At 39.1% G+C, this 60948-nt stretch overlaps 3 protein-coding genes across 4 annotated transcripts; all 3 read left to right on the forward strand.

Moving 5' to 3' along the window:
- Positions 1-59: 59 nt before the first annotated feature.
- Positions 60-467, forward strand: LOC105100468 (small ribosomal subunit protein eS17-like). The gene has a single exon (XM_064489970.1). The coding sequence runs from the start codon at positions 60-62 to the stop codon at positions 465-467; it is 408 nt and encodes a 135-aa protein (XP_064346040.1).
- Positions 468-7333: 6866 nt separating this feature from the next.
- On the forward strand, positions 7334-8278 carry LOC105100469 (olfactory receptor 11A1). Its single transcript, XM_010993480.3, has one exon. It carries the CDS (start codon positions 7334-7336, stop codon positions 8276-8278), a length of 945 nt encoding a protein of 314 aa, XP_010991782.3.
- An 8333-nt stretch (positions 8279-16611) lies between these two features.
- CD53 (CD53 molecule) lies at positions 16612-57491 on the forward strand. 2 transcript variants are annotated; one of them, XM_064488807.1, is made up of 9 exons: positions 16665-16768; positions 33201-33307; positions 34377-34456; positions 35355-35543; positions 36979-37053; positions 37617-37712; positions 54523-54603; positions 55696-55779; positions 56638-57491. In XM_064488807.1, exons 3-9 carry the CDS (start codon positions 34394-34396, stop codon positions 56707-56709), a joined length of 660 nt encoding a protein of 219 aa, XP_064344877.1. In that variant the 5' UTR covers positions 16665-16768; positions 33201-33307; positions 34377-34393; the 3' UTR covers positions 56710-57491. The 2 variants fall into 2 exon arrangements, with proteins under 2 accessions (XP_010991768.1, XP_064344877.1); XM_010993466.3 differs by lacking the exon at positions 33201-33307 and having other exon boundaries at positions 16612-16768.
- Positions 57492-60948: the final 3457 nt, after the last annotated feature.

The following is a 60948-nucleotide window of genomic DNA, read 5'->3' on the forward strand; positions in this document are numbered from 1 at the left end:
TTGCTATTCACATGTCTATTTTAGTGTAAGGCCTCCTCTTTTACCAAGGACCTGCCAACATGGGCCACATCCCCACCAAAACTGTGAAGAAGGCAGCCTGCGTCATCACTGAGAAGTACCACACACGCCTGGGTAATGACTTTCCCACCAACAAGCACGTGTGTGAGGTGATCGCCACTATTCCCAGCAAGAAGCTCCACAACAAGATAGCAGACTGTGTCACACACCCAAGGAAGCGGATTCAGAGAGGCCCAGTGAGGGGCATCTCCATCCAGCTGCAGGGGCAGGAGAGGGAGAGGAGAGATAATTACGTTCCTGAGGTCTCAGCCCTGAATCAGGAGATGAGTGAAGTAGATCCTGACACTAGGGACATGCTGAAGCTCTTAGACTTGGGCAGTCTGTCTAACCTGCAGGTCACTCAGCCTGCAGCTGGGATGAATTTCAAAACACCACCCAGAGCCATTTGAATCTTTCTGTGGTGCTGTAATATTTTCAATAAACCTCAGGCAACAATAACAACAAAAAGAGTAAGGCTGAGGAATGGGGTTGTCTGGTCCACACTTCCTCTCTCTATAGTCTGCATGTGAGGACAGCGTGGCTACTTGCCACTGCTGAGAATTTAGCTAAGCTACTCCCTAATATTGCTGCCCTGGCATCCTTTTTATGTGGCCAGCCAGCCTGCAGGGGCCTTGAACTGACTCTAGCCCATCCCGTAAGTGCATGTCCTAGATAATAACAGCTTTTAGAGTCACAAGTAAATGTAAGATCCTGGTATGACTTTCCCAGCCACTCATGGTAAGCACTCTCCCCTGCTCTCCTCTGCTTCCTAAGGCCTTCGCTTTGTGCATCCCCTAGATAAGACCTCCAACCCCCCCACCCCCCCATGAAGACCACACACCATCCCGCTCTTTTTCTTTTGAATTGACCAATCTAGACTTAGGCAGGGAATACCAAAGCACTTCATCTGTAGACCCTAATCAAGACATGTGCCCCAGGTCCTGCCGTGTTTTTTGCCAGCACCCCACCTTGACCTCCTTGCATGGCCCCTTAAGGCATGCAGTGTATCTCCTCTAAGATCTGTGAGCAATAAACTTCTCTATTTCAATTCCCTTGTGGTCTTTCTTGAACTGTGGCTCAACAGCCAGATACCCAGGGCTATGCTTAACAGATGTTCATTTAACAAAGTCACAATAGTCACACAAGTACCATTCCCCTCCTGAGGGCAAAGTCCCTAAAGAAAATAACCAGCCTCTAAAGGGTGGGCCTTGGGAATCCGGTCACTAAGAATAAGTGCAAACTTTGTAGTAATACTATAGATTTTTGTCTCATTATTTCTTGCAAATAGTTATTATCTACTATGTGTAGATACACATAGTATCTGCCCTGGGACACAGTAGCAAAAACAACAGAAGAGTTTCCAGCTCCTGTAGGATTATAGTCTTATGAGGGAGACGGTCAATAAGCCAATAAACCAGTAAATGAATTGAAATAATGATACCTGACACAAAGAAATAAAAACAGGGCATAATCTAAACAGAGTCAACAATTACAAAGTCTCTGAGATAAGAGGGAGCTTGGGGTTCTTAAGGGATGGGGACAAGGAGTAAAAAAGAAAAATAGGCAGCCAAACATACAGTTAACTTTCCATTATATCCACAAAGTCACATTCCTAATCATATTGAATAACTGAAGTTAACAGATAATGCTCAAAAATCCGGTTTATTTTAACCCTTTAAATATTCTTTTTAGAATTTTTCACCTTTTTCAGACTTTAAGTATATAGACTTTATAATTTAAATTCTTCCTGGAGTCAAAGAATCAGAACTGTAATTGCTTCTTGCACTGTGCTGTATGAGTTGAGAGTCCGAAGTGTTCAGCTGAATCTGTACCCACTACAGAACATATCTGAAGCTTGTATTCTTGCAAAAGTTTTATCAGTGGCTTAGCTTCCAAAAAATAAATATCTGTCCTTTTTAAGAATAGAAAATGGTTTCACAACCTCTTAGAAATTGAGAAGTAGCCTTTCTGCAAAATAACTAATTGGCTTAAATATTGAACAGGTTTCTCTATTGACATTTTTAGATATAATTTGCCTTTAAAATTTTTGTTTAGCATCAGTAACTGCCTCCATTACCTAATTAACCTCAGTTCAAGTGCTGGAGCCCTTCTTTAACTTAATAGGGTAACTACCATTTTGTGAAGATGTGGAGGAAGGAGCTTGCTAAAACAGAAAGAACACTTGATTTGAAGTCAGACATTTGCTCACACATTTATGCATTCATCTATTTATAACTATGTGTAAACAAATAATATAAAAATATAATAGTTTATAACTATTTATTAAAAATCTTACTATAACTATTTATTCAAAAAAAACTTAACATAGGCTCTGAGGTAGATACAGTAGTGACTAAACGAGACATGCTCTATCTTCATGGAGCTTTCAGTCCAGCCTCAGTTCCCTCACATTCTTCTACCTGGGTAATTTTGAACAAGGCATTTCATCTCTGAAAGCCTGGATTTCCACATGTGTAAAACAGGCAATTTGCAGAGGGGCTATAAGGATTACAGATGACAGTACAGGCTTAGCCCAATGCCTGGCATCCATTGGTCACTTAGTAGATTTCAATAAAGACATTCTACCCAAAGACCTCATGTATTCAGATACCTGTCACTTGTGAGTTAAAACAGTGGCACATACCAAGGCTTCTGGAAACCTGGGTACTAGTTCATAGAAAAAATACTTCATTCTAAAGAACAAATGAGATTGTTTCAGTTCATTGATTATTTTATTACTGTTTCATTTGTTACACTTGTTGGATAGCTATATTAATTTGTTAGCTTGAGCAAATATTTCTCCAGTTTGTTAATGCCTATCAGAAAATGATAACTCAAATTCTACAAGGTTGCCAGTCACAGACTTTCATTTCCTAGAACAAGACTAGCCTCAGTTACTATTTTTAATCCATAACAAGATTCCAGGAGGACACAAGTTCTTTAGAATCCTAATCAACAGCTTTGACAATAAATGTTTGCTATCATGGACATTTGTTTCAGTTTTCTACCAAATCTACATAGTAAGGATATGCACACTAATTTTTCTTCCTGAGGATAGAAAAAATTGAATATTTCCTTCAATATATTATTTTAATTTATTCCCCCAAAGTATAACATAATCATGCATTTTCAATTATTAAATTAGAGCTCTTTATAAAGGTAATATATAAATGCATATATATATATATATACACACACACACACACAGAGAATCATTATTAAAGTAGAAGCCTAAGACAAAGCAAGGAAAAAAAGAGATTTCCTCTAATTTTCAAAATAACAATTCCCCACAAATGTCATTTGGGAAATGCCCATGAGCACCAATATCAGGGGAGATTACGGCTTTGCCCACAGAGGGACTCAAGTTTACACAGAGGAGGGAGGTTAAGAGAGGGGCCAAAACTCTACCAGCCTCCTAAAGGTCATACAGAAAGACAGATCAGGCCTCACTTATGTCAAGTGCATAGGGAGATGTATTTTTGTATAAAAGAAGGATTCCAGATGTCTATCCCAGTTCTGTGAATCAAGGGAGATGGACATGCATTGTCTCTGTGGCCTGGCTCCCCAAAGTTGGTATGGACCCCTCTGAGGCACTGACAGGTAATGTTTACCTATTCTGCTTGTGTGCACGTTAGTTTTTACTGTTTTAATCTGTGTTTTGCTAGATAAGGACAGGGTACAACTACCTAGCAGACTAAATCAATTAGCAGTTTAGTGACAAAATCAGAATATTTGCCTGTCTGGTTTTCCAGCTGTTCACCTGAATTAACCATCAGCTGGCAAGAATCAACAACTCTCATCAATAAGTCAAATGTTGGCTGAATTGATTGGTTAATTAATTGATCACTGAATTCAGCTAAGAGAATGGCTCCCTTTCAGATAACACCTAAATCACTTCATGTCTTCCCTTGCTTTTTTGTTACTGGAGGCTACAAAACCTGTGATTATTCACTGAGTATTTGTATTTTCACCTTGCTTTGTGATAACCCTCTTCTCTTTCCCACAAGCTTGCTTCGTGTGTGTGTGTGTGTGTGTGTGTGTGTGTGTGTGTGTGTGTGTGGTGTGATGTGTGTGTGTGTGTCCTGGGGGAATGGAATGCTTTCCAATTAGGAAAAAAATCAAGTACAGAAGGAATGTTAAAAATCATCAAATCCAAATAATTCTCTAGTGCTTTAGTCTCCTTTAATTGTTTTCATAAATTGTTCTTATCGAACATCTTCATTGAAGGAAAGTAGACGCCTTCCTAAAAGAACTTATCTATCTATAGATAGCACTAACTGGGCTGGCATAATTGGGAGGAAGCAGGGAGTGGAAGAGAAAGAGATTAAGAGGAGAGGAGAGGAGGAGGAGAAAGCACTACAATTTACTGAGCACTTACTCTGGCCTCAGCTCTGTGCCATCATGAATTACAGAAATACCATGTGGTTTGGCTTGTAGCTCTAGAGTCAAGCAGCATGCATGAGCAGACTTAATGTAGGAGCACGTTAGCAGCGTCCACATCTCTAAATTTTTCAATAATATTTTTTAATTTAATTTTTTTAATTTCCTCACTTCTGCTAAGGAGAAAGAGGGAGAGATAGTGGCTGCATACTAGGGTCAGAGAAGGGGTAGTTAGTATTACTGTCCTCTCTGCTGCCCTCAAAAGCCTCCTCTGCCCAGACCTGTAGGTAACAGAGTTTCTCTTCCCTTGAAGGTTATAAAATGCCTTTGCTCACATAGCTTCATGATTGAGTAGGATTTGAATCCAGGCCTGTTTAGTTTTAGAGCCTGTGCTCTTAACCAAACTTCACTGTCTTACTATTCAGTCCTCTCATACCCTTCATTGGCTTTCTATTCTCTGTAATGCCTTCCCGCACTGCATCAAGGTACAAGTGCCTGGTAGCAACAATTGCCTTACAATTGCATGGTAGAGAGAAAGTAGTAATTCCATGTGCCCATACCCAGAAAGTGTTAGTTGTTTTTCTGTTTTGTTTTTTGTTTTGTTTTGTTTTTGTTTTTTGAGATAATGGGCTGACCTGATTTTTTTTTTTTAAGATTATAAAGAAAGGACATAAAAGTAGTAGTGTGAAAGCAAGACTAGTAGAAAAGGTTGTCAAAGTTTGTGACCCTTTATGGGATTGTTCCCTCATCAACCAACAAAACAAATCTCACTTGCCCTGAAGTTAAAACTCAGATGAAAGTCTACCTTCTGGAACCATTTCTCTTCCCACATCTGTGAGATAACGCAAACTAGCCTACATACCCAAGCCCCGTGAGAGGCAGTGTTAGTGGTTAGGAGTGAGGGATCCAGAGCAAGTCTGAATCTCCTCTGTGTTACTTTCTAGCTGATGCCCATGGTTAAGTTATTTAGTTTCTCCGTGACTCCATCTGGAAAGTAAGGATAATAAGAATACCCATGACATGGGGTTGTTGTGATGATTAAGTGAGTTATGTATTTTCAGCACTTAGAACAGTGCCTGGGATCAAATACTATCACCATCATTAGCAGCAACAGCGGCAGCAGCCGAGAGTTTGGCTGTACTCTGCCAGAACTGAAGCCCTCTCTCTGAGATCTCAGATTGGTATTTGTGCTTTGCAGGGGATGGAGAGAAGTCCTCTATTTGTGCCTTCCCCCTGTTCCGCTCAATGGTCTCAGTCTGAATCACCAATTGCTGGGCATTCTCTGGGCACCAGGACTGCTGATCAGCACAGATTCTGGATTAGTCTATGGGCCCCTTTGGAAAGCTGGAGCTAGGGCTCCACAGAATGATATCTAGGCAATGGATCAGTTTTAAAATGGGATTAATGTATTGAAGGCTGTATAAGAGATTGCAGGAAGACCTTAACTACTCACACAATTACAGGCACACGCACTACAAGATACAGCAAAAGTCACTGGGGTTTGTTGCCAATGCCCCCTTCAGAGTAAGGCAATTTCTTGGTAAATGTAAGTAATGTTAGCAGCCCTGAATAGCCAGTGATTTCCCAATCTTTGTACGTGTATTCTTTTTGTACATACTAAGCACATGTTAAGTTCTTCTCCCACTCTGTATCCCATTTTACAGATGAGAAACTGTGTCTCAGGGAAGTTAAACAACTTGTCCAAAGTCTGACTCATAGAGCAGAGCCCCAGGCTTTGTTTAGGTCTCCCTGGTCACCTGTAATAACTACTTCATTATTATACTCCCACAGAGTTTTCTATATCTGCACGTGGGTTGAGAATACTAAAATGGTTTCAGCCTAGAACTGTATCTGTGGACGGCAGTGCTTTTTGAGCAAGTTCTCCAACTGTCCTACACTTTGTGGTGAAGAGAATGGTTTGGACTGAGATAGAATTGAGGAAGAAGCATGGGCTTCCTTATCACACTCAAAAGAACCTGCAGCTATCCTATATTCACTTGGTTGGTTGCACAAAGTGCTTTTGCTACCTGGTTCTGAATCTTCTTTTCTCATTTACTGCAGCCCCAGATTTAAAAAATTTTGATGGCTTGGTTTTGATTTTATCTATTTAAAATTTCAAAAGAAAGCATTCTTGCCTTTGAATTACACCAGCATGGGCACTGACCTCAGAATCAAAGACTCTCAAACCTCACAGTCACAACTTTTCTCTTGCTAGCACTATGGAAAACCAAATAGAAATAAGAAACTTACCTTTCAATTCACTAAGAAGATGAAAAGAAAAGAATAGATAATAGATATGATAAGGGCTATCTCCCTAAAGCTAAACAGTGCTTAGGGATGAAAGGGAGGATCCCAGGCATTTGTATCTCTAGGTTCTGTCTGAGAGTTCACAAACCCTCTGGAATGTGCCCACCTTGCTTTTAGATCTTCTTCCTTTCTTTCCATAACTCCCCAGGCTACCATAGCATATTCAAGATGAGCATAGAGCAGGTGATTCACTTTCCTTTCTCCTCCTCCTCCTCCTTCTTCTTCTTCTTTTTCTCCTTCCCTTCCTCCCCCACCTCCTCTTTCTCCTTCTTCATTTTTTTGGGGTCCTTCCTCCCTTTTGTATTTTTCTTCCTGTTTCTCCCATTTCCTGCTTTTCCCAAATCCTGACATTGCTCCTGATAAGAAGGGAGGATTGAAGTGGTCACAAGTTTTTATTGCAAATTCTTTTCTTTCCCATTTCAGGTCTTGAAACAAAAAAGAAGATATTCCTTCATGAAAATTAAAAAAAAACCTTCCAAAAACCTGAGTGGGAATGAAAATCATCCACTGTCAGTCTGTGCTCTATGTGTGAGCTAGAACTTTCTGCCTTTTGTGTGTTCTATCCCTGAGTGCTCAGGGAGGCCAAGCCATGGTGACCTTGCTCTGGAAAAACCAAACAATAGTGGAATTTGTGCTTAGGGGATTCTCTTCCATCCAAGAGGTAAATATTTTCCTCTTTATGATGTTTTTAGTTTTCTACACTTTAATTGTTTCTGGAAACATTCTTATTGTCCTGCTAGTTTTATTCAGCCATCACCTCCACACCCCCATGTACTTCCTGGTGAACTTGTCCTTTCTGGAGATCTGGTATACCTCCAATATTGTCCCCAAGATGTTGCTGATTATACTAGCCAAACAGAAGACTATCTCTGTGGCTGGCTGCCTGGCACAGTTCTACTTCTTCGGATCCCTGGCTGCAACAGAGTGCCTTTTGCTTGCTGTAATGTGCTATGACAGCTACCTGGCCATCTGCCAACCTTTGCACTATCCCATCCTCATGACTGGCCCCTTCTGCATTAGGTTGGCTGCCAGCTCTTGGCTCTGCTGCTTCCTTCTCACAGCAATTACTATGGTCCTACTGTCTAAACTAACCTTCTGTGGACCCAATGAAATTGATCACTTCTTTTGTGACTTCACACCTCTAGTCCATCTCTCCTGCATGGACACCTCACTGACTGAGACCATTGCCTATGCCACCTCTTCTGCAGGGACTCTGATCCCATTTCTCCTCATAACAGCTTCCTATTCCTTCATTCTTGCTGCTATCCTAAGAATTCCTTCTGGCACAGGCCGACGAAAGGCATTCTCCACCTGGTCTTCCCGCCTCACCACGGCTGTAGTATTCTACAGGACACTGATTGCCACATATCTTGTGCCCTCAGCCAACTCTTCCCAACTCTTGCGCAAAGGGTTTTTTCTGCTCTATACCGTCCTGACACCCATGTTCAATCCCATCATCTATAGCCTGAGAAACAGAGACATCCATGAAGCCCTGAAGAAATGCTTGAATAAGAAGCCAAGTTTCCTTAGATAATGCAAAAATGAAAAGAGTTATATTTGTCTGATTATTGATAAACTGGATTAAATAATTTAGATTCTATGTAAAAGGCAACTACCTAAACCAGTAACCACCAAAGATTGATGACCAGATGCCTCTGACTGAGGCTGTGGACACTGCTAAATTCTGACAATGAAGCTGACAGGTGAACTGGTGTCTCAGGTTTGATGTAAATAGGTCAGATTTTTCTCCATTATCTTCAGTAAACCTGGATCCTTGTGTAAAAGCTCACCTACAAAATTAGTTGATAAGGCTGGTCATTCATTCATTTAAATATTCATTGAGAGTCTACTATTTCCAAGGCATTGTTTGACATATAAGTGACAAAATAAACAAAAATAGAGGCAATATATAGGGCAAAGACAAACGTTAATCAAATAACTAATGTAAAACTACATATAAACAAAATAATTATACTTGTGATTCAAAATTAAAAATAATAAGATGGCTACTACATACCTATTAGAATAGCCAAAATCCAGAATACAGAAAACATCAAATGCTGGCGAAGATGTAGAGCAACAGAGACTCTCATTCATTGCTAGTAGGAATGCAAAATGGTACAGATGCTTTGGAAGACAGTTTGGAAGTTTGTCACAAAACTAAACTTGCTCTTACTATCTGATTCAGTGATCACATGCCTTGGTATTTACCCAAATGGCTTGAAAACTTATGTTCACACAAAAAACCTACACATGGATGTTTATAGCAGCTTTATTTATAATTGCTAAAACTTGGAAGCAACCAAGATGTCCTTCAGTGGAAGAATGGAAAAATAAACTGTCATACACAGATAATGGAATATTATTCATCACTGAAAAGAAATGAGCTAACAAGCCATAAAAATACATGGAATAAATTTAAATGCATTATTACTAAGTGAAAGAAGTCAATCTGAAAGGCTACATACTGTTTTATCCCAATTATATGGCATTCTGGAAAAGGTAAAACTTTGAAGACAGTAAAAAGATCAGCAGTTGTCAGAGTTCAGGGTTTGAGGGAGGACTAAATAGGCAGAGCACAGAGGATTTTTAGAACAGTGAAACAATTCTGTACGACATTATAATGGTGGATACATATGTATATATATTTGTCAAAACCAGTAGACTGTACAACACCAAGAGTGAACCCTAATTTAAATTATGGACTTTGGGTGATCATGATGTGTCAATGTAGATTCATTGATTGTAAAAAATGTACCACTCTGATGTGGGATGTTGATAGTGAGGGAGGCTATGCATATGGAGGGGAAGGGGGTATATGAGAAATCTCTGCACTTTCCCCTCAAATTTGTTCAGAACCTAAAACTACTCTAAAAAAATTAAAAATAATAGTAATAATTATTATAAGGTGTTAATTATACATCAAGAATATGGAACTTCATTTCCTTTTTCTGCAGTAGATTTGGCCTAGGCAAAGAATTTTCTTATTCTTTGCACTGAAGAATTGGAAGTGGAAATAAAGATTTGGGGAAATGAGTCTAGGCAAAGGACTCATGACAAATCTGTGATGCTCCATCTGCCCTGCGGCTATGGTTGGTAGGCTCAGTTGGAAGCTAAGGCTTCATACTTGTTGATTTCTACCTCTTCCTGCCAGACACTCTACCAGGCTCTTGCCTTCACTTCCTCCCCTCCCTGCTGGTGCATGTTCTCAGTAGTCAGAACACAGGGCGTGGTGGGCATGTGTTCTTTGCTCTATGCAACTCTAAAGAGCTGAGTTGACTTTATAGTCGAAAAGCTGAGGTCAGCATTGCACACTCAGATGTTGCTTGCCTTATTTTTTGGCTCCTACAAATTATGCTCCCTCAGTGCCAAGGATAAGATGATCTCTTGCCTAAAGTTTCTTTTGAAGTTTCTTCTTTTTTCGAGTTAAGAAAAGAGATTAGGTTCAACACTCATGGGGGTTACTCAAAACTCTGGCTGGGAAAAGCACAAGTGAGATTGTACTGGGTATCTGAAAACATTCTCAGACTTTGCCTTCTGAAGAGAGAATTGTCCTCTTCCTGCTCTTCTTGTAAACAAGGAAAATACTGTGAGATCATCTTAGGGTTCTCCTGGTAAAAGTGAAAGCTGTCAGCTTTCAACGGGCACAGGTGGCTCATCGGCAGCAAGTATTAATGTCAGATTAACTGTGCAGGAAGCTGGATAGGAGAGCAGGCACGTTTTTGATTCTAACTCTTTCACTTTCTAGCAGTGTGCTTTGAGCAAGGTACCTAAACCCACCGAGTTTAGCCTTTCTCATCTGTAAAGAAGGAAATGCCATGCCTATCTCACACTGCCCCTAACTGAGGACATGTACAGTGCTCTGGCCCATAGGAAATGCTCAATAAATGGTATCTCTTATAATGCTTCTTCTAGATTCCACCTTCTGTACCAAATCCTAGCCAAAGCTATTAGCTAGTAGAAATTCATTTTTTGATATTACAAAGTAATAAATATTCAAAATATTTAAGGCCCAGAGAGAGTGTATGGATTACCCAATCTATCTTCTTGCACAGATAAAGAAGTGACCCCTTAGGGGAATAAGTGGACTTTCCCTGGACAACACAGGTAAGAATCCAGCACTTCTGTTTCTGAATCCAGGCCTCTATCCCCTATACCACACCACCTGCCAACTCAGTGGCTTTTCTCCTTGCCCAGGGACACATAAGGAACTCCCCTGTATATGACAAAAATTGCCTGTAGCATCACCTTTTTGTTATAGTTGGCCAGGAGAGAGTGTAATGTATCATAGCACATGCCAGAGCCATTCACCTGCCCCTCCAGCTCCAGGCCCCACATTGCACCTCCCACAGGCTCACAGCTCCAATCTGGAAACAAAGCCTTAGGGTATTTGTGGGCAGCACAACTGCTGTCACCTGGGAGAAATTTCCCAACTATTCCTTCTGCAGGAAGCCACAACTCCCAGCCTTTCGAATGAGGAAGGGGAGATGTTGGGGCTTCCTGGTTCCACTGAGACATGGCAATGAAACACAACGCCTGGTTAGTGAGGGCTGCAGGACTGGAGCAGCCACAGCCCTGGTCCCACAACTAAAAATAAATCCTAACATTGGCAAGGAACCCAGAGGGTCTGAGCTCACCTGGATCACTGGTTTTCTGACTTTGGAGTTGGGCAAAGATGTCTAAGAAGCCTCCAAATGGGAGAGGAGGATGAGCAGTCTCTGAGCCCCACCCTTGTGTTCACTGAGCAGTTCTATTTTTATGTATCTTATTTATTGCTGTTCCAGTTGAAACTTCATTTGAATGAAGACTTCTGCTGCTATGTAGGTGTACAGACACACACACAAACACATATTTTTTTTTCTAGACCTCTCCTTTCATTATAGTTTCCCTTATTTTCCCCACTGGAAAAATATACAAAAACATGAAAGTTATGTTTGGATTAGTCTCATAAGGTCAAGGACAATTGGTGTGCCCTGACTGAAAGGAGAATAAGGAGAAAGTATTGAGACAAGGCTACGGCTTCTAGAATGATGAGCTTCTGCAGATAATTCTGCACGTCACAGTTACTTGCACTGTGCTTTTTAAGCCTCTGAGTCTCTGTAACTGACTTCTACAAGGTTGAGTTGCAAAGCCACACTTGCCAACAACTTTCCCAGGTTTATCAAGGATGCTCGTCCTTGTGAGACACTGGACATATCCAGGTAGCATGGCCAAACCCTGACATATCTGTGCTTTTTGTCTTGGATTTTGTTTTGGATTGACCTGGAAAAGGAGCCTCTTGTGATCCACAGACTTAGAGTCCTTCTGAGGAAAAGTGAAGGGGAGGCTACACAGTGATGTAAGTTTCTGATTCTTGCCCCAGGGCTGTGCAGACCTTTGCTGATAGATGGGAGGGCTGCAGAGGTACAGCCAAGATTAGATGAGGGTCAGGAGAGACGGTCATAGCAACTGTTGCCATCACAGGGAGTAGCTGTATTTGCACAGAGACCTGTCACCCTGTTCTCTCTCAACTCAGGCAAGAGGGCAAGGAAACCCATCTAGTCTGGGTTACAGTGTCGTATGACCTTGGTGGTTTCTCAGTGGTCCACACCTACTTGAGCTCAAAGAAGATGGAACCTTACTAAGAGAGAGTCACAACTTTCAGGTAGAAGTCAAGAATCTTCAGCATAAGGGGTCCATTCCTTTTGCTTCCTCCTGGGGCCTGATCATCCCCCAACCACTGAGGGAGTGGAGGTCATGGTAATCTGCTTAGCTCCTTCCTGGCTGAGAGACCTGGGGAAGGTCTCTTCAGCTCTTTAAGTCTTAGGTTCTGAATCTGAAAAATCTAGAAGATTGCCTAGCTATTTTCTTAGGAGTATACTGCGAATAACAGCTAATGTTCATTTCATATTTGAAACTTTATAAAGCTTTTCCATATAGAAAATAAAGAAATGATCTATAAGAAATGATCCCACAGCACAGAGGAAAAAACTAAGACACAGAGACATTAAATGACTTCCTTAAACTATCTCTGTGAATGCCTTCTGATTTCCAGCCCTCTGTTATTTCCTTTACATCATACTCCTAGCTGTGAGATTCCATAATTCAGTTCTTCTCTTCAAGGTATGTGCTATAAACTGAAACAGTTTCTCAAATTCATATGTTGGACCCTAACCCCCAGTGTGATGGTATTAGTAGGTGAGGACTTTGGGAAATAATTAAGGCATGAGGGGGCACTCATGAATGGGATTAGCACCCTTAAAAGAGACCCCAGAACGCTCTATCACTCTCTCATACCTTTTGAGGACACCACGAGAAAATGATCATCTATCAGCCAGAAAGCAGGCTCTAACCAGATACCAAACCTGCTGGTGCCTTTATCTTGGAATTCCCAGCCTTCAGAACCATGAGGAATTAATTTCTGTTGTTTATAAGCTACCCAATCTATGGTATTTTTGTTATAGCAGCCTGAACAGACTAAGAGAACATTTTTTAAAAATCATTTTTTATTGAGGTAATATTGGTTTATAACATTATATAAGTTTCATGTATACAACATTATATTTCTACTTCTAGAGCCCATATCATTCCTAGGGCCTAAATAAAAGTAGCCATAATATATCACAAACATTGTGTTAAAAGGTGCCAAACTTTCTGGCAAAATGGCATCTGGGACAATGATGCTAGTAAGGGGCAGCTATGGATGCAAGTTTGCTAGTCCCTGCCACATTGGTTTAAACCTCAAAGGCACAGCAGTATCATTGCTGGTTATTGTAGCTGTAATAAAAAACATACTGTCTACCCTCAGCTTGGGGGTTCCATCTGTATTCTTCTCATATTTCAATAGTGCCTATTTTCCAATCATTAAAAACAGACTCACTCATCTGAAAGAAAAAAAAAGTTCTAAATGGGAACCCTATGATTTCTCCATGAGGTTTTGTCCATTCAGGAGGCATTTTGGCAGATACTACTGCATGATAATGAAGCAACAATAATTTGTATTTCTACTCCTTGTCAGGCCAGCTGCAAGTCTCCTAAACTCCCAGGTTCCATTATCATCTCTGATGCTTGATCAATACCATGCGCTGAGAAGACCAAACCATGAGTCTGAGCTTCAGCTAAATTCCTTTTCTTATTTATTTATTTTTTCCCAAAGTTTTGGAGCATTCTTCTGGATTATTCAACAACATGGGCTGCCCTGAAACTGCCTTATTCTTCATTTTTCCCTTGTTCCTCCAAATGGATTGTAAATATCTGATGGTCATAAAGAGCATTAGTTCTCAATGAAATCTTGTAGGTTTGGGTCTAAGTCAATATACAATTCTCTACCATTCCCTGACTCCCAGACCACAGGTGCCACTGGTTGTCAAGCACTTGGATCCCTCTTGCCAGTGGGATGATGGAGAAGAGTAATTAAAGGAAAAGTTCTCTCCATTAAAATGGTCATTCAATTCTGTGAGCACCTCTCATCTTGTGATATTCTCCCTGCTGTTTCTAAAATTCCCTTCTAATAACCACTTCTCTCTCCATAGATGTTCACATTACATATCTCTCTCCTTATCTTACTTTCTCCTCCATCCCTAAATCTCCAGTTCTCCTAATGTTCAGGCCTGACACTACCTGAGGTATTCAGATATTTGTAGGGGCACCCCTTATGTGCCAGACCCAGTTGTTCAACATACACAGAGCAACACAGAACCTACATACAGATCTTTGAGTCTAGAGATTGAGGAAATATTCCAGAGACAGGGAGACAGAGACAGAAAGAGAAAGGAAGGAAGGAAGGAAGGAAGGAAGGAAGGAAGGAAGGAAGGAAGGAAGGAAGGAAGGAAGGAAGGAAGAGAGGAGAGAGAGAGAATCTAGATTGACTTGTTCAAGCAACTCAAAGGAATTTGGTAGGAATTCAGTAACCAGTATGGCAGGACCATGGGGGTGGGGATGGATAAGGAATGGCCAGCTGAGGCTTAGGAGTTAACAGGAACTGTTCAAAACCTATGGGAATCCATTGAAGAGTTTTAAACCGGGGAATGACATAATTAAATTTGCATTTTTAGAATACTCTCCTTCTCAGGACTGCAGGAGAAAACATCGAAGCTGATCGAGAAGGAGGCTGGGGTCCAGTAACTCAGGTGAGAGATAAGGATTAGTGTAATGGTTCTGGAGTGGCAAGAAGTAGCCTGATTTGAGAAATATATAAGCAAAGGTAAAATTTGAAAGACTTTGGTGGTTGACAATGTTGAAATAACTCTTTAGGCCCAGGACGGAGCTGCTCCTGCCCCTTGGATGCCCTGTCAGCAAACTGAAATTTTTACAATTTTCATGTCTCTGTAAATGCTTTGCTTTCATCCATCAGCCAAGTCAACTCTAGGCTCTATATTTATTTCCTTGTTCCTTCTCATCCAAAACAATTTCAACGATGTGGCCTCAGCCAATCAGGTATTTCCTCTTTCTTTTTCTTTATCCTCTATTCTGTAAAAGCTTCCTGCCTTCTGCCCCGCTTTGTAGTTCTCCAGATGGAGACTGTCCACTTCAAGAAGTGTTTAAAAAAAGTTTGTGTCACCTAAATTATCTTCTTTAATCATTATTTTAGCAATAATATGTGGTGATGTGGGAGAGAGAGTAGCTGAAGAGGAAGACTGTTTTCTGACTGGGGCAACTGAGAGGTTAGTCCAGCTTTCCCTGAGATGGTAACGGGGTGGGGCTGGGAAGAGCAGGCCTGAGAGGGAGGATGCCACATTTACTAAGCTGAATTTTGGACACTGTACTGGAGGTGCCTACGTGGAGCTCAAATGAGAGATCAGATTACACATAGAAATGTGAATCTTTGGTACAGAGAGCTAGTAATCAAAGCCATCAAAAGTTCTCCCCTCAATTACTCCACTTTGGAGGACTGTCAGTATGACAGCAGCCCTGACTGAGGGGCAGTGATTTCTCAGAGTGATGCCAGCCGAGGACAGGAGAGTTTATAACAGTATTTCCTAAAGTGTAGTTACACTGAAAAACTGTTCCCTTAGAAATAATACACACACACACACACATATTGTTCTATGGTCAAATAAGTTTGTGAAAATCTACGTATTTGGAGAATATTAATTAAGAGACTATTAATGACTGACATGTTCTACATTAAAGAACTTTTCCACTCAGCTTTCCCCATGAGCCAATCCTGGTCAGAGTTTATTCCAGAATCTTTATGTCTCAGGGTGAAGGAAGATAGCAGGATTATTCTTGGACTGACTATTAATAAACTGAAGCCAAGAGGTTGACATTTTCTCAGTATCTCACAGCTAACAGAAATAAAGCTGGGATGGAAACCCGTATCTTTGGACTCTAAGTCTCGGGCTCCCTCTATTAACCAAGTCATTTACCAGTGACCCTTGGATTGTGCCTTGAAGTTTGTCCCTGACAATCCCCTTACATCAGGACAGTCCAGCTTCTGAGACACAAGATTCTGAAAATGGTGACCCAATCAAACTGGAGACTAGTGGGGAGAAGGTGGAGTTGTTTAAGAGACTTTCCTAAGTCTCAGTCCTAGAAAACTTCTTAAAATATTGATTCTTGGGTTCCCCTCGGGTCTCAGTCTACGTGAATGGGACTGCATAAGCACAGTGGGGCCAGGCACACTTATTCTCATCCACAGGTAATTCTGAGATGCCACCTTCATTGAGAGGCACTGTCATTTCCTAAACAAAAGCAATGCCCAAATCACCCCAGAACCCACTAAAGCTCACAGATCTGTGCCTAAACCAATTTGGCCTTGGAGTTTTTCCCCTGGCTTAGACATTTGGGTGGGTCGTAGGTGTAAGCTTCTAAAAAACCACAAGGGAGGGGTTGCATCTCTGACGCTAAAGAGGGCGGGCCCAGCCTCACTTCCTCCCTTGCCTCTTTTGGGCTTCCTGTCATCACGGTGTCATCACATTTATTCCCTCTTCACTTCTCCTTTTACACAAATAGCCCCGGACATCCTTGTTACCAGCCTTGTCAAGCTACCTCGAGGATAGTCACAAATTCTATCTGAAGGACTGAGGAAAAGTGTCTGCCAAAGGTAAGATTGGTGACATTTTAATCTGGTTTGAGAACAAAGACTTGAACTGTATTATGTGGGCTGGAGTCTCTGTATACCTCTAGTAACTCTAAAATCTTTTGTAACTTCTGTTTCGTAAATATATACTGCAGGAAGTAAAATGATCAGCAAGGCCCTTGTAACTCTCAAAAGGCAATTAGGCCAGAAGGAGTTTCAATTAACTGGGTTCCCGTGATCTGTTTGGCTCAGGGCATTTATGTGCTTAAATTGCTTCAGAACTTAAGTTTCTGTGTGTGGTCATTTCTGATGACCAGAGCCTTCTGTGAGAGATGTAGCTGGGGGAACTTCCTACATGCTGTGGTCTTTAGAAAGTTCATCTTGTGATTTTAAAGTGAGGAGAGGATCAACAGCCAGAGCCATTTAAAAAGGCAGCAGGGAGGTGCAGATCTTCTTCATTTGAGAAATTTCTAGAGTTAGTGACTCGCACTGTGATTCCTCAGAGCCACTAAATAGAAGGCATTACAACTGCTACACCCAGCTCAGAGTCAAGAACACAGGACATGCTCTGTACCTGTATTTCAAAAAGCTAGATGTGTCTAACAGATGCTTAGATTGGTTGTTTTTAAAGGGCAGGAAGAGCATTGTGATCCTCAGGGTTTCCTCAAATAAACTTATCCTTAGTGTTTAAAACATGAATATCAATCAATATATGGCATGCACCAAATCTGCATGACTTACAAAACAAAACTTGATATTCCAAGATTTCTAATTCACGCTCCATAACTAATGATTGAGGTCTTATGGACTCAGAAAGTGATAGCTAGCTGTGATCCTGGCTTTCTGTGACCACTGTTATTGCTGGGGGTCAGTTTACCACTGGGAACTCTAGATCATAGCTTTCTCCTTCCAAGACCTGCAAGAATCTTCCCTGGAATAGCGAGGGAAGTCCCATAGAACCACACCCACCCACCTAACAATGAGGGATGGGAATGGAACCAAGGGCTCTAGATTCCCAAAGCACCTCAGGGGCTATCAAGCCTTGAATTTAAAAACAAAGACCAGACTTTTTAAATGAATTTACTTAATAATCAGATGTTAAGTACTTCCTAGGCCCGGACCCTGTGCTTTGGAAGATATAGGTGGCAAGGAGGAAAGGCAAGTAGAAGGGAAGTATTTGTCCTGCAAACAGTCTTGCCCTTAAGGCACTCCCTTGGGAGATAAGAAATATCAGATATGCATGCAAATGCTTTGGAAGAGAATTGAGCAAAAGCAGAATCTTAGCTGCGGGCTAAACAAAGAAGTTTTGCTTTCTCAATCTCCACCAGAATCTGCAGCATTTTGAAACTGCGGTTGTATTGGAGCAGAGGCTGAGCTGAAACATGATTTCCTGTGATGTTTCCTGTGTGGGCCAGTTAGGAGCATTTAGCCTTTAAATGAAAGCATTGGGCATCTTTAGATCCGCAAAGAATAATTCAAAGCCAATCCCTTCACAGCTACAACTACCTAAATGACCTTGCTTTTGGTAATTGACAAGAGGCACAAACTGGAAATGTTGAACTCTGTTAGTCTTTAGTTTCTTGTGTCCTCAGGTTGACTTCTGATCACCGGAAGTCTTCAGACTCTGACCTGTTCAGTTTCCTCACTCCCACCCTGAAACATACCAGGGACTAGGTGTGTGCTAAGCACTGGAAATACAAGGAGAGCCGATGTGGTTATTGGTTTCAAATCATTTGTAGAGTAGCATGATGGACAGACATAGCAATACACAAGAATGACACCGGGGGATTTTTTCTATAATGGAGCAAGAGTTACACAAAATGTAGGAGGAGTTTAGGAGTGTGCCAAAGATTCCCTGGGAGAGGAGGTGCCCGCTTGTGTTCATTTTCAAAGAAGGATGGGTTTTCTATGGACACTGGGGGTAACGAATGGCCTTCAAGACAGGGCACAGTGTATGCAAACTCAAGGAAATGTGAACACCCAGGCATGCTTGAAATAGGAGTAAGCAAACGAGATCAGAGTATGACAGGCCGTGGTTACAGGACCACAGGAAGTAGAACATTTCTCCTACTTGTTTCTAGAGCCCTAGCATCTGATAGTGGAAGCAAGATCACTAATCAGGCCAGTCCCAGGCCCAGCCCTGGATGGAGCTATGCCTGAAACACCCCATGAGAGAAATGATGGAACGTGGCTTGAAGTGAGGGTGAAGAGGCAGATTTCTTCCTCCTCAACCTAGGTTTTCCCCTAGAATGAAGTGAAGGATGGAGCTTTTTGCAGTTACAACCGTTCTCTTTCTCTCAGCTTCTGTTTCCGGAAACGCTGTGTTGTTTTAGTTACGGTGGTTTGGTTTATGTTCCTGAATTAGTCAGCCCACGGTACTTCTTTTACTGAGTGAGTGTCCAATGTGTATGGTTGACCCTGAGCCTGGAGATGAGACACCTGCCCTCAGGAAGCTCCGGGACCCAGCTGGCACTGCAGGTGCAGAGCACTGAAGCAAAGTAATGCAGAGAAGTTAGACAGCTGTGCAGAGTGGGCCTCCGGGCGGCTGCCGAGGCAGAGGAGGAGAGGATTGCAGCTGGAGGTTGGGTGGCCAGTTTGGGAAGGTTGTCTGGAAGCAGGCTTTGAGAGAAGGGAAGATAATGCATTTCTAAAGCGAGTGGGTGAGCGCTCAGAGAGGAGGCTATCAATCTCTGTGTTGGACTATAGAGGCAAGTCCTCTATTCATTTCGCATGGTGGAGTTTCTACCCAAGCAGTAGCGTCAATCCATCATAGCTGTGGCCAAACCTTGTTGTAAAAGCAAAGATGCCACAAGGAAACATTTCTATAATCATTTAAAATGCAAGCACTATGTTCTAAGTATTAGAATGTTGATATTTAAAGGGAACTTAGAGATTATTCAGGATCAAATATAATGTCCAACTCAGATTGAGAGCCCAGTTTTGCTTTTATAACATTCCAATCTGCTTATTTTTCAGGTCAGGTGACTTGTCCAAAGTCATAAAATTATTTAACTAGTTATTTAGAATGTCTCCGATTCTTTAGGAAATATTCTTTCCTCTGCACTATTCTCCCTTTTCTTATAGACTTATTAAATAGGCATCATTACACTGTGTTATTTGTTCACATGCAGAAATTTCCAGTGCATTTTAACATAAGCAAACATGAAAACACAACTTAATTATAAATCCAAAAGGTCTGAAATCAATATGCTAGCAAATCAGATATTTAATATTTGTTTACTTTTTCAAATTTTGTTTGACATTTTATATTTCAGAAGAACTAGACTGAGGAATAAAGGTGAGAAATGATTTTGATACGTCACGTCTTTCAAAATTTGTTCAAGTAAATTTGAACTCATGGCTTCATATTTACTCTATATCAGGAGCAAATAGAGAATTAGCTCATGGTTTATTCTGCAAAAATAACTATTGTAGAATTTCAGTATTTATACCACAAGGGACTTAAGTTGTAATGATTTCAAGAGCAGAAGACCTCAGATCATTTACTCATGTTCAACTTTTTTTTTCACTTTTTATTTTGACGAAATTCATACTTACAGAAAGTTTACAAAAACAGTACCAAGCATTTCTGATCCCCCTTCACTAGGATTTATCAAATACTAATATTTTACCACATTTTCTTTATCCTTCCCCAGCTTTCTCATTTGACAGGAATTGCTAACTTGGTATCTTTTCCCCTTAAGTGCATTTTCTACAAACAAAAAAAAATTCTTTTACATATCCACTTTACAATGATCAAAATCAGGATTTTAACACTGATGCAATACTATTAAAACTCTATAGATTTTATTCCACCTATTGCCCACTAATATTTTTTATAGCAAAAGGAAATCTTTGATCATACGGTGCTTTTAATTGTGGCGTTTCTTTAGTCACCCTATATTTGGAACAGTTCTGTCTTTCTCTGTGTTTCACGATATTGATATTCTTGAAGAGTATAGGCAAGTTATTTCCTAGAATGTCTCTTTATTTGGATTTGTCTGATGTTTCCTCATTACTAGATTCAGGCTATTCCAAATTTTGATAGGAATACCACAGAAATGGCTTTCATTACCCCACAGAGAGCCTTGCCCACACTGGCCATAGCTTGCCTGTATGCACCGTGCACCACGGACAGGTCTCCAGGAGAGGGACCCTCCACAGCAAAATTCTACATATTTTTCAGCTAAGGAAAGAAACCACTAGTCCATTGACTCTGTAACAGTGGTAACTGTTTTATGTAATTGTTCTGGAGTCAGAAAGTGGCCTTATTATAAAGGTCCCTGTTTCAGCTCAGCTGCTAGGAGTATCAGTGCTTTTTCGTTAAGCAGTATCTTGCTAAGCTCCCAAATGGAGTGAAATGAGCTCCCAAAATCATTTGGATTTGTTTTTCCTCATTTTTTTCTCTTCTCTTTGCTTCTTTCTTCTTTCTCTCTTTTACAAATCACCAATTCTCCCCTGAGAACAGCCTTGAAAGGAAAAAAATTGTCATCAGACCACAATTTCAGGGAAGAATAAGATGACAGACACATTCCTCTGACAAAGTGATGGAGAAACGAGAGGAAACTGATGCATAAAAGTTGATGGTTTGATTTGGTTTTATTTTAGTATCACCCCTCCCCTTATAACTGCTCACTACTCCCTGAAGAGACATACTTGCATAACCTCCATCCTGCCTCAGCTACTGCTCACAGGGGTTTGAACCTAGAAAGATGGAGGGAGTCCTCCTGGACGCTCATCACATTGCAGGGAGGGAGCTGAGTTGGGAAGCAGGAGGTATGAAACCAGAGCCTGAGACAGTGGAAAGGATGGAGGCTTAGGAGGCTGGAAGACCTTGACCTGTGCCCTGGCTTTGCTGACTACTAGCTGGATGATGTTGTGCCAGTTGCATAAGCTGTCTGAGCTTTGGATTTCCTGCTTGCAAAGTGGGACTTTTGACATCTAAGTTGCAGGGTGGATATGAGTATTATAAGTAAAATATATTTATAAAGAGCTTGGCATTTTTCAGGATCCAGTGAACTACATCATTTATCTATATGTATTTTGTCAAGAGAGCCATAATTTGGGGGCCCTCATGAAGAAGATTTTCTTTCTTATTTAGGGAAAAAAAAAACTTTTGTTAATAAAGTCCCGAATTTTCCTCACTGATGAATCAAAGACCTCTACAGTTCTGTGTAGGAAGAAATGGGAAGCCAATAATTTTCTTGCTAAATACCAAGTTTTTCTATGTAAATCAGCAAATAGATTTGTATAGACAGAAATGGCTGGAAAGATGTTCACCAAAAATATTAATGGTGGTTATTTCATGGATGTGAAGTTTCAGAAGATACTAAGTGTTCTTTGTACTTTACAGTTTGACTTTTTCACAAAGGGAACATACAAATCTTTTTAAAAGTTAAAAAACAAAAAATGAAACAAGCAAAGGATTATTAAAGGCCTCCTGGATCCTGATGCATTTTATTCCTGAAAAATCTAGCAGAAATCCCAGAGTCACCCTTATAAATGGACTGTCAGGGAAGCTCTGAACTTGATCTTTTCCTCAGGATTCACTGAACCCCGACAATCTGATACTGAGCTATTCAGGAAATATTTTCTCATTAAACCCTCAGAACAACTTAAGCAAGTTGCCCAGGGCCATGCTTCTGGTATGCAGCCCTACTAGGACTCAAAACTAGACCTGCCGGAGGCCATCACTGGTGTTTGTCAAACTGTGTTCCATGGAACGCTATGTTTTCTGAGCTGCTAACAAGTCATCTGCGATAGAATAGGTTTGTAGTTATATTAGTAGACTTTTAGAGATCCACAATGTACACTAACATATAACAAGTTTCTCAGACGTCATTCATTAAAATCTGTTTATTGCTTTATTTTATTTAATCTCATTTATTTCCAAAATTATTGACTATGGATTCCTATGGTTTTGTTTGTTTATTTTTGTTGGAGGAATACTTTTTAACTTCTCATGCATATAATAGTCTGTGTAACACCGAAACTGTCTTGTTGTAGCTCCAAATCTAAGATCGGATCAGATCAAGAATTGGTAATTTCTTGAAACTTCTATCCCTTATCTAAGAATAGAACAGAATAGAGCCACTTCTAAGCTCTGTTAGATTCAAGACTAGCTTGGATGGCTGCAAGGACGGGTCAAAGGAAAGAGAGAGATTGAATGAGAAGGCCACGAGACAGTTTATCAGCCGGAGCTCTTTGGTTTGCAAAACTAAAGGGCGAGCTTCCTCCCTGGCCTCCACACTGGGCTGTGGGAGGTGGCCGCAATTACTTCGGTTCAGTCATGGAGGCTTCCTGGAAGCTGACGTCAGGGACTTTCTTCACAGGGCGACATGAGTCACAGATTTTGACTGCAGAGGGGCATCAGTTTTTCCAGACAGTGGGATTGAAAGGGGTGAAACTCAGTAACTGGCCAGACACGGTGAAGTAAGGAAAGGGGAAACAGAGTGGCCTTCTCTCTCAGTTTGTGTAAAACCTGGGATCATCACTGCACGTGGTGAGAGTAGTAACAATTTTCACAAAATGGGCAGCTTTTCTCCTTCAGTGAGGTGTGAGAGTAAGTGGAAAATCAGGGAAGGAGAAAGAGGTTCCATTTCCTGCCTGTGAAGGAAAGAATCGGTGGGGATATTCCCAGGTTTGTAGGCACCTCACGAGTTGGCGCTCTGAGGACAACAGATTACGGGGCCCTGAAGCAGCTGTCACAGCCAAGGATATTGGGCCTGTGGTGACTCTAGGTGGCACCTGGCCCAGTCTCCTTTTGTGTCAATTATTTTCCCATGTCCAAAAGATTAGTTTAATGGCACAATAAATCTCAAGCCCAAGGCTCCTCATTCTTCAGTGTCATTTTCTTTCCACTACACCAGATTATGCAGAGTTAACGAGCAAAGTTCCAGTCGTTTATTCACTCAACAGCCGTACTTTTTTAATCGAATCATGTACTGTGTTGGACCTTGAGGATTCAGAGATGAATAAATTAGCTCCTACCCTCAAGGAGCTGACATTCTAGTGAGGGAAGAGATCATTGTAAAACAAAGTGCGGATTGGGTGTGATGAATTAGACACAGTCAGAGAAGTTTTCTTGAAAAAATGACACTTGAGCTGAGTCTCAGGTTGATTAGTAGCTAACCAAATTAAGGGGTCAGAGGGGGAAGAAAGGGGCAAATTCCAGCAAAGAACCACTGAGCAAAGGTAAGGAAGGAAGCATGGAGAACATTTTTCAGTGTTACTTGCTAGATTTTAAAATATAAGACCAGGAATGTTGCTGTGAATTTGGGGAGATGGACAGGAGTAAATCAGGAAGGGCCTTTTGACACATGCACACAAGCATAAAACCATCACTACAGTCAAGACAACATATTCATCACTCACAAAAGATTATTTGTGGCCTTTTGTGATCTATTTCTCCTGCTCTTGCCTACTCCCTCTCTATTTACCTTCACCCCTATGATTCTCTACCCCAGTCCCCAGGCAATCACTGATCTGTCTTCTGTTGCTATAAATTATTTTTTATTTTCTAAAATTTTATGTAACTAATCATACAGGATGTACTCTTCTTTTGTCTAGCTTCTTTCACTCACCTTAATCATTCTGAGATTCATCTCTGCTCTAGTGTGTACCAACGGTTCATTCCTTTTTACTCCTGAGTAGTATACTGTTATATAGTTATACCACCATTTATTTATCCATTCACCTGTTGTTGGAGCTTTAGTTTGTCAATTAGTTTCCTGGACCTAATTCCAACATACGTGTGTGTATGTGTGGAGGCTTCCCCTACACCAACAGGGAATTCTTGTTACAGAGTATCCAAGACTTCAACTCAATTCTGATACTATCTACCCAGAGATAGAATCAGATTCCATAAGGAAAGGACTCAGTCCCACAAGACTGCCTTCCATTTAAGATACCAGCCCCAAGCCCAGGCTGTTATCTGTGCTTCTGATCTACTGGCTATAAACCAGAGGTTCCCAAGACCCCCTCCTTGGGTTCAACTTATTTACTAGAATGGCTCACAGATCTCAGGGAAACCTATTCACTCACAAGATTACTGATTTATTACAAAGGATATGTAATAAAAGTCAAATGAAGAGACACATAGGGTGAAGTCCCTAACAAAGGAGCTTCTGTTCTCGTGAAGCTTGGAGCCTGGCATGATGGCACATGAAAGTGTTCTGGTTCCCCTAGGTGGAAGCTTTCTAAATCCTTCCTTTTTTGGTTTCTATGTAGGCTCCATTTAGGTAGGCATGGTTGACTACCTCATTGGCCATTGGTGATTAATGCAACCAACGGCCCCTCTCTGTTCCCTGAAAATCAGGGAGTTAAGACTGAAAGTTCCAATCCTCTATTCATAGTTGATTCTCCTGACAATAGGCCCCTAGCCTTAGGTTCTTTGTAAAAGCCACCTCCATTAACATAAACCCATTTATGGTAGAAACGGCTTGTTATGAATAACAAGATACCTTTATGGCTCTGAAGCATTTTTAAGAATTCAGGATGAGACCAAATAGTACGTCAAAAAATGTTCCCATTGCTCTTATTACTCAGTAAGTTTCAAGGGTTATGGGAGCTGTGAGCCAGGAACAATGGATTAAGACCAAATATATCTGAGAAATATATTTTAGTCATCTGAATGACCATATATATATATATCACAATATCGCAGTTTGTTTCCAGTTTTTGGCTATCACAAATAAATTTGCTATGAACATTCCTGTACAAGTCTTTGTATATATGTACATATGGGCATGTATTTTCATTTCTCTTGGATAAATACCTTGGAGTGGAATAGCTGGATAATATAAGTGTCTGTTTAACTTTTTTACAAGACGGGAAAACTGTTTTTCAAAGTGAATATAGCATTTTACATTCTACCAACAGTGTGTGAGACTTCCAGTTCCATCACATCTTCATCAACCCTTGGTATAGTCTTTCTAATTTTCTCATTGATTTCTTGTTTGACCTACGGACTATTTAGAATTATGATATTTAGTCTTCAAATATTTGGGGATTTTCTAGAGATATTTCTGTTATAGGTTTCTAAATTCATTTCTCTAAACTTATTGAAAGTTGTTATGGGGCCCAGAATATTCTATCTTGGTAAATGTGTCATGAATGCTTGATATGAATGTGAATTCTGTTGCTGGGTAGGCTGTTCTAATACAATTGATTAGTTCAAGTTCATTGACAATGTTATTTCTACCTTATCTTTACTGATCTTCTGTCTACTGATTCTATAATTACTTCCATCAAGTATTTAATCTTTATTTTTTCCTTTTTTTATATATTTTTTATTGAGTAATAGTTATTTTACAGTGTTGTGTCAAATTCTAGTGTAGAGCACAATTTTTCAGTCATACGTGAACATACATATATTCATTGTCACATTTTTTTTTCACTGTGAGCTACCACAAGATCTTGTATATATTTCCCTGTGCTATATAATATAATCTTGTTTATCTATTCTGCATTTTAAAATCCCAGTCTGTCCCTTCCCACCCCCCGCCACCTTGGCAACCACAAGTTTGTATTCTATGTCTATGAGTCTATTTCTGTTTTGTATTTATGCTTTTTTTTTTTTAGATTCCACATATGAGTGATCTCATATAGTATTTTTCTTTCTCTTTCTGGCTTACTTCACTTAGGATGACATTCTCCAGGAGCATCCATGTTGCGCCAAATGGTGTTATGTTGTCAGTGTTTATGGCTGAATAGTATTCCATTGTATAAATATACCACTTCTTCTTTATCCAGTCATCTGTTGATAGACATTTAGGCTGTTTCCATGTCTTGGCTATTGTAAATAGTGCTTGCATGAACAATGGGTTGCAGGTGTCATTTTGAAGAAGGGTTCTTTCTGGATATATGCCCAGGAGTGGGATTCCTGGGTCATATGGTAACTCTATTCCTAGTCTTTTGAGGAATCTCCATAGTGTTTTCCACAGTAGCTTTCCTTGCTTCCCTCTCCCACTCTTAATGATCAAGATGTCTTCTTTTACAATTTTGTGTTTATTCTATTTGGAATTCATGGCAGTTATCTCCTTTCCAGTTATGAGTTTCTCATCTCTGTAGCATCCTGCTTCTTATCTATTTAGAGTAGACCTGTGAATATTTCTTTTAGCATGGGTTTAGTGTTGCTAAACTCTTTTAGTTTTTGCCTGTCTGTGAAGTTCTTTATCTCTCCTTCTATTCTAAAGGATAGCCTTGCTGGATAGAGTATCCTAGGCTGCATCTTTTTTTCATTCAGGACTTTGAATAGATCTTGCCACTTCCTTCTGGCCTGTAGTGTTTGTGTAGAGAAATCAGCTGAGAGCCTTATGGGGGTTCCTTTGTAACTCACTCTTTGCCTCTTGCTGCCTTTAGGATCATTTCTTTATCCATGACTCTGGCCATCTTGATTATAGTATGTTTTGGTGTGAGTCTATTTGGGTTCTTCCTGTTTGGGACCCTCTGAGCCTCCTGTACTTGGATATCTGATTCCTTTAGGTTTGGGAAGCTTTCAGTCATGATTTCTTCCAATACCTTTTTAATCCCCTTTGTTCTTTCTTCCCCTTCTGGAACCCCTATTATGCATAGATTGGCACACTTTATATTATCCCATAGGTTCCTTGTGTTGTTTTCATTGTTTTTTATTTGTTTTTCTCTCAGTTTCTGATTGGGTGCTTTCTGTTGTCCTGTCTTCTACATCACTTATTTGTTCCTCTGCATTATCTAGTCTGCTTTGTACAGCCTTTAGGTCAGCTCTCATCTCAGCAAATGAGTTTACCAATTCTACTTGGCTCTTCTTTATAGCTTCAATTTCATTTTTGACATATTTTATATCTCTAAGCACTATCTCTTTAAGTTCCTTCAGTACTTTGATCACTCCTTTTTTGAAATCTTGATCTAGTAGGCTATCGATGTCTATTTCATTGATCATTGTTTCAGGGGGTTTCTCTTGTTCTTTTAATTGGGAATGGTTTCTCTGCTTCTTCATCTTGCTCATACGTCTCTGGCACTGTGGTTTATGGAGTGTCAGTTATCTATTGTGGTCCTTAAGGAGTTTATCTATCTATTGCCTATGTAGGAATAAAACTTAGAAAAAAAAAAAAAGAGAGAGAGACAGAATTTTAAAAGAAGGGAGAAAAGAAAGGTTTGAAAACTGTATAATGAATAATAGAAGAGCTAGTTGGAGCAGAGTAGCAAGCGGGTTGAGACGTCCTTCAAAAACTTTTAAAAAAGGAGAAAAGAAGAAAAAATGTATTTGAAACCTGTGTATAATCAATAACAGGACATCAAAACCAAGAGAAATAAAAATCAAATGATGTGGATTTTTAAAAATAATAATAATAAAAATATTTTTTAAAAATTTAAAAGGGATTAAAACTGGGGGTATATATAATTGTTTAAGAAGTAAAAATTAAAAGGGTAATAGAAAATAGAACAGGTAAAAATAGATTTAAAAAAAAGGGAGGGGGTCGGTGTTCTGGAGACTGTGTGCTTTTAATGCAAAGTCTTTCTGTCTTCCTCCTGTTTTGGAAGCTTAGCTTGCTGTTTCCGGAGGCCCTCCGTTGGCACCCTTGTCTGTGCTGCTCCCAGTGCCTGTCGGCAAGCAGATCGTGCCTCCTCCCAACACTGGGTCAGGTGCAGCTCTCCTTTGCTGTGGGCGGGCGGGTCACTGCCCCTCCCGATGCTGAAGTCAGATGTTACAGACTGGCCGGGTAGGAGGGCGGGTCGTGCCCCCTCCCAGCACCGCAATCAGGGCTGCGTTCCTGCCTGAAAGGCGGGTGGCCGCCTGCCCCCTCCCGGCCCCGGTAGCTCCGCTGCTCTGTGCGGCTGCGCGCTCCGCCTCGGGTCAGCGCTCTGCAGGCGGGCTCCGGCAGGACCAAGGAACAGCTCTGTCCCTGCTCCGGGCCAAAACCCAGCTCCTTGTTTGTCTTGGCGAAGCAAGTTCTCTGAGGGACTAGGACGGAAGGATCCTATCTGCCTCGGGCTGTAGACAAGTCTCCGTCAGGCCCTTGAGGCTGCTAAGCCCTTTGGTGCAGATACAGGTTTCGCCCCCGCCCCCGCCTGGATGCTAAGCGCCGGAGGATATGGCGGCTGTGCCTGAGCCCCACCTCTCTTCACCCGAAAACTTTCCGCGGGTATGCACCCTTCCCCCCAGGGCACATCAGCCGTGCTGTTTTATGGAGGGCTCAGGTTGTTCTGCCCTGTGCACCCACAACCACGGCGCACCACCCCCTGCAGTCCCCCGGGGCTGCCTCAGCGCAGCCGTTCCTGTCCTCCACCAGGCTTGTGCAGCCTGGCCCTACCCACCGCTGCCGGCCCACGTCTCTGGGCTGGGTGTCGCGGGGACCCTCTGTGCCCGTTTAACTTAGTTCTATCAGTCAAGGGCTGCTCTGTACAGATCTGAGCCTCAGAGGCTCCCGCTCTGTCCTGCTGGCCTCTCAGTTGGAGAGGGGAGACCCAGCGAACAAGCAGAAGTCCTCCTTTGCCACTCCCTCCCTGCGGCACCCGTCCCGCTCTGTTTTGCCTTTTCTTCTTTTTTCCTTTTCTCCTACCAGATTTTTGGCATCTCTATCTTTTGAAGAGGACGATGTTCTGTTGGAGTTCTGCAGGTGCTCTGGTTGGCTGAGTGGGTCTGTGGATGTGAGTCTTGGTGCATTTGTGGGAGAGGATGAGCTACAAGCATCCTACTCCACCATCTTGGCCTCCTCCTAATTAATCCATTTGTTTATCTCTGCCTCATCCTTGGAGTATTTAGACCATTTCTTTTTTTTTTTTTTTTGGTGATATTAATATGGTTGGAGTTGAGTATATTTGTTTTCTATTTTCTCCATCTTTTCTTTGCTTTTGTCTTAGTCTGTATGGGCTGCTGTGACAAATTACCACAGACTGGGTAACTTGTAAACAATAGAAATTTATTTCTCACAATTCTGGTGGCAGGAAGTCCAAGATTAGGGTACCAGCATGGTCAGGTGAGGACTTTCTCCTGGGTCACAGACTTATTATACCCTCTCATGGTAGAAGGGCTAGGGAGATCTCTGAGTTCTCTTTTATAAGAGCACTAATCCCATTCATAGGCTCCATTCTCATGACGGAACACCCAAATTATCCTACCTCCTAACACTGTTTCATCGAGCATTAAGATTTCAACATGTGAATTTGGTGGGGACACAAAATCACCATAGCAGACCATAGCAGTTTCTCTTTTCCTCTTTTTCTGGTTTTGAAAAAATTAATCCAGTATTTTTAAAAATAATTCTTATCTTCTTTGCTAGCTTATTAGTTATAATTCTTTGGGTTTTTAAAACATTTTAGTGATTGCCTATGGTTTAGAGTGTACATCTTTAACTCATGACATTCTATTTTTAGGAAAGACTGATAGACCAATTCAAGATAGACCATTTCACATATAACATAAGAACATTACAATAGTATGCTTCCATATCTCCCTTTCCAACCTCTATGTTACTGTTATCATAAATTTTACTTCTATACGTGTTATTAACCACATAAAACATTGTTATTATTTTTGCTTAAATAGTCCAGCATCTTTAAAAATAAATAACAAAAAACCTTTTATATTTATCAGTGTACTGATTCCAGTGTTCTTCATTCTTTTGTGTAGATCTGTATTTCCATCTGATCTCATTTTTTCTTCTACCTGGAGGATTTCCTTTAACATTTATTATAGCATCGATCTACTGGTGAGGAATACTTTCAGTTTTTTGTGTGTCAGAAAGTCTTTATTTTTTTCTTAGTTTTTGAAATATATTTTTACTGGGTGTAGAATTCTAGGTTGACATTATGTTTTCTTTTTATATTTTAAAATATGTTTCTCCACTGTCTCTTGGCTTGCCTATTTCCCAATGAGGTCTGCTTTTATCTTTAGATTTGTTCCTGTGTACCTAAAATGTCTCTTTATTCTCTTTCCATTTAAATTTTTTTTTTTAATCTCTGGTTTTGAGTAATTTGATTGTAAAATGTCTTGAGGTAGTGTTCATTTTTCTTGTGCTTGTTGTTCATTGAGCTTCTTGGATCTGTGGGTGTATTTTTTAAGTCAAATTTAGGAAATTTTCAGTCATTATTTCTTTAAATATTTTTTCTCTCCAGCCCCATCTCTCTTCCCTTTTGAGGACTCCAATTGCATGTATTTTAGGCCATTTAACATTCTCAACTCATTGATACTTGGTTTATTAAAAATTTTTAAATTTTCTATCTGTGTTTCTTTTGAGATACTTTCCCTTGCTGTCTTCAAGATCATTAACCTTTTCCTCTACAACCCCTAATCTGCCATCAATTCAACCCAGTGTATTTTTCATCTCACACATTGTAGTTTTCTTCTTTAGAAGCTCAATTTAAGTCTTTTAAAAATATTTTCCATGTTTCTACTTAATTTTTTTGAACATATAATATCTGACTTAATGTCTTAAACCACTCGTCTCACATCTGGGTCAGTTTTATTTTATGAATCTATATCCACATTATGGGTTGTACTTCCTGATTCTTGCATGCATGCCTGGTATTTTGAGTGAATCCAGACATTGCAAATTTTACTTTGCTGGGTGCTGGATATTTTTATATTTCTATAAAATATTATTGAGTTTTGTTTGGAGATGCATTTAAGTTACTTGGAAAGTGTTTGATACTTTCAGGCCTTGCTGTTAAGATTTGTTAGGTGGATCTAGAGTAGTGTTCAGTCTAGGTCTCTTTATTCCCTGCCAACTGAAGCAAGACCCTTCTGTGTACTCTACCCTGTGAATCTTGAGGTTTTCTACTCTGGTTGGTGAGAATAGGCATTAATCCCACTTTTGGGTGAGTGCCAGTCACTGTTTATATGATATTCAGTCTTGGGTAGTTTATCACATGTAGCACTAATCGATATTCCGTTAAATTCCTGATAGACATTATGGTTGACTGATTCATGGGACCCTCAGATAGGTTCATGTGCTTTATAGGGCAAAGGGAATTTTATAGAGAGTTGAATTAAACATTTTGAACTGGAGATACTATATCCTGGATTATGTGGGTAGGCCTCATCTAATCATATGGGTCTTTATAAGAAAGAAGTAGATCAAAGTGGGAAGTGGCAGATGTGTTTGACAAAAGCAAGAAGTTGGAGTGTAGTGAGGAAGGGGCCAAGTTATGCAAATAAGCTGACAAATGCAAGAAAACAGATTCTCTTCCTGAATCCTTCAGACAGAAGGCAGCCCTGCCAATATGTTGAATTTGGACTTCTGACCTTCAGAACTGTAAGAGAATACATTTATGTTATTTTGAGACACTAAGTTTGTGGTAATTTGTTACAGACAAAAGAGAAAACTAGTAATGTAGGCATCCGCTGCAGAGCTCTGTGGTTCGTTCTCTGTGTAGCTTGCTCCTCTACATTACTCTGTCTTGTGACCTCTAGCTGCCTTGCTCTCCTAAGAATCTCAGTTCTGTCTCAACTCAGATAATCTGCCAGACTTCCTCTTTCTGCCCCATGGTCTGGAAACTATGTCAATTCAGTAATCTGGGGAAATCATAGACTTCACATCATTTATTTGCCATCTCTCAGTGATCACTGTCCTTCATTGTCTGCTGGTCAGTGTCTTGCAAGTTATCATTTTATAGTTTGAACATTTTGGAGTTGTTTTAAGTGAGAGGGCAAATCTGATCCCTGTCAATTCATCCCCAAAATGTAATTTTACATGTTCACATTAAAAAAGCTAAAATTAAAAAGGTGAAATACATTTTAGTAATATATTTTAGTTACCTCATTAAATACAAAATACTATCATTTCACACATACATGAATTTTTAGGAATGTACATACACAAAGTAAGAATTATTAATTCTTATGGTATAGAGGTTCCTTAAAAGACTAAAAATAGACTTACTATATGATCCAACCATCCCACTCCTGGGTATGTATCTGGAGGGAACTCTAATTCAAAAAGATACATGCAACCCAATGTTCATAGCAGCACTATTTACAATAGCCAAGACATGGAAACAACCTAAATGTCCATTGGCAATAATTAGATAAAGAAGATATGGTATATATACACAATAGAGTATTTCTCAGTCATAAAAAATAATAAAATAATGCCATCTGCTGCAACATGGATGGAGATTGTCATTCTAAGTGAAGTTAGCCAGAAAAAGAAAGAAAAACACCATATGCTATCACTTATATGTGGAATCTGAAAAAAAAAAAAAGACACAAATGAACTTACTTACAAAACAGAAACAGACCCACAGACATAGAAAATAAACTTATGGTTACCAGAGTGGAAAGTGGATGGGAAGGGATAAATTGGGAGTTCAAGATTTGCAGATACTAACTTCTGTATATAAAATAGACAAACAACAAGTTTATACTGTACAGCACAGGGAACTATATTCAATATCTCGTAGTAACCTATAATGAAAAAGAATCTGAAAAGGAAATATGTATGTACATATATGACTGAAACATTATGTTGTTTACCAGAAACTGACACAACATTGTAAACTGACTATACTTCAATTTAAAAAAGAGTAACTCTGAGGGTCAAGACAAGAAGGAAGGGAAAAGAGAAGGACAAAATAAAGGAACAGGTATGAGATAAATATAAGTATTTGATCTTTTTAACAGAGAACATTACTCTATTATGGAACATAAGTAGCTCATCAGGCTTATCTACAGCCTGAATGAACTATCTCTTAAGACCATCTGATTTACAGGTACCTTGGCACTGCAAAGAAGGAATGATGGATTATAAAAGCAATCTGTGCACTAGAAAAGGCATAGTTCTAATGGGAAAAAAATCCAATAAATTGACATTCTGCTTTCTGTATCAGTCTTATGCACAGTTTTAAAATATGTCACTCTATAGAACCTCATTACTTCTGAGAGAAAATTCAGAATTGTGTATCTGGATCTCTAGAGTTGAGGACCAGACTTTAGATATTGATATGTCCTCACTGAGAAATGAAATTTTATATTTTAAAAATTCAAGTTCTCATTGCTATCTCTTTTCATTTCTCCATTGGATATTTGTTGGCCAATTTTATCTCTGCTTTCATATTGACATTTTCTGGAGGATAGCTACTGCTTAGTCATGTTTGCATCTCCCACAGCATTTAGAACAGAAAACACTATATATGTTTCTTCAGTGAAAGAATGAGTGAGGCATAGATCTGTTCCCCTCATTTTCATGTGGAGAGAGTTATAGACCAAATGTAGAATGCATATGTATCTCAGTGCATTTAAGAAACTGGCTGATCAAGCCAGCCCACTGACCTTTTCCACAGCAGCTGATTGATCAGCCTATCTTTGACCCCAGGACTGCCTTCAGTCTCTGAACACTGGCCTGGTGTGTGTCACTGTGCCTAATCCTCCTCTTAGAATAGCTCCATCGCTTCCTTCTAGAGTGCTTAATCCAATATTAAGAATCATTGGCTTGCTGAATTGAAGCAAAAGTGAGTATTCAAGATGAGCCAATTTTTAACTCAGTTTAGAGACTAAAAGAGCAAGAAGTTCAGGGAAGCTTTTCAGAGAAAATTCACAGCTCAAACTCAAGGTAATGCTGGAGATCTTTGAACCCTGGACTTTTGTGGCCTCTGATCTCTGGTGCCACTTAGTGGAGCCAGGTCACTTACTTCCTCTCTTACTTCTACTTTTTAGGGCAAGAATATCTCAGCATGGGCATGAGTAGCTTGAAATTGCTGAAGTATGTCCTGTTTTTCTTCAATTTGATCTTTTGGGTAAGTGTGTCTCTTCTAAGCATGGTTGAGCTCACCTTTTCCCAGCTACACTCTACTTCTTTCTCTTCTCCTGAAGAGCCTGGTGTGGAATGCAACCCATGCATGCCCAGGTCATGAACAGTATACCCAGCCCAAGAACAAGAAAATAATAATTTGCTCCCCTCTTCCCATCCTGCCACAGTATAAGCCTACAAAATTTGAAAGATATAGTGCAGTTGGGGATGCTGTTTCTGTCTGGGAGCTTTAAGCTATCACTGCTCATTGCTGACATCTATGGGTGAGAAACCTAAGATTCTATATTCTGTGTATTGTGTGCCCCTTTTTCTTTCTCTTTCTACCTCCAACCCTGGCTTCTTGGAAAAAATAGCTGATTGAAAGGGAAGTCACCTTTTCTGGGGAGGTTTCACTATACAAAATTCAGCAATTGAATTTCAGACATAAGATGGGTTGATACTCATACTTCTATGAGAAGATCTTAAAAGTTTGGCTTCTCTAGTTTTCTGCCAAGGAAGATGAACTTCTCAAGTTCATCAGGGCATCCCCTTTACGTGGTCTTGGTTTCCAAAGCGAAGACCATGTATAAGCAGTTGAAGAAACAAGAAGTAGGAATCTGAATTGTGAAGATATGAAGCATGAGCAGGAATCTGAAGCATGAAGATAACTGTGTTACTGATAGGAATGAACCTTCCTTGGTGTCTGATATGGGTAGGATAATGCATGGGTGGGACATCACAGGAGATGATAACTTTTTTTCTAGGTGCATGAGGAAATCTGAGTAAAGAGTTTGTTGGGTAGAGTCCACGGAAAAAGGTGATTCTGATCTCAAGTAAGTGAGAATATGAGGAGACAGTCAAGAACCATGTTTTACTTCAGAATGTTCTGTGATTCTTCCTTTCAGTTCTGCGGCTGTTGCATTTTGGGCTTTGGGATCTACCTCCTGATCCACAACAACTTTGGGGTGCTCTTCCATAACCTCCCCTCTCTGACACTGGGCAATGTGCTCATCATCGTGGGCTCCATTATCATGGTGGTCGCCTTCCTGGGCTGCATGGGATCTATCAAGGAGAACAAGTGCCTGCTTATGTCGGTGAGTTACTCTCACAGCTGATGTGGTGCTCTAAGTAGGGGGACCTGATGCCTTAACCAACAGACAAGATGTTTTTTGATATCTCTCCTGTTAGCACAGGGAAATCATAGGAACATGAGATTCGCACCTCAGGTCAGTCACGTCTGTCTAGACCAATACTATTTGCTTTCCTCAAGGTTCCCGGGGATAGATAAGAGAGGGTATTGCTGTCCTCCTTGGCATCCATTTTACACTGTTAATAATGACACCTGTCATTATAATTTGCCTTTGTAGCTTTTTATTTCTCCTTTATATCTGATTGAAATCGAGTGTCATCCTTCTGCCTAAATCCTTGTGACATTAGTATGTATTTCCAGGATCTGACTCAGAGTCACTAACTGATGGAAAATATAGTCTCTAAATTCTTCTGAATTCTGTGACCCTCCTAAAATGGCAGAGGATGCTTACCTGTCTCACATCTGTCACAATGTGAGTGACCCAGCCAGGCGAGGAGGGCCTAGGCTGCAGCCACTGAGTTCTAACACGAGAGATGCTCCCTGTCAGTTAATTACCCTAAGGAGTGCCTTTAGACTTGGATTTTGCACTTAAGCTCTGTGAAGGAAGAACTCCTCATTTCTCTAGTGTGCCCAGAACAGAGCTTGGTATAACAGTGTCACTCTATCCATAAGTATGGGTTCCCCAACACCGTGGTTCTTCCTCAAGCCATGTGGTTAATCTTCTCTCCCTTATGGATCCACTGTTAAACTGGAGCCAAGAGAGAGAATAAGAAAGTCCTTATTCTCAAATAGTTCCCAGACTAATGGCAAAAGACTAATGGCATAATAGACATGGAGAACAGGTTTAAGTAGCCACAATTTGTGTTGGAGTAAAAAGGTGAGGGAAAGTGAATAAGTGAAAATGGGTTTTCTATTAACTGTGATTAGCATAAGAATCTAAAGTTGGAGATAAATATGAGTTAGGACCATGATTAGAGCATCTCTTCTCCCCATCTGTACAGGGTTCCTCTCAATCTCCACCATCTTCCACCCCAAAGTAGCCCTGCACTTGCAGAAAGGACCACGCCCCAAACTCGAAAGATACATGGTTTAATTTACTAGTCTTTTGCTCAATTGTCTCAATAGGTTGATGCCAAAAATGCTTCACTGAGTCAACAAATGGTATTGCATATTCATAATGCGCACGGAACTCAATATTCACAATGGGAATAAGAGAACAAAGTTTGAAGACAGCTGATCTGCCCTCCAGAATCTTGGAGACTAGCTGTAGGAAAAGAAAAATATTCCTCACAGAACTAGAGAAGGCTTTTAAAGGCCTGAGTAGGCAGGAACAGAATCTCCTGCACATGCACAGAGACATGCCGGATGCTGCAGGGGTAAAGTGGGAGTGGGGGAAGAACTGGGATCAATGCTGTGAGCATCTCTCTGCTTTTCCCCAGTTCTTTGTCCTGCTGCTGATTATCCTCCTTGCTGAGGTGACCTTGGCCATCCTGCTCTTCGTTTATGAACGGAAGGTAAGTTATAGAGAACACAACTCAGTGTTGTATTGCTAAGAGCGGGGAGTGTGCAGTGGGGAAGAAGTTGGCACAAAATAAGTCCTATAATAGAGGTAGAATCCAGGTGTAAGGATGGAGGAAAGAGAGATTAACTGTACTTGGGGAAAGAAAAAAATTCATGAAGGGAATTTCATTTGAGTGGCGTTTTAAAGGATAAACGTAAAGAACAGCAAAAACAAATTTATCTCCTTCCTACTCATTTTTCTCCAAGTGTTTGGCAGTACAGAATATCTGTCTCAGAGCCCAAGACACCCATGCTTTTATTGTCTCTTTTCTTCCTTCGTAAAACCAGAGTTCTAGAAGGACAAGAGACAACCGTGTATTTCTTCCTTCAATGCCATTTCGTATTCAGCGTTCCTTCCTATGTATAAGCTCCCTCCCCTCACTTCCTTAGTTCTGAGGAGACCATTTGGAAGGGAGGAGCAAGTGGAACCACTTTACTAGCCTACGCTAGAAATTCTTTGTTCCTTCAACTCACCTGCTTTTTACAATGTCTCCTCTGCTGGAATGTGCCCACCCAGCTGAATGACTACGTGGCTGAGGGTCTGACCGACAGCATCAAGCGATACCACTCAGACAACAGCACCAAGGCGGCGTGGGACTCCATCCAGACATACGTGAGTACAAGAGGAATCCTCCTCAGTTCAGCCTGGATTTAATTTTCCAACCTCAGTTCCCTGGGACAGATCAGCCCCTAGGTTCAGAATAATGCTTGGCTGTCATAAACAGGAGAGCACGGGAATCAACCTGATCGGTACAAAACTGTCTATTGTTCTCTTTTTATCCTTCACCCAGCCTCACTGTTTAACCCCTACTAAGATGTAAGAAAGACCTGTATCATACTGGATTAGCTTATGTATTTTCCAAAATTCTTCTGAAAATAACATCAGAAATCTCTTAATTTCCTGAGTAACCCAAATCATTCTTGCTCCCTAGCTCACCAGCACCCCATTCCTCATGCTCCTCCCTACCAAGAAACATAAATATTAACCTGGCATTCCTGGCTTGGTGTGTTAGAGTAAGGGAGCCAGCATGACACCATAGTCTGTGTCTCAGACAATACCATTTTGACTACATGGAGCCACCTGTGGCCCTGCCATGCCTACTCAGTGTGGAGTAAAAGAAATTGCATAGGAATTAAAGCCCGGAGACCAGGCTGGGTGGCCTTGGAAAAGTCACTTAACTTCTCTGGATCCTCACTTCTTTACTTCCCTTTTTAAATTAAATTTAGAAACTTTTCTTATAGAATTTCTAGACTTATACAAAAGAAAGAAGACTAGCAAAATGAATCTCCGGGTACATATCACCCAGCTTCAACAGTCAACATTTTACCAATGTTGTTTTAGCTAATCCTCTCTGCTTTTTTGCTAGAATTTATTAAAACAAATAATAGACATTTCACAAATAAAATATAAAGATAATTGCTTCTTTTTTAAAGAACACTTTATTTTTCAGAGCAGTCATAAGTTTACAACAGAAATGAGAGGTAGAGACTTCCCATATACTCTCACACATGCTGCATAGTCTCCCCATTATCAACATCACTTGCCAGATGATATTTTTTTTATGAAGGATGAACCTATATTGACACATAGTTATCACCCAAAGTCCATAGGGTTTACATTAGGGTTCACTCCTGGTGTTGCACACTCTTATGTATTTGAAGAAATTTATAATATATATGCCACATTATAATATCATACAGAATAGTTTCACTAATGCTAAAAATCTTCTGTGCTCTGTCTATTTATCCCTCCTCCTACCCTCTTCCCTGGCAACAAATGATCTTTTCTATTGTATCCATAGTTTTGCCTTTTCTAGAGTGACCTATAGTTGAAACGACACAGTATGTACAGCTTTTTCAAATTGGCTTCTTCCACTTAGTAATATGCATTTAAGATTCCTCCATGTCTTTCCATGGCTTGATGGCTCATTTCTTTTTGGTGTTACTATTCCATTGTTTAGTTATTCAGGCATCTACTGAAGGATATCTTGGTTGTTTCCAGGTTGCAGCAATTATGAATAAAGCTGCTCTAATCATTCATGAGCAATTTTTTGTGACATAAGTTTTCAACTCCTTTGGCTAAGTACCAAGGAGCATGATTGCTGGATCATATGGTAAGAGTATGTTTAATCTTCTAAGAAACCTCCAAACTGTCTTTCAAAGCATCTCTACCATTTCTGATTCCCACAAGCAATGTATGAGAGTTCCCGTTGCTTCACATGCTCACTAGAATTTAGTGTCATTGTTCCAGATTTTTACCATCTTAATAGATAGATACTGAAAGCTTACTGATTAAATTTTCATTTCCTTGATGACATCTGATGTGAATTTTTATATGTTTATTTGCTATCTGTATATCTTATTTGGTGAGGTATCTGTTAAGGTCTTTGGTTCATTTTTTTAAACTTTTTTTTATTGGGTTATAGTCATTTTAGAATGTTGTGTCAAATTCTAGTGTAGAGCACAATTTTTCAGTTATACATGAACATACATATATTCATTGTCACATTTTTGTTTTCACTGTGAGCTATCACAAGATCTTGTATATATTTCCCTGTGCTATACAGTACAATCATGTCTATCTATTCTACATTTTGAAATCCCAGTCTTTCCCTCCCCACCCCCACCCCCTTGGCAACCACAAGTTTGTATTCAATATCTATGAGTCTGTGTTTTTATTGTTCGTTTATTTTGGATTCCACATATGAGTGATCTCGTATGGTATTTTTCTTTCTCTTTCTGGCTTACTTCACTTTGAATGACATTCTCCAGGAACATCCATGTTGCTGGAAATGGCATTATGTTGTCAGTTTTTATGGCTGAATGGTACTCCATTGTATAAATATAACACATCGTCTTTATCCAGTCATCTGTTGATGGACCTTTAGGCTGTTTCCATGTCTTGGCTATTGTAAATAGTGCTGCTGTGAACACTGGGGTGCAGGTGTCATTTTGAAGAAGGGTTCCTTCTGGATATATGCCCAAGAGTGGGATTCCTGGTTCATATGGTAAGTCTATTCCTAGTCTTTTGAGGAATCTCCATACTGTTTTCCACAGTGGCTGCACCAAACTGCAATCCCACTAGCAGTGTAGGAGGGTTCCCCTTTCTCCACAGCCTCTCCAGCATTTGTCATTTGTGGACTTTTGAATGATGGCCTATCTGACTGCTACACCTGATATTTCATCGTAGTTTTGATTTGCATTTCTCTGATAATTAGTGATATTGAGCATTTTTTCATGTGCCTATTGATCATTTGTATGTCTTCCTTGGAGAATTGCTTGTTTAGGTCTTCTGCCCATTTTTGGATTGGGTTGTTCATTTTTTTCTTATTAAGTCGTATGAGCTGCTTATATATTCTGGACATCGAGCCTTTGTCAGTTTCATGGTTTGCAAAAATTTTCTCCAATTCTGTAGGTTGTTGTTTGTTTTACTTATGGTTTCCTTTGCTGTGCAGAAGCTTGTAAGTTTCATTAGGTCCCATTTGTTTATTCTTGCTTTTATTTCTATTGCTCGGGTAGACTGCCCTAGGAGAACAATTTTGAGATGTATGTCAGATAATGTTTTGCCTATATTTTCTTCTAGGAAGTTTATTGTATCTTGTCTTATGTTTAAGTGTTTGATCCATTTTGAGTCTATTTCTGTGTATGGTGTAAGGGAGTGTTCTAGCTTCATTGATTTACATGCTGCTGTCCAGTTTTCCCAACACCATTTGCTGAAGAGACTGTCTTTATTCCATTGTATATTCTTGCCTCCTTTGTTGAAGATGAGTTGACCAAAAGTTTGTGGGTTCATTTCTGGGCTCTGTATTCTGTTCCATTGGTCCATATCCCTCTTTTTGTACCAATACCATGCTGTTTTGATTACTGTAGCTCTATAGTATTGTCTGAAGTCTGGGAGAGTTATTCCTCCAGCCTCTTTCTTTCTCTTCAGTAATGCTTTGGCAATTCTAGGTCTTTTGTGGTTCCATATAAATTTTATTATGATTTGTTCTAGTTCTGTGAACTATATCCTGGGTAATTTGATAGGGATTGCATTAAATCTGTAGATTGCCTTGGACAGTGTTACCATTTTAACAATATTGATTATTCCGATCCAGGAGCATAGGAAATCCTTCCATTTTTTAAAGTCTTCTTTAATTTCCTTCATCAATGGTTTAAAGTTTTCTGTGTATAATTCTTTCACCTCCTTGGTTAGATTTATTCCTAGGTATTTTATTACTTTGGGTGCTATTTTAAAGGGGATTGTTTCTTTACTTTCTTTTTCTGTTGATTCATCATTAGTGTAAAGAAATGCAACTGATTTTTGAACGTTAATCTTGTAACCTGCTACCTTGCTGAATTCTTCGATCAGTTCTAGTAGTTTTTGTGTGGACCTTTTAGAGTTTTCTATATATAGTATCATGTCATCAGCATATAGTGACACTTTTACTTCTTCTTTTCCAATTTGGATCCCTTTTATTTCTCTCTCTTGCCTGATTTCTGTGGCTAGGACTACAAGACTATGTTGAATAGGAGTGGTGATAGTGGGCAGCCTTATCTTGTCCCAGATTTTAGTGGGAAGCTTTTGAGTTTTTCACCGTTGAGTACTATGCTGGCTGTAGGTTTGTCATATATAGCTTTTATTATGTTGAGATATGTTCCCTCTATACCCACTTTGGTGAGAGTTTTTATCATAAATAGGTGTTGAATTTTATCAGATGTTTTTTCTGCATCTATTGAGATGATCATGTGGTTTTTGTCCTTTCTCTTGTTGATGTGATGTATTACATTGATTGATTTGCATATGTTGAACCACCCTTGTGTCCCTGGGATGAACCCCACTTGATCATGATGTATAATCTTTTTTATGTGCTGTTGGACTCTATTTGCTAATATTTTGGTAAGGATTTTGGCATCTATGTTCATCAGTGATATTGGCCTATAATTCTCTGGGTAGTGTCTTTTCCTGGTTTTGGTGTCAGGGTGATGGTGGCTTCATAGAATGAGTTTGGGAGTATTCCCTCCTTTTCAATCTTCTGGAAGAGTTTGAGAAGGACTGGTAAGAGTTCTTCTTTGTATGTTTGGTAGAATTCCCTGGTGAAGCCGTCCGGTCCTGGACTTTTATTTGTAGGGAGGTTTTTTTTTATTGCAAAATCGATTTCATTTCTAGTGATAGGTTTGTTCAAGTGGTCAGTTTCTTCTTGGTTCACTCCTGGTGGACTTTATGTTTGCAGAAACTTGTCCATCTCCTCTAGGTTATCCATTTTGATTCCATATAGTTTTTCATAATATTTGCGTATGATATTCTGTATTTCTATGTTATTTGTAATTTCTCCATTTTCTTTTCTTATTTTGCTTATTTGTGCTCTCTATTTTTTCTCCTTTTGAGTTTGGCCAGAGGTTTGTCAATTTCACTCTTTCAAAAAAACAGCTTTTGGTTTGATTGATTTTTTTCAATTTTTTTAAATCTCTATTTTATTTATTTCCTCCCTAATGTTTATTATGTTTATTCTTTCCTTCCTTCTGCTGCCTTTTGGGGTATTTTGCTCTTCTTTTTCTAATTCTTTTAGCGGGTGGGTTAGGTTGTTTATTTGAGATTGTTCTTCTTTTTTGAGGAAAGCCTATATCACTATCACTGCCTTTGCTTCATCCCGTAAATTTTGTGTGGTAGTGTTTTCATTTGTCTCAAGGTATTTTTTAACTTCAACTTTGGTTTCATCATTGGCCCATTGTTTTTTTTTTTTAATAGCATATTGCTTAATCTCTATGCTTTCTTCTTTTTTCTCCTTTGTTTCTCTATAGTTGATTTCTAGTTTCATGGCATTGTGGTCAGTAAAGATGCTTGAGATAATATCTATCTTCTTAAGATTGTTGAGGTTTCTTTTGTGCCCAAGTACATGATCAATCCTAGAAAATGTTCCATGTGCACTTGAAAAGACTGTTTATCCTATTTTTGAGGGGTGTAATGCTATGAAAATATCCACCAAATCTAATTTTTCTGTTGTATCATTTAATTTCTCCATTGCCTTATTTATTTTCTGTCTGGAAGATCTGTTTAGTGATGTTAATGTGGTGTTAAAATCTCCGACAATGATTGTGTTCCCATCAATATCCCCCTTTATCTCTGTTACTAATTGTTTTATGTACTTAGGTGCTCCTATATTGGGTGCATATATATTAAAAAGTGTAATATCCTCATCTTGTATTACTCCTTTAATCATTATAAAATGTCCTTCTTTATCTTTCTTTATGGCCTTTGTTTTGTCTGGAATCAGTACTGCTACACCTGCTTTCTTGGCTTTTCCATTTGCATGGAATATCCTTTTCCATCCTTTCACTCTCAATCTATATGTGTCCTTCTCCCTAAAGTGGGTCTCTCGTATGCAGCATATTGAAGGTTCTTGCTTTATTATCCAGTCTGCCACTCTATGTCTTTTGATTGGAGCTTTTAGTCCATTAACATTTACAGTAATTAATGAGAGATGTGTGTTTATTGCCATTTTGAACTTATTTTTGCAGTTGATTTGTTATTTCCTCTTTGTTCCTTTCTTCTTCCTTTTGTGGTTTAGTAATTTTTGTTTATATTATCTTGGATTTTATTTAGTTTTTGTGATTCACTTGTAAGTTTTTGGCTTGTGGTTACCCTTTTTTTGTAAGTCTATTAACCCATTACTATAACTGTTTGTATTAAACTGATAGTAATATAATTTCAAACCCATCCTACTGAAAACAAAACTTAAAAAAGCTTTCTTAAAAAAGAAAGAACAAAAAATACTCTATATTTTATTGCTTCCCTCTCCCACTCTTAATGATTTAGATGTCTGATTTTAAATTTTTGTGTTTATTTTATTTGTAATTCATGAGTTATCACCTTTCTAGTTATGAGATTTTCATTTCTATAGCATCCTGCTTCTTTTCTATTTAGAGTAGACCTTTCAATGTTTCTTTTAGCATGGGTTTAGTGTTGCTAAACTCTTCTAGTATTTGCTTGTGTGTGAAATTCTGTATGTCTCCTTCTATTCTAAAGGATAGCCTTGCTGGATTAAGGATCCTAGGCTGCATCTTTTTTCATTCAGGACTTTGAATATATCTTGCCACTCCCTTCTGGCCTGTAGTGTTTGTGTAGAGAAATCAGCTAAGAGCCTTATGGGGCTTCCCTTGTAACTCACTCTGTTTTTCTCTTGCTGCTTTTAGGATCATTTCTTTATCTGTGACTCTGGCCATCTTGATTATGTCATCTTGGTGTGGGTCTATTTGGGTTCTTCCTGTTTGGGACCCTCTGAGCCTCCTGTGCTTGGATATCTGATTCCTTCTTTAGTTTTGGAAAGTTTTCAGTCATGATTTCTACCAATACCTTTTCAATCCCCTTTGTTCTTTATTCCCCTTCTGGAACTCCTATTATGTGAAGATTAGCACGCTTTATATTATCCCATAGGTCCCTTATGTTGTTTTCATTGGTTTTTACCTTTTTTCTCTCAGCTTTTCTGATTAGGGCTTTCTGTTGTCCTGTCTTCTAGGTCACTTATTCATTCCTCTGCATTATCTAGTCTGCTTTGTACAGCCTTTAGGTCAGCTCTCATCTCAGCAAATGAGTTTACCAATTCTACTTGGCTCTTCTTTATAGCTTCAATTTCATTTTTTACATATTTTATATCTCTAAATACTATGTCTTTTAATTCCTTCAGTACTTTGATCACTCCTTTTTTGAAATCTTGATCTAGTAGGCCATCAATGTCTTTATTGATTGTTCTTTCAGGGGATTTCTCTTGCTCTTTTAATTGGGAGTGGTTCCTCTGGATCTTCATCTTGCTCATATCTCTCTGGCATTGTGGCTTATGGAGTATCAGTTATCTATTGCAGTCCTTAAGGAGTTTATTTATTTATCTATCTAACTCCTATGCAGGAATAAAACTAAAAAAGAAAGAGAATTTTAAAAGAAAGGAGAAAAAAAGGTTGAAAACCGTGTATAATCAATAATAGAAGAGAAATTTGAATCAGACTATCAATCGAGTTGAAACATCTTTTAAAAGCTTTAAAAAAAAAAAGGAGAAAAGAGCAAAAAAATGATATTTGAAACCTGTGTATAATCAATAACAGGAAATCAAAACCAAGAGAAATAAAAATGAAATGTGGTGGATTTTTAAAAATAATAATAATAATATTTTAAAAGAAAAATTTTAAAGGGATTAAAACTGGAAACATATACAATTTTTTAAAAAGTAAAAATTAAAAAGGTAATAGAAAATATAACAGATTTTTTAAAAGATTAAAAAAAAGAGGGGGGATGTTTTCTTGTGGAGACTGTAAGCTCTTAATGATTTTATCGAGAAGTCTTTCTGTCTTCACTGTTTTGCAAACTCAGCCTGCTGCTTCCAGAGGCCCTCTGTTTGCGCCCCTCATCAGTGCTGCTCCCAGTGCCTTTCGGCAAGCAGATTGCGTCCCCTCCCAGCACTGCAGTCAGGTGCTGTGCTCCTGCCAGGAAGGCGGGTGGCCGCCTGCCCTCTCCTGCCGCAGGTCGCTCCCCTACTCTGTGAAGCTGCCCACTCTGCCTGAGGTCTGCGCTCTGTAGGTGGGCTTGTTGAAGACTGGGGAAGATGGTGGGACAGTCCTGCCCCTGGTCCGTGCCAAAACTCAGCTCCCTGTTTGTCTTTTTGTCTTGGTGGAGCAAGTTCTCTGAGGTACATGGGCAGAAAGATCCTATCTGCCTGGGGCTGTAGACAATTCTCTGTCCAGCCTTTGAGGCTGCTAAGCCCATAGGTACAGATTCAGGTTTCGACCCCACCCCTGCCTGGGTGTTAAGCACCAGAGGATATGGCAGCTGTGCCTGAGCCCTGCCCCTCTTCTCCCAAAAACCTTGGGTGGGTTTTAGAGATGGGGGTATGGCACACTTCCCCCCAGGGCACATCAGCCATGTTGTTTTATGGAGGGCCCAGGTTGTTCTGCCCTGTGTACCCACTCATCCATGGTACACAGCACCCTGAAGTCCCCCGGAGGTGCCTCAGTGCAGCTGCCCCAGTCCTCCGCCCGTCTTGAGCAGCCTGTCCCATCCCCCACCTGCCACTTTGCCTCTAAGGCTGGCAGTTTCGGAGACTTTCTATGCCTGTTTAACTTAGTTCTGTCGGTCAAGGGCTGCTCCATACAGAACAGAGCCTCAGAGGTTCCCCCTCTGTCCTGCTGTCCTCTCTGTTGGAGAGGGGGAGATTCAGTGAATGAGCACTGTTCCTCCTTTGCTGCTCCCTCCCCCATGGGACCAGTCCCACACTGTTTTTCTTTTTCTTCTTTCTTTTTTCCTTTTCTCCTACCAGATTCTTTTGAAGAGGGTGATGTTCTGTCGGAGTTTGGCAGGTGCTCTGGTTGGCTGAGTGGGTCCGTGGATGTGAGTTTTGGTGTACTTGTGGGAGAGGGTGAGCTATGAGCGTCCTTCTACTCCACCATCTTGGCACTTGGTCCAGTTCATTTTTAAATCAGGTTTGTTGTTTTCTTATTGTAAAGTTTTAAGTGGTTTTTAAAAATATATAACTATTTAGATAAAAGTCTTTTATCAGATGTCTTTTGCAAATATTTTCTCCCAGTCTATGGCTTGTCTTCTAATTCTCCTGACACCGCTTTTGCAGAACAGAAAATTTTAATTCTAATGAAGTCCAGCTCATTAATTACATCTTTCATGGATAAGACCTTTGGTGTTGTTTCTAAAAATGTATCATCACAACCAAGGTCATGTAGGTTTTCTCCTATATTATCTTCTAGGATTTCTATAGTTTTGTGTTTTACTTTTGGCTCTATGATCTATTTTGAGTTAATTTTTGTGAAGGGTGTAAGGTATCTGTCTAGATTCTTCTTCTTTTTCTTTTCTTTTTTTTTCTTTTCTTTTCTTTTCTTTTCTTTTTTTTTTTTTTTTTTTTTTTTTGCTTGTGAATGTCCAGTTATTCCAGCACCATTTGTTGAACAGACTATCTTTTCTCTATTGTATTGCCTTTGCTTCTTTGTCAAAGATCAGTTGACTATATGCAGGTCTGTTTTTGGACTCTCTAAAACTATTTGTCCATTTACTCATCAATACCATCCTGTCTTGATAGTAGGTTTATAGTAAGTTTTGAAGTTGAGTAGTGTAAGTCTTCCATCTTGTTCTTTTCCTTCAATATTGTATTGTCTATTCTGTGTTTTTTGTTTCTCTACATAACCTTTAGAATCAGTTGTTTGATATCCATTAAATAATTTGCTGGGATTTTGATTGATGTAGCATTGAATCTATAGATCAAGTTGGGAAGAACTGACATGTTAATAATATTGAGTTTTCCTATCCATAAACATGGCATATCTCTCCATTTATTTAGTTCTTTTTTGATTGTTTATCAGAGTTTTCCTCATACAGATCTTTTACCTATTTTGTTAGATCCATACCTAAGTATTTCATTTGGGGGGATGCTAATGTAAATGGTATTGTGTTTCTAATTTCAAATTCCATTTATTCATTGTTGCAATATAGAAAAACAACTGATTTTTGTATATTAACCTTGTATCCTGCAACCTTACTATAATTGTTTGTTAGTTCCAGGAATCTTTTTGTTAATTCTTTCAGATTCTCTTCATAATTAATCATTTCACCAGTGAACAAAAACAGTTTTATGTCTTCCTTTCCAATCTGTATTTCCTTCCTTCCTTCCTTCCTTCCTTCCTTCCTTCCTTCCTTCCTTCCTTCCTTCCCTCCTTCCTTCCTTCCTCTTTCTCTTTCTCTTTCTCTTTCTCTTTCTCTTTCTCTATTTCTTTCATCCTTTCTTTATGCCTCTTATGCCTTATTGAATTAGCAAAGACTCCCAGTATAATGTTGAAGAAGATTGGTGAGAGGGGACATCCTTGACTTGTACCTGATCTTAGTGGGAAAGCTTCAGGTTTCTCACCACTAAGCATGATGCTAACTGTATTTTTTTTGTAGTTTTTTTTTTTTTTATCAAGTTAAGCTAGTTCCATTCTATTCCAAGTTTGCTGAGTCTTTTTTTAAATCATGAACGGGTGTTGGATTTTGTCAAATGCTTTTCCTGCATCTATGGCTGGCTACAATCATATGATTTTTCTTTTTCAGTTTGTTGATACAACAAATTACATTAATTGATTATCTAATGTTGACCTAGCCTTAATTCAATTTTATTGTGATGAGAACATTTAACATGAGATCTATCTTCTTTACAAACTTAACAGCACATTATTGTTAATTATAGGTACAATAATCAGTAGTGTTTAGGTTGTATAGGAGATCTCTAGAGCTTATTCATTTTTAAATGTTGAATCAGCAAGTCTGGAATAAATCCTGCTTGGTCATGGTGTATGCTCCTGTACATACTTTTTGGATTCAATTTCAAATTTTTGAGGATTTTTGCATCTATGTTCATGAGACATTTGTCCTTAGTTTTCTTTCCTTGTAATATATTTGTCTGATTTTGCTATTAGGATAATGCTGGCTTTCAGCTTTTCACCACTGGCTGTGGGTTTGTCATAAATGGCTTTTATTATGCTGAGGTGTGTTTCCTCTATACTCACTTTGATGAGAAATTTTATCATGAATGGATATTGAATTTTGTTAAATTCTTTTTCTACATCTATTGAGATAATCACGTGAGTTTTATCCTTCTCTTTCTTAATGTGGTGTATCACACTGATTGATTTTAAATATTGAATCATCCTTGTGTCCCTGGAATAAATCCAACTTGGTCATGGTGTATGATCCTTTTTATATATTGTTGGATTTACTCTGCTAATATTTTGTTGTGTGTTTTTGCATCTATATTCATCAAAAATATTGTCCTGTATTTTTTATAGTATCTTTTTCTGGTTTTAATATCAGGATAATTGCGGCCTTATACAATGAATTTGATATTGTTCCATTCTATTCAATTTCTTGGAATATCTTAAGAAGGGTAGTATTAGTTCTTCTTTATATGTTTGGTAAAATTCCCTTTGTGAAAATGTGGTCCTGGACTTTTGTTTTCTGGGAAGCTCTTTTTTTAAATTACAAATTCAATTTCACTTCTAGTTATCAGTCTGTTAAAATTGTCTGTTTCTTCTTGATTCAGTCTTGACAGGTTCTTTGTTTCTAGAAATTTGTCCATTTCTTCTAGGTTGCATGATTTGTTGGCATATAACTATTTGTAGTACTCCCATTATTTTTTCTATCTCTGGTATTGGTTGTTATTTCTCCTCTTTCATTCCTTATTCTGATTATTTGGGTCCTCTCTCTTTTCTTCTTGGTGTGCCTAGCTAAAGGTTTATCAATTTTAGTTACTTTTCAAAAAGAAAGAAAGAAAGAAATCTATGGTTTCATTGATTTTTTTCTATTTTAAAAAATCTCTATTTCATTTATTTCTTCACTGATTTTGTTATTTATTTCCTTCTGCTGACTTTGGGCTTTGCCCTTCTCTTTCTAAGACCTTTAGGTGGTAGGTAAGATTGTTTATTTGTGATTTTTCTTGTTCTCTAGGAAGGCCTGAATTATTATAAACTTCCATTTTTTCACTGTTTTTGCTGCATCTCCCATAGATTTTGGAGCATTGTGTTTCCATTTTCATTTGTTTCAAAATATTTTCTAATCCCCTCCTGATTTCTTCATTGACTCATTTTTTTTTAGTAGCATTTTTTTTTTTTTAGTATTCTTTTCCCATTTTTCTTTCTGTCATTGATCTCTTGTTTCATACCATGGTGGTACAAAAAAATGCTTGATATAATTTTTTATCCTCTCAAATGTGTTAAGATTTGTTTTGTGGCCTAGTGTGTGATCTATCTTGGTGAAAGCTCCAATATAGTTGAAAAGAATGTGTATTCTGATGGTTTTGAATGTAATGTCCTATAGATAGTTACTGGGTTCTACTGGTCTACTGTGTCATTTAAGACCAGTATCACCTTTTTGATTTTCTGTCTGGATGATCTCTCCATTGATGTAAGTGGGGTGTTAAAGTCTCCTAATATTGTATTATTGTCAATTTCTTCCTTTATGACAGTTAGTATTTGCTTTATACTTTTAGATGCTCCTGTATTAGTGCATACATTTAACAAGTGTAATGTCCTCTTGAATTTATCCCTTTGTCATTGTATAATGCCCTTCTTTATCTTCTGCTACACCTTTTGTTTTTGCGTCCATTTGTCTGATATGAGTATTGCTACCTCTGCTTTCTTATCATTTCCATTTGAATGAAATATCTTTTTCCATCTCCTACTTTCAGTCTGTGTGTGACTTTAGCTCTCAAGTGAATCTCTTATAGGCATCACATAGAAGAGTCTTTTTTTAATCCAATCATCCATCCTATTACTTTTGATTGGAACATTAGTTCATTGACATTTAAAGTAATTATTGATAGATATGTGCTTATTGCCATCCTATTACTTGTTTTTCAGTTGTTTTTGTAGTTCTTCTCTGTTCATTTCTTCTTCTTTTTCTTTCTTCCCTTGTGGTTTGATGATTTTCTTTAGTAGCATCTTGTGTTCCTTTTTTTTTGGTTTTTGTGTGTCTATTGTTGGTTTTTAATTTGTGGTTACCATTGGGTTTATATTTCTACTTGTTTTAAACTAGTAGTCATTTAAGTTCAAACACATTCTAAAAGATCTACTTTTTTTCACTCCCTTGACTGAAATTTTGTATTTGTTGCTGTCCTATTTTACATCTTCATGTTTATCTCTTAACTGCTTATTATAGTTATACTTACTTTTATATTTTTTGTCTTTTAATCTTTATACTGGCTTATTTAAGTGGTTGATCCTTAGTCTTTACTATATATTTGCCTTTTCTAGTTAGATTTTCCCTTTTCTGTAGCTTCCTTACTTTGCTACTCAGAGAAAATCTTTTAAAATTTATTTTAGGGTAGGTTTTGTATCAATGAACTCTTTTAGTTTTGGCTAATGTAAGAAATTTTAAAACTCTCCTTCCATCCTAAAGTAGAGTATCTTATGTTGCAGGTTTTTCCTTTTCAGCATTTTGAATATGTCATGCCACTCCCTTCTGGCCTGCAAAGTTTCTGCCAAGAAATCAGCTAAAAAACTTTACTGATTGTACCTGTCCTTGCACCTTCTCAGGGTTTAACTCCCATCCCCATGTTTAAATGTTCCTGAAGAGATGCAGAGGCTTAGGAAAGAGAAAACAAGCCATTACAGGCTAACAAAATATGATCAATGTAATGACAGAGAACTAAAGAGGGAGGGAGAGCCCGTTTCTCCAAGCCCAGGGCCACCATCCCATGACATATAGCAGGACTATGCAGATAACCTTGGGGTAAGACAGTAAAAGTCCATTGTCTCCCTTACCATGTGAAGGTGTACTGGTCCTGGGACCTCTTATCTAAGAGTTTGCTGAAAAAGTTGTTAGACAAATCTAAGAAAGACACAATGCTATGTTTTAAGAGAGGAAGAGAGCATACTCAAGAGTTCTATGGAACTGCTGCATAGATAAGGTGTACTACCTTGTTTAATTCTCTGTAGTCTGCTGTCATGTACCAGGTGGGGTTTGGTTTTTCCCCCAGCCACATGGGGCTACTGAAAAGGCTTTGTGCTAGTCATATACCACCACTTTCTCTAATTCCTTCATGATAGCTGTTATTTATTCCTGTCCCCCAGGTAAGTGATATTGTTTTGTTGTCATCAATCTCCAGGGGATAGGCAACTTCATGGGGCCTTATTTAGCATAACCCTTGATTACAGGCTTGAGCTCTCTGATCCAAAAGCAGAACTTGCCTTTTGAGGTCCAGGTCTTGTAGGACATCCATACCCGAAGTATACTCAGGTATGGGTAAAAATAAACAAAAGGAATCAGGGAGGCAATCTTCCAATTTGTAAATACAAGTTCATTTGTTTCACTACAACATTTGGCCTCCATTTCCATCAATGGCTCATTTTTCCCCTTGGAACTTGGATAGATTCCCACAAATTAGGGTGTACTTGGCACCAGTATCCACTAAAGCCAGAACAATCTTTTTATTGATGCAGGAACAATAGTCTGTTCATCATGGGGCCTCCACTCATCCCCTCCAAGGAGCAACATTGACCCCACTCCTACTCCCTAGGAGTTAGGGGTATCCACCCCTGTTCTTCATCTTCTCTCAGTGGTAGAGCACTGGGTTGTGCCATTCTTCTTTTTCTCTTGTTGCCAGAGGAGTAAACTGTTTTTCTTTATTTTCTTTATTTATTTTTTAAACTTTTTTTTATTGAGTTATAGTCATTTTACAATGTTGTGTCAAATTCCAGCGTAGAGCACAATTTTTCAGTTTAAACTGTTTTTCTTTAGGTTAATACTTTCCATAAGTTTAAAAGGACCGACTTAGGTTGTTTATCTGTATTCTCCTTAGGGGTCCTGGCTAATACCAGGTCTTGCCACAATTGCTTGCAAGAAATTCTAGTCAGGCCCCTTTCTTTAGTTTCCTCATGTTTTGTTTTTTCTCTTTGGCTTTATCTAAGTCTAATTATCTATTTCCCTATGTTGGATCCTTTCAGTGTCATTTAGATCAGCTATCATGGCCACCACCATATGAATGAGTGGATTAACCACTGGAGCCAAAACTGAATCTAAGTTTCCCTACCAAACTCTTGGAGTGGACTGCAAGATACAATCCTTCATGCCTGTTGTAAATAACTCCTCTTTAGGTCTTTGGAAATTAAGAGCATAGATAGCACACTTCATTCCTAATTCCCTCACTATTTCTTGTAACTTTTCCATAGATGCCCATCTTAGGGGGTGACAGCTCTTCTCTCTCATTTGGCCAAATCATATCTATACCTACATGAATCCATTCAATCAAGTTGGCTAGGTGCCCTCAATTTTCTCCCACCTCAGTCACATACAAACAGTGCCAGAAGGCAGGCTGTGCTGTAACCAAAGCCATTTTACCCGTTTAACATAATGCCATCTCCCCTAGTATCCCATAAATGGAGCACCTAGGCTGCAATGCAGTCCTCACTCTTGTTTAAATCTGCTGGTTAATTCTATTAATTCAGGGAGGAAAATTCCCGCATGGTTGCTTTTTGGCTCATAAGGATTTCCTCTCTATTATCTCTTCATTCTCTAGTGGCCTGTGATTTAGTTTGGATCAGAAGCCAGGCCCATAGGTCCTCTTCCTCCCCCATAGTTATGTCCTTGTCTTCTGACAAGTCATTAGCCCAAGGATTCCACCTCTTCGAGTCCCAGTTCTCCTGTGAAATAATAGTCCTCACCTTTGAACAGGGCAGCCTATGGCCCTACATTTAGCCATCTTACATCCCATCACTTCACTATATTCTTCCTGTTGTATTTTCTTTGAAAAAATGTCTGAAGTGGCAGAACATGCCATCCAGACATCCCTGTCTAGTGCTAGTGCCTCTTTAGTCTTCTCTAGTTCCCAGCTGAACTGTAATTCCTTGTCTGCGCTCATCCTTAAACCGCAGAACAAAGGCCATGCAACAGCTGCAATAGCTTGCTCACTTTTTTTCCATTTGCATTTTCCAACCGCTTAATAGATCTAGTGAGCCCTTCACGTTTTCAGGGTACTCTTGCACCAGCCTGAAGTTTTCCATAAACGTAACCAGATCACGCCACATGGAAATGGCTGGCCAGTGTGTGATTTCCCCTACTGATAATGAGCTTTTCCTTGCTTGGCCCCCGTATCCATTTCTGCATCATTTTCTGTCTCCTGCCTGGCCTACCAATTGTCCAGGGATGGAGGGAATGAAAAGTGCCTACTGAACTCAAAAGACATCTTTAGGCCAAAAAACAAGGCAGACAGCTCCATATAATCACTGAATCAGTTTGTTATAGGGTGACTTATTCACAGGGATTGGAATCAGGTGGACAATAATCTGGAAGCATTTGCAGCTGCACTCTGCACTGCCAAGGGGTTACTGGGACAATTTTATAGTTAACTGAGGGTTTGAAGGTAAGTGCTTGGAAACAGAACAGCCATTCCTAAGTCAAGATTCATGAATGGGTAACTAGTCTTGTGGGAGCTGAGCATATGTCAACAAAGATTTTCATTATTATTTGTGGACTGACAGAGCATAGAGACCACAATATCTATTAATTACAAAGCCCTTGATGATAGAGAAATGATTTACTGCACAGTACAATCCTGGGTAGGGTTAGCTGTAGGATAGGAAAAACTATAAAAGGCCTAAGATGGCATCAGTATGCTAACAGCCTAGGGGTCTAGGTATGGTCAGTCTGATCCTTCCATTATAAAGTCCCCAGTATGCCTGAGTTTTTTTAATCTGTAAAATGTGAATAAATTAAGTATTACCTCTCTACTTGAAGAAGTTTTATGTGAGTGAAATGGTATAACAGATTTGAAAGTGCTTAGTTCTAAGGAACATTGTAGTCAGGCCAATTCTAGATTTTCTGCTACAGAGTCAGAGCTGAAGGGTCCACCTTTTTCCCAAGACTTGTGGTTTTATTTCTGTTAGCTTTCTAACCATAACTTTTTTTGGGGTTTGACTTTTAGCTGAAGTGTTGTGGTGTAAATGGCACGAGTGATTGGATAGGCAGCCCACCAGCATCTTGCCCCCCAGATCCGCAAGTTAAGGTAATTTGTGTGTGGGCGGGGGGGAGACTTTTCTGCTATTGACTCCTTTGGTTAAACTTTTAATTACCTTAGAAACTCTAGTCATACAGGACCTACTCCTCCCAGCCAGAAAGAGGAAACCTTTAACAAAATAGAGACCAGAAAAATAACCCAGGTAACTAGACAAATCAGAAAAAAAGGAACAAGCTCATTTAGACCAGAAATGCCATTAAGAATCTATCTATTTACTCTAAATTATGACATTAGCAAAGAAACGTTTATGTGATAGTGGCAGAAGACTATGTCTAGATTTTTCTTGAGCAAGAATGAGAATTGAGGTCTTCCTATGGTTGAAAGTAAAATTTGTAAAGTTGAGGCAGAAAATCTCCTTCTACCTGTTCCCCTGCTCTCCTTCCTTGGAGATGGCAGCATCCAGCTCCTTAGCAGAATGAATCATAAGCAAAGGTGTAAGGAGTTGGGAGAGAGAGTGTTGATGGAACTGTTGACTTAATTTGAACCTTCAGATGAGGCCCACAGAAGAATCCAAAATCATCTTCTAACTAGAACAAGTCCCTAAGGTCCTGTTATCCCATGTTACCCACTTGGATGGTTTGGACATTTCTGCAATTTTTCCCAGTCTTGAAGACTGTGAAGAAAGACTGGGACACCCACCAATCAGCCACCTGCCTGGAGCTTGGTAGGGCTGTGGTAGGTTTATTGGCTTTTGAAATAGAAGCTGAAATCAACCAGTCCTAGGATTGCATAGCCTATAGTCCCCTTTGTCAACCCCAAGTCAGCAGTGAATGTTCAAAGACCACCAGAACATATGTTGCTGACCTGCTTCTTGGAAGCCATTTTAACTCAGTGAGTAAACACCTAAGACTTCTAATTTAGGTGCAATTATAATTATAATGATAATGATACAAGAAAAGTCTGTAGTTTAATATTCTTTACTTTATTCCTGTTTTTTCATCCATTTAAAGAAAATGAAAATATAATACTGGGCCTAAGTCTCTTGGCATAAGGCAAAATAGAAACTCTCGTTCCAAATAAACCTACTAATACAAAGTTGAATAATATAGTAGTATCATTTGTACTTGTAATTTTTTCCAGGGTTGCTATGTAAAAGCAAAACTGTGGTTTCACTCCAATTTCCTGTATATTGGAATCATCACTATCTGTGTATGTGTGATCCAGGTAAGAGCTTAATCACAGGACTACTCTGAGGATTAAATGAGTTAAGTCATGTAATCTTTAGAACAGTACCAGATACATGGTATGTGCTCAATAAATATGAGCTCCCCCAGTCAAGTAGCAAATGACATTATTACCAATTTAACGCATACAAAAATATGCTGTAAGATCTATCTGGTCAACTTATCCCTAAGAGATAAGAGTGTCTCATAATCAAGTTAAATGTCACCAGGCAGAACCTTACTGTGGTCCCTCACTCAGCTGGTCTGGAAAAGCGTGTGGTGAATAAAATATTCCACTGGAAAAATTGGCCTTATATGCTAAGCAGAAGTTGCTGATGGAAATTGTAATCAACTTCCACATTGTTTCTCTGCTTAGTTTGATAAATCAGGGGTAGCTAGGGGGTAGTTTTGTGTTCTTTTTTATTATGTGAGATTTCTACCATTTTTATACCAAGTGTCTTGAGTATATCACAATTAGCTAAGACTTAATCAAAAAGCTGAGAGAGAAACAATTTTTCTCTTCTTGGAAACCTAAGACATGAGTAGAGGTGACTCATTGCACAAAGTGTTGACTTGTGCAGAACTTGATTATACTAGCAGCAGGACTTCTATGATTTCTTAAGGACACAAAAGATGTCCCAATGCTTCATACCCTACTGCCTTGCCATCATCACCCTCACTTGTCTCCCCATTGCCATTCTAAAATTAAAGGACAAAACCCTGAGAAGGAATTGAAAGTGATAGCAAGAGTAGTCTCAGTGTGACGGACACTTTCTTTTTCTCTGGGGCTGATCCCAGGGTTCATGGGTGAGATAGTTCCACATGTAAAGACCTCACATTTTCCCAACTCTTTTCTCAGGTGTTGGGGATGTCCTTTGCGCTGACTCTGAACTGCCAGATTGACAAAACCAGCCAGGTCCTAGGACTGTGACCTGCAGCTGCCTTGTACTGGAGAGACTTGTTTCATCTTTGGAAATCCAAAATCACTTGTAGCATGAAGCCCTAAATGATCACCTTCTGAACTGGTGTCTTTGTCCCCCTCCCATCTCTTCCCTGTTTGGATCCCTGTCTCATACAACCAGAGAAGAGGGTGTTGGCCAGGCACTTCCCATTTCAGACAGCAGGACAGTCCTTTACCCACTCATAGCAGCAGTCATGTCACCAATACCTGAGAATTTGTCAGACATGAAAGGCCAAGAGGATCTGTGGTACTAATGGCTCAAGATCAAAGGATGGGTCTGCAACTTGAATTTTTGCATCTTCCCATTGTTGAACCAGTCTTTAGCCTCTAAATCATGCCCAGTCCACTCTCCAGAGTCAAGTAAGAAACAAGGTTAAGGGAGCCCCAGGACTCAATTCACAGGATCGTTGTCATAATCCTTTGTTTTCTTTGACTGGGTGCCTTGGCTACAGGAATGACAGAGTACTCTTTCTCCAAAGGTGAGGTTTCATTTCAATTTCTTATTAAAAATTCCTTTTGATTCATTGTAAGGCTTTCCAAAAGAAACTATCCAATGATTTACATCCTGATTTCAGCCAGTCTCTCAGCCTTTGATTTACATAACTGTGAAGAAACTCAGCAGGATCAGTATCTCTGGTGGCTTAGGTGATAATCACATTCAGTAGAGTTCTGGTGTTATTTCTATGTCAGATAAGATTCTGTTCAGGTACTATTTTAATACTTCAATAAATAAAATAGCTTTGATCTCTCAATCATTACATGCTCATTCTTATATCTCAAATACAATCTTCATGACTCAGCCTGATTGCCTTACGAGCAAGTTAGGGATATTATTTATCTATTGCTGCATAACAAATTACTCCAAAATTTGTAGTTGTAAACAACAAACATTTATTATCTTACAGTTTTTGTGAGTCATGAATCTGGGAGCAGCTTAGCTGGGTGATTCTGGTTCATGATCTCTCACTTGACAAACAAAAAGTCAGCTGCAGTCATCTCAAGTCTCAACTAGCAGAGGATACAATCTCAAGCTCTCTTACGGCTCTTAGTAGGCATCAGTTCTTTGCCACATTGCATGTTTCCACAGCACTGACTTATGAGATGGCAGCTGGCTTCCCCCATAGCAAGACATTTAAGAGACAGCATGAAATACAGAACCCAAACATAAAAGCCATAGTCCTTTAATATTCTAACTCAGGAGAGCCATCACATCAGTTGTGCCGCACTCTATTCCTTAGAAGTAAGTTGAAAATTGAACCCGCATTCAAGGGGAGGAGATTTCACAAGGGTGTGGATACTATGGGGTGGAGATCACTGGGGGCTATCTGAGAGGTATCCAACTATACCATGTTTGCTGGGTCAGGAGAAGCTAAATTGAATTGTCTACATGATAGCCATATTCTGTAAAGCCAACGATGAGACCATATTTAACACAAAGTCAAACGTAGAGGAGTCAAAGAAAGGAATGCAAGAATTGGTTTCTACTCTCAAAGTTTTGTGTAGGCTCTCCCACCTCCCTTTAAGGAAAATTGATCAAATTCTTAGCTATTTATAGAGAAACCTATATCTTTTACACTTTCCTGAGGCAAAGAAGCAGAGGAGACATTCTCATGAATATTGTGAGTATCAAAAGTATCTCACATTCAACATGTACAAAATAAAACTTACCATTGTATCTTCCAAACCTGCTCTTCTTCTTTGCTCCCCATATCAATGAATAAGACAATCCTCTGATTGCCCTAGCCATAAATCTGAGTTTTGTCCTAACCCTAGCCTGTCCTTCACTCTCAACATCCAGTCAGTCATGAAGTTCTAAGGATTCATCTACAAAATATCAAATTCTTCCATTTCCTCATTTCATTTCTTACTGTATTCCTTCAGTTATCCACTATCTGTTCTCCTAGTACCCACTATTAACCCTATCTAAGCTATTCTCCATACAGTAGCCAAAATAATATTTCTAAAGGATAAATATAATCAGGATACTTTCCTGCTTGAAACCCTTCAATAATTATGTTCTCTTAGGATAAAGTCCAGATTCCTTATTATGTCTACCAAACCCTACATGATATGCTCTACTCTAAGCTCTTTAGTCTCACCTCCTGCAATTATCACTCTTCTACTCTATGCTTTAGTTATATTAAAGTTTATTTAGTTACTCTAGGCTTTATCAATACTAATCAACTTTTTCCCACTCTTCCACTGTTCCCCTTTGTCTGGGCAATTCTTACTCTCTCCTTTCTCTAAGTAAGGTTTCCTAATACTACAAAGTTTAACAGCTATTGAGGTTTTTCCAAGTATGAGACAATGTGCTAAAAGCTTTACATGCATCTTCTCATTTAATTCTTCACAAAATGTCTCTTGTGTTTACCTCCATAACCCACTCACAGAAGCTTCATAGATATTATCACATTTTCTTTTAATCACTTTTTGTCTTTATTAATCATTGGCCTGATCAAGTTAGAAAGAGAGAGAGAAAAGATCACCTATAAATAAACTAACCATAAATTAAAATTAATTATAAATAAAAATTGGGCCATAACCACAGATATAGTTAAGATTCTGAAGTCCATGAGAGAATATGATTAAAAAATTAGACTAATCATTTTTTAATGTAGATGCTATAGGTAATTTTCTAAAATCACAGAAATTATCCATATTGATTCAAAAAGAAAAATAAGATTTCTGTTTTTGATAAGACAACAGACAATGTTAGTAGGCTAAACTCCCCTTTTTAAATAACTAAAATGCCAGATAAAACCTTTAAAATGTTTTATTATGAGAACTGTTGAGCTGCAAAGTAAGAAATTCTCAAGCCAGAGACATAGTGATGGTGTGAACCAGAGAGGTAAGAGGAATTTGAGGACATTTGACAAACTAGGTGAACTTGGGTATCAGCTTTCATGGTCTTGTGGCACCTGGAGTACAGGAGGCAAATTTCAAAATATGCTTAAGGTGGAGAGCCTAAGCAGAGATTTTTCTTCTTTTAAATCAAAGACTCCAAAGGGCTTTACCTTAATGTAAGAGGGAACTAGAAATACCACCCACTTTCAGCAAAGATTACATGAAAATTTTTCTGAAACTTGGCAATTTGGCAGAGGAAGGCAATATCCTTAAGAAATTGAATTTATAACCCAGCTACCATGTTGACTTAAAGTACAAATTTATAGTCTGAATCATTCTCAAACTCTCAAACTAAAAATTTAAAGTAGTTCCAAGTAAGTTATCTTGGGCTCTGGCAGAAGCAATACACACACTTTCTGAAGGAACTCACATTAATACCAAGTCTCCATGAATCTCAAAAAGCAAATTTTCAGTGAAATTGAACTACTCACAATCAAAATTCACCAAACACATGAGAAAACAAGGAAGGCACTCTGAACCAAGAGAAACAGCAAAATAGGAAGGGGTCCACAAAACTTTAGATATTGTAGTTACTTGACACAAAATATAAATAGCCATGTTTCTATATATTTACAAAAATTAAGAACAGTTTTAAAACGTGCAGAGAAAAATTTTAAAAAGACAAAAGTATTTTGAAGAATAAAAATTTAATAATTGAAAATTTAAAACCATAAATGAATATATTTAATAGTAGATTTGATATAACTAAAGATAGATTAATAAATAGGAAGATTTATATGAGTAAATTAATCAGAATGTAGCTGCAGTGTGTTGAATCATGTCCCCCACACCTAAGAAAGATATCCAAATCCTAACCCTTGGTGCCTATGAATATGACCTTATTTAGAAACAGGGTTTTTGTGGATGTGATTTAAGTTAGTGATCTTGAGATGAGATCGTCCTAGAATTAGGGTGGACCCTAAATCCAATGTCTGGTGTCCTTATAAGAGAAAAGAGTGGAAGATTTGAAACACAGATACAGAAGAGAAGACCCATGGGGAAGACCATGTGAAGTCAGAGGCAAGGATGTGAGTGATATGTCTATAAGCCAAAGAACACCAAGAACTGTCAACAAACACCAGAAGATAGGAGAGTGGTATGGAACAGATTCTTCCTCAGAGCATCCAGAAGGAACAAACCCTGAAGAGACCTTGATTTTTGGACTTCTAGCTTTCAAAACCATGAGAGAATAAGTTTCTGTAGTTTGAAGTCACCAAATTCATGATAATTTGTTCCAATAGTTCTAGTAAATGAATATAGTAGCACATAGAAAGAGTGAAAAATATGAAAGTGAAGTCAAAAAAT

This window comes from Camelus dromedarius, chromosome 9 (assembly GCF_036321535.1).
Source record: "Camelus dromedarius isolate mCamDro1 chromosome 9, mCamDro1.pat, whole genome shotgun sequence".
NCBI lineage: Eukaryota > Metazoa > Chordata > Mammalia > Artiodactyla > Camelidae > Camelus > Camelus dromedarius.

Excerpts from the sequence above, each read along its gene's own strand:
- LOC105100468 (XM_064489970.1), top strand. The coding sequence starts at position 60 with ATGGGCCACATCCCCACCAAAACTGTGAAGAAGGCAGCCTGCGTCATC.
- CD53 (XM_010993466.3), top strand. The coding sequence starts at position 34,394 with ATGGGCATGAGTAGCTTGAAATTGCTGAAGTATGTCCTGTTTTTCTTC. Across the intron at positions 34,457-35,354 it reads TCTTCAATTTGATCTTTTGG|TTCTGCGGCTGTTGCATTTT; the intron begins GTAAGTGTGTCT and ends TCTTCCTTTCAG. Across the intron at positions 54,604-55,695 it reads CCCCAGATCCGCAAGTTAAG|GGTTGCTATGTAAAAGCAAA; the intron begins GTAATTTGTGTG and ends AATTTTTTCCAG.
- LOC105100469 (XM_010993480.3), top strand. The coding sequence starts at position 7,334 with ATGGTGACCTTGCTCTGGAAAAACCAAACAATAGTGGAATTTGTGCTT.